At 35.6% G+C, this 72,089-nt stretch overlaps 3 protein-coding genes and 2 pseudogenes across 4 annotated transcripts; 1 reads left to right on the top strand and 4 right to left on the bottom strand.

Annotated features, from left to right (window-relative positions):
• Positions 1–3,755: 3,755 nt before the first annotated feature.
• On the bottom strand, positions 3,756–5,508 carry LOC120191607 (annotated as a pseudogene).
• Positions 5,509–8,551: 3,043 nt separating this feature from the next.
• On the bottom strand, positions 8,552–10,253 carry LOC120191518 (annotated as a pseudogene).
• An 18,018-nt stretch (positions 10,254–28,271) lies between these two features.
• LOC120191498 (protein enabled homolog) lies at positions 28,272–29,986 on the bottom strand. Its single transcript, XM_039194436.1, has 2 exons — positions 29,747–29,986; positions 28,272–29,658 (listed from the first exon to the last, which is right to left on the bottom strand). The coding sequence occupies exons 1-2, from the start codon at positions 29,798–29,800 to the stop codon at positions 28,963–28,965; spliced, it is 750 nt and encodes a 249-aa protein (XP_039050367.1). The 5' UTR covers positions 29,801–29,986; the 3' UTR covers positions 28,272–28,962.
• A 17,333-nt stretch (positions 29,987–47,319) lies between these two features.
• LOC120191500 (probable glucuronoxylan glucuronosyltransferase IRX7) lies at positions 47,320–49,707 on the top strand. 2 transcript variants are annotated; one of them, XM_039194438.1, is made up of 5 exons: positions 47,320–47,404; positions 47,519–48,029; positions 48,119–48,483; positions 48,553–48,803; positions 48,885–49,707. In XM_039194438.1, the coding sequence occupies exons 2-5, from the start codon at positions 47,741–47,743 to the stop codon at positions 49,369–49,371; spliced, it is 1,392 nt and encodes a 463-aa protein (XP_039050369.1). In that variant the 5' UTR covers positions 47,320–47,404; positions 47,519–47,740; the 3' UTR covers positions 49,372–49,707. The 2 variants fall into 2 exon arrangements, with proteins under 2 accessions (XP_039050369.1, XP_039050368.1); XM_039194437.1 differs by having other exon boundaries at positions 47,331–47,421.
• A 1,349-nt stretch (positions 49,708–51,056) lies between these two features.
• LOC120191501 (xyloglucan endotransglucosylase/hydrolase protein 31-like) lies at positions 51,057–52,387 on the bottom strand. The gene is made up of 4 exons (XM_039194439.1): positions 52,118–52,387; positions 51,910–52,010; positions 51,599–51,816; positions 51,057–51,447 (listed from the first exon to the last, which is right to left on the bottom strand). The coding sequence occupies exons 1-4, from the start codon at positions 52,356–52,358 to the stop codon at positions 51,087–51,089; spliced, it is 921 nt and encodes a 306-aa protein (XP_039050370.1). The 5' UTR covers positions 52,359–52,387; the 3' UTR covers positions 51,057–51,086.
• Between the last annotated feature and the right edge of the window lie 19,702 nt (positions 52,388–72,089).

Raw genomic sequence — 72,089 nt, 5'->3', positions numbered from 1 at the left:
ACAATCAATCGCGATTATTGCAATTTTAAGCAAAACATTCAAAAATAATATCACTATTTAAGGCTCAATCCCACATAGTATTGGGAACAAGTGTTGGTAATGCTCAATCCCACATAGTATTGGAAACACTATTAGGAATGGTATTTAAGGCTTGGCTTTCCCACTTCCTTGTTGAGTGATAGAGAACAAGGGGGACTCTCGCGCGCCGCCGCCGCCGTCCCGTCACGTCTCGTGGTCGTGGTAATACGTGTCTTCGACACGTTCGACTATCGCAACGAACTTGGACTATCGCAGCAAATTTGGAATAAATCGCAACACGAACTTCGACTATCACAACGAACTTGGAATAAATCGCAACGCGAACTTGGACTATCGCAATGAATTTGGAATAAATCGCAACGAATTTGGAATAAATCGCATCGAATTTGGAATAAATCGCAACGAATTTGGAATAAATCGCAACGTGAACTTCGACTATCGCAACGCGAACTTGGACTATCGCAATGCGAATATGTAAATCGCAATGCGATAATCGAAGTTCGCGTTGCGAATCTGGAAACTGATTTGCGATACCGGAGATCGCATTGTGAATTATCGATCGCATTACGATTTAGTTGGTCATTTTGGTAAATCCAAAAAAAATTGATTAAAATCATATATTATAAGACATTTTTGGTCATGAGATTATTTTCTCTTATTATTATTACTAATAATAAAGACACGGACTAAAATGAATGTCTACTCCCCACTCTCCATCAACGTCCCTTGTAGCACCACCACATATAGCATAGCCACTATTCAACTTACAGGCCCCATTGTATTGATTTTTAACCGATGGCTAGCTGGTGGAGTCCACTTTGCAGATGTGTGAATCAATCCTTTTACTACGAGATTGGGCTTCTTATCAATAGTCAGAATCTCCTCGATAGGCTTACCTGACATTAGATTTTCTGTAAATTTAGTGAAACTCCAACATTAAATGGATCCTAATCGATTGTGATTTGTGAATTTAAAGAATTAGGACTCACTAAATTGTTTACAAAATTTTAGGATAAAGTACGTGGATGCTCTTCACTATAAGGTAGGTTGAGTCTCTCGACTATTAAAAGTTATAAAATAATTTCTCTACTTAAGAGTGTTATTTTGTTGAGTACTTCGACTATTAAAAGTTATAAAATGATCATCCAACTATTTATTTATTCTAAACTCATCATTTCTCATTAAAAAAAACTAATGATCGTCTGAGTTAGACGTTAACATGCTGACTTGCTATGATAAATTACATTTTAATGATGTTTACTGGCTCCGCCATTACTTTCAAACACTAACTCGATGACATAGTATTCAAAACATTGGTTTGACAAGATAATGTAGAAATAGAGTCGATCCACAAAATGTAACTCAAACAATTATGAGATTATATTTTGTCATACACTAGTCAATAGGTTAACGTCTAGTTCAAATGGTCGTCAATTTTTAATAGAAAATGATGAGCTTGGAACATATGAATAGCCAATTGCTCATTTTGTAACTTTTAGTAATCAGAGACTCAAAAAATTAATGTCCTATAGTTAGGGAGTCATTTTATAATTTTTAGTAATTGATAGATTTAACAAAACAACATTATATAGTCAATCAATCATTTGTTTACTTTACTCAAAATTTTAACTAATCATAAATAAGTGAGACATAGAACTTAAGAGATTTACGGGTATGATGATTATTTTCTCAAGTTTTTTACTATTAAAAAGTGTTGATTTATTTTGTTGATAGATGCATGTATAGCATGTGATAAAAAACATGATTTAAATTTTGTTTAATTTTATTTAAGAAATTATAGTATGATTCATTTGATGAAAATATTTTGACAAATAGTAATCCAATCAATTTGATGAAAATATTTTGACAAATCAGTTTCCAGATTCGCAATGCGATTTTGGACTATCGCGCAACGACTGGTGGTATTGCATTTATTTCTTAAGAATTTTCTCTAAAAAGATAGTATTCGCGCGGACGTGTCAAAGACACGTATTACCTTGCCATTACCACGACCCGAGACGAGACGAGGCGAGTCGAGACGAGACGGCGGCGGCGGCGGCGCGCGAGAGTCCCCCTTGTTCTCTATCACTCAACAAGGAAGTGGGAAAGCCAAGCCTTAAATACCATTCACAATAGTGTTTCCAATACTATGTGAGATTGAGCATTACCAACACTTGTTTCCAATACAATGTGATTATTCATGAAACAATTAACAATCATGCACCTTAAAACAACTGAATCAGCAACCAATTGCATTAGTATTATACGATTAAATATGTCATAATTAAATGTCAATCTACAATCAATCGCGATTATTGCAATTTTAAGCAAAACATTCAAAAATAATATCACTATTTAAGGCTCAATCTCACATAGTATTGAGAACAAGTGTTGGTAATGCTCAATCCCACATAGTATTGCGATAGTCCAAGTTCGCATTGCGATTTACATATTCGCATTGCGATAGTCCAAAATCGCATTACGAATCTGAAAATTGATTTGCGATATCAGAGATCGCATTGCGAATTATCGATCGCATTGCGATTTAGTTGGTCAATTTGGCAAATCCAATAAAAATTGGTTAAAATCGTATATTATAAGGTATTTTTGGTCACTGAGGTTATTTTCTCTATTTAAATTTGTAACTCGTTTATACAATTTTAAAAATAATGATATTTTTTTATTTTTCCGTGATTGTTTATTATCTACAATTTTTATTTAAAAATTTTGATGATTATTTTTTTATTTAATTTTATTTTTATCATTATCTTATTTATTTATTTTATTAAAATCATCTAAATATATTATTTGAAGAATACAAAACATGATATATATAGAGATATATTAGAAAACTTGCATGATCAAGAAATTAAAAAAAAACCACTTTAGGAATAAATAAACATATAAATATATAAGAATTAATAAGTTTGCACTTGAATCATAATTAAATTCATAAGTTTTTTTTTTCAATGTGAATGTGATAGGGTACTTGTCATAAAAATGATCCTAATCATAAAGTTTCATGTCTAAAATAACCTCCATTAGGTCATGATCTGCGTAACGTAGGGGAAGAGAACATTGATGGGAAAAGCGAATCCATGTGACAGAGACAGTGTTGGTTCAATGCCAAACTACAATCCGGAACAAGAGAGGATAGGAAAACAACCTAAGATAATCAATATGAAGAATTAGTTGGTTCATGTTGTTTGTTGACAAAGCGTGGTCTTCGTGTCCAGGAATTGTTCAAAGATTTGATAGCTGCCATGGGCCAACCAATCTGATCTTTCATTTTCCATGGTTTCTATTAATCTCTTGTGCGGGACTGTTTCATGTCATCCAAGCAAGCATATATATCTTAATGGATAAGAATAAGTAAGCTGAGCTTAAAATTAGATGAAGGGAAAGATTATCCATTCCCACACTCGCACACCAACTTGTGCGTTGAACCGGTACAATCTTGTTGTGGGCCTTTTTTCCCAATGGCCGAAGTTATTCTTATCTTTTCCATCTCACTTTAAACAAAGTTAAAAATAGTAGCACCCTTTAATTTCAATCTCTAGGATAGACATGGGTCTTGCTCCTTAAACCAACTTTTATACCCCCCTCCCCTTTAAATTGCTAGAAATGTGTGCCATCACCAATGTAAGTGGTCTATGACGAAGCCTTCAACTTTTGTCTATCTCCTTTTCTTTGTGGAAAATATGGAATAACTCCTTTCAAACAATGATCGTTGTAATCACCAATGTTTGATTTGATCTTAGAAAAATAAATGATCGTGATCGCCTCATAATGAAATTTAAAGAATCAGAGTAATTGAAAATTACCAATAAGCTGTATCTGAATATTCTTAAATTACACAAAAATAGTTGTAATAATAAATTACAAAATATGTAGATTCCCCACTCTCCTTTTTCCACCGTTGATTCCACCTTTTGTGGCCTTTCCCGACAGCACAAATCAGCCCAGCACTCGCACCTACTCGACCATTTAAGCCCTTTCACACCCTCGTAATTACCACATAGCCATACAACAGTATTTCTGTTGCTAATGCTGTCAAACGAATCGAACAATACCAAACCCGTCCAAGAACCCCAATATACCGAACTTGTCCCCTCCGTTTCCTTCTCTGTTCTCATCGATTCTGGAAGTTCCGTACTTGTCCTTTCGTCACAGTTCCCACATGATTCAGGAGCGTAACCCCTTACTGCCACCCATCCATCTGATTCCCAAATTACCCTTCCTTCCGTCGCTAATTTACCAATCCTCTCCCTCGCTGAAGCTTCAGAGTTCCCCGTGTTTTCTTCTTTTTCGAAATTCGAGTTGGCGAAATCGACAACACTGCGAGGAGATAATTCTCGGATGCTATTCGGTGCCGAAGCTGTTGCTACAAATGGATGCTGCAGTAGCTGAGCGCAGCTCCACCTTTGGTTCCGATCCCTTCTCAAACACTTGTCAACGAAATCCTTACCGAGCTCGGATAGCTGAGCCGGTAACTCCGGTAATTCGTCTGAGTTAGCAATTCGATTCAGTGAGTGGAAGCCTTGGTCCTCCCAAGCCGGCTTCCCCGTGACCATCTCGATTACGGTACAGCCTAAGGACCAAACATCACTCTTCGGTCCCTGATACTCACCGCGAATCACCTCGGGAGCCATCCAGAGTGGGCTTCCACGTGGCAAACTCATGGACCTTCTGTCATCGGAGCTTTCGTTTCTAATCTCAACCATCGCTGAACCGAAATCCGCCAGCTTTACGGATGATATATCATGGCCCACCAAAACATTTTTTCCTTTCACGTCACAGTGAACAATGCCTTCACTGTGCACGTAATTCAACGCCGAAACTAAACACCGCGTGTGCCACCGCAAAATCTTCTCCTCCACGTCAGCCAACCGGGTTTTAACAATAGCTTCCTCAGCAACGGTGCCCCCTGCCAAGTACTCCATGTGAAGGTTCCGAGAAGTCGCCGTCAGTGACTCGTTCATGGTCACGTCATCGCCGAGATACTCAACGACATAGGGAGAGGAAAGAGAACGGAGGATCCTAATTTCGTTCTCCAAAGACTCCAACTGGCTAGGAAGACTGGTTGCTAAGTCGACGGACTTAACTGCAAAAATGGCACCGTCGGATTGGTTGCAGATGTTACAGTGCCAAAGGAGCCTTTGCCTAAACACTTGCCACTACTCGAAGAAATTTTCTGAGTAGTGCTCTTTTTCTCCATCTCTGAAACTCAAACACTCTTACTTTTTTTCGGCTTGTGAATTTTAAGAGCCCAAACGGGTATTTAAATACTTAGTCTTACGTGGAAATTATAAATGGATAACTCGGAAAACGGTTTGACAAATGGAGCAACAGTTTTTTTTTCTTTGAACAAGGCATGTTTTTTTGATGTGAAAGAAATGGAGGGAAGAGTGGAGCCCTGGAGGGTGATCCTGGATTCAATCCTTAAACGGAGGGCCACATGTAATTGATGAAAGGCGTTGATATGATTGGAGGTGGGTATTTTACTTGCAAGATTTGTTCTCGCTGTGTCGGGGGGTTTGGTGTTTTTTGAAATGTGGTTGTCATGGTAATAGCTTACACGGTTCATGGAAAGCATAATTGTAGGTGAGCATCACAAATTATAGTAAGAAACTTCACCTTGCCTTTCAAATTTGTCTAAAAAGATGGTGGAGCTAACACACTACATGATGTCCACCTAAGAAATCGAGTAGTCAAGCTAAAAAAATTGGTTGATAGGGGAAAATAATAGTATGAAATTCGAGAGAGGTGCCATGTTGGTTGCCAAAAGGCAAGTCTAACAAGGCAGAAAACGGTACGTACACGTCGCAACTACAAATAATTCGAGGCTGTTGGTTGTGTGCGTGACTCACGAGATTGCCATTTGTCTCCATCTTCAAGTCCCAAACCATGCTACAGTTTGTGCCTGGGTTTTGCTCTTCAAGTGAGAGAGTTTGAGTAGAAGTCTGTTGACGTGCGTGCACACGCTTAAATCAATAAATTGGATTAATAAAACATCAAGTGGGATAGGATAAGATTTTACGACCGTCGTAACAATAATACTAAATAATAACAAATGCATATAACGTTTTTAAATCATCTTGAGTTTAAAATGTTTTAATTAAGTGTTTAAAGTATTAATATTGTATTTACTGTTAGCAAAATAATCCGCGTGATGTTATTAGCAGATAATCACGCTCAGAATTGCGGATGCGTGTTGTACTGGTACTAATTATATGGATTAATTTTACCCTTGAGACTATACTTTGGCTCTAGTGAGAAGCGATCCGATCTGAAGATCATGCGCTGCATGTGATTTGATGATTGTGGATTGAATGTTTGAAAGTGTACGTAGATGGACATGCCATCAAGTGAGGTCCCTCTTTCACCATTTCTTAATTTTTGATTATGTTGACTGAATTGTCAGAGTTAGTGGACCCGGTGCCATGTCTCGCGATGCTTGTGTTAATTGAGCACACTCAATCATCAAATACGAAAAGGGCAGAATAGCAATATTCCACTATAATCCGGCTGTAAACAAGGTATCGAATTTTGGATGAGCTAGAACAAGTTCCTTACTCGAAGGGAAATGCCAGAAATTGTTGTCCACGTTGGCACAGAAGGTATCCGCTAACTAATGCTTCAAAAAGATAAAAGAAAATAACTAGAGTTGAGATAGGTTTGGTTTTAGGGTTCAATATTATACTGGGAGAATAGTCGTTTCAGCCTATTTACCAGCCACCAATGAAAAATCTGATGTTAAGTTCAATTGATGAGAACTTGAACGCCTATGTTAAACAAATAGCCGAGTAAGTCAGAAAAGCAGCGAAGCTTGTTCCAAGGCTGTCAATATTTGTCATAACAAAGCAAGACAAAAAAACAGAACACGAATCGGGTGGTCGACAGTCTTAACGTGCATGAACAGCAAATTCTTTCGTTTTGTGGGATCGATAAAATGCAAATCTCAATTCCCCTCAATTTGATGCCGCTCCTCTTTTTCTTGAGATCCATGCACGCATATCTAATTGCAACTTGTTGTCACAGAAATAAATAAATACATCGTGTAAATTGTCATGCAATTCTGGAAGTTCGTTAATTTATGCTGCTCTCTGTTGTTCGTGGGTGCTTGTTTCTATCAAATTCAAAACTGTAATGGATTTTTTTACCCTTGATCTTCCAATCCTAATTAGGTTTTTGTAACTTCGGTGGTCGACAGTCAGCGTAGATTAAGATTACTTGAAGACAAGAAGAAAAATGTAGCAGAACTTTTCAAGGCCGCAGCATGTGTTTTTGACTTGGACAGACATTAGTAAGTTCGAACGCTCAAAACAAAGAACATGAATACATGTTGCAAGGCACCAAACGCCTCACTTGTTGTTCTTTCCACTAAAGACTGCGGTATTTCTAGGAACATGTGTGATGTAGGAATATTTAGAATATAAAAAAACAAAAGCAATTGGCCGTTCGGTCTTGTTCTCATGTGCTAGTTGTGGGTCAGATATAGTGAAGGGGTCATATTTAGACAACTGGTGACTGAACATGAAAAATATGATTCTGTCGCCAATGCCGACTTGAGTGGGGGAAATAATTTGTAGTAGTCTTGCTGGCATCAGCATATTTTCTTTCCGTTTTGTGATAAAGATTAGGTCAATGATTCAATCAATGTGTGATAAAGATTAGGTCAATGATTCAATCAATGTGCAGTAGTGGTTTTTGTAGCATGCTTGAGTTTCCTGGTGTTTCATGATTGCCGTTCTAAACATGAATTCGACACTTATTGGCATATTAGAAGGAACGCTCATCAAGAAGTTTGACAATGTCAAACTGGTCCATAATCTCAAGTTACCAGGAAGAAGGCAGTCCAGATTCATAAGTTCATCATGTTCACGCAGAGAAGAATCAAACTTTGCAACAGCTAATCAACTAGAATCATACCAGCTAATGAACAAGTTCTACTTTTTATACGTTTCTGTTATTGGTATTTATGAAGGCTTAGAACTGGGATTGCTATCGTTGACTTCTGTATAACATTCTCTTCACTTTTAAATTTAGTCGGGTCTTACGTTTCTGTCTATATGCAGAGATTTTTTTGCAGGGATTTATTTACAGGGATTACTGCCCATTACAAACGCGCATATGATATTAATGATATTAATGACTGCATATGAATATTGTTCAACTATTTATTTATGTATTTATTTATACATGCATTGCATTTTATCTATATTTTTAATTTCCTGACTGCCGGAGGTCTTCCACGGAACCTACTCTCAACCTGACGTTGGGGGCAGCCTACTACCCTACCTCCCCTTATCCCATTGCATATGGGAGTTGGATTTTGTTGTTGTTGTTATTGTTGCAAGTTAATCAACAGGACAGTTGAGAACATTGTATACAAAAATGAACTGCCACCATCAGAATACATTATTAGAAAATTGTGTATAAAGTATGTCCTGAATTTCTAACTCTAAGGTCAATGAATATCAAATATTACAAACAAGTTTACAACTGAGTCGATGCAATGGGTACAGTTCTTGTATTCAGATACTGTGTTCTTCTCCTATACTGAAACTCGGCCAGAGTTAAATGAACTGATGGCCTTCCATTTAGAAACTGGTGAATTAATATTGCCCAAGCTGAATCAGCAGCACACTGATATCATCAGATGAGCCTCGTGAAACAGAAAGGTTGACGAGCTTTTTACAGGCATTCAATGGATTGGGGTTATTGATGCCAACACACGAAGGACGAGCAATGTCAACTGCTTCCTGATTACTAACCTGAAAAAAAGGGAAGAAGCTGTTAAGTTTAATATGAAAAACCATATGGAACACTTTAAAGAAAGATTAATAAAATAAAAATCTACCTTATCCCATAAGCCATCAGAGGCTAATATTAAGAACTCGTAATCGGGTTTGATACTAATGATCTTTGTCTCTGGCTCAGCTATTACCCACTGTTTAAGGTGATTGTCTCCAATTCCTCTGGAGACAGCCAGAGAACCCTGAACCCTCCAAACACCGCGGCATAAGTCCACATAGCCACCCTGCGAAAACAAATAATGCATCAGTCCAAGTTCATTCCAATTGCACACCTTGAATGAGAATTGTAAACAAAGCACAAGTCGAGGGTGATTTATTTGAGAAACAACTTACCCAAGTCTCAATTCTGTTCCTTTCGTCCTCCCTTGTCGGTCGGTGATCAGAGGTGAGAGCTTCAGCAGCACCATCCCTACTAAGAACAGCACGACAATCACCAGCATTCGATACGACAAGGTTTCCATTTTTTATCAGAGCGGTCACACAGCAAGACCCACCGGTGACATTTTCCTTAAGAAACTCAGCATCTGTTTTCAAATAACCTGCTTTGACAGCTTCCTTTACATTGGTTTCATCTCTTCTCCTAACAACTTCATCTAAAATGTTCTTCCCCAACTTCTGCGCAGCAAACTCGGCAGCCTTAACGCCTCCATGTCCATCAAAAACACCAAAAAATGACTGCGGTTATCATATAAACGAAACGAGTATCAGCAACTTCAAATTCATTTTTTGATGCCAAATAAAATCAATTACAGCATCCATCTTTCTCTTTTTCATCATTTCAAATCCTCTTATAGTATAAAATTACCTGTTTGGGATCTCCTAGGAGTTTAACTGAAGCTGCAAATCTATCTTCCATAGCCTCTTTTCTCCCCCTTTTACAATAAACTGAATACCCATATCCCTCTCTCTCCACCTCTCTCACAACTTCACACGGCGTCGTCGGAACCCCGAAACGCAACGCTACCGTTGCCGCTGGTATATCCAGTCTTGTTGGCCTCTTCCTCTTCAATATAGTTGGACCCGATCCAGGACCCAGCCCTACACTCGAACCCGAATCCGTTGAAGACGTTGACGTTGAAGCATAAGTCGATAACAGGACCCAGACGGCGGTTTTTGAAGCCGAAGCCTAAAAGGCGAACAGGGCGAAGAAGGAGACGGTGAAGAAGGAGAAGGTGAAGGTTTGAGGTGAGCCAATGATAAATTCAAAGCTTCGGGCGACGAAGAGATGAACGAAGATCTGTTGCAGAAAAGACCCATCGACGGAGAAGGCACCGGAGAGCTAGATACGGCGAGGGAACACGACATGGCGTTGTAAATGTAGTTCGAATTATGCTCTTTTCTTTCTATAAAAAAAATATGTATGCTACTTCTCTCTTCACTATAACGATGGAATTTGGATTTGATTCTCGTTGTTCCAGAGGATGTCTGAGATGGAGAGAATATAAAGGAAGGTCTAATGGCGAGTTCGTTATAGTTTAGAGATTTTGACCGTTGACTTTGACTGTTTCTAAAACACTCCTTATATGTGTTGAAAGTCAAGGTTTCCCCCTACTCTCTCGGACCGAGTTTTGGTGATTTTTCGTTTCGTTCAGAAGATTTTTAAGATGTTTTTAAATAAAATTTATTATAAAATAAAATTTATTCTGAATATTTTTAATCAATTAATTATTATATAAATAAAATAATCTAATTTTATATTTAAAAAATGTATCAATTGTTTTTGTCAAGACTCATTATGCACATACGAGCACTCCTTGCAAAATGGATACCGATTGATATACTATAAATTAAAAATATCTTCTAAATAATATATAAATGGATCACACCATGCAGGTTAAAATAGACTGAGTCGTGACATATTTACTATTAAGATAGAAAATAACAATATTTTTTTCACTTGTAACTCAATTGTAAATAAAAGAATACGTTCGGAGAGATATAAAAAATAATAAAAATATTAACTTTATTATTGGTATTTTTAAATAGTGAGTGTTAACTTTGAAAATTTGATCATGTTTGATTTCTTTTACTAATAAAGTGATTAAACTGGTCCATTTAACATTAAACGGTGTAATTTGAATTAATTTATAACAGATGGACTAAATTGATATATTTAATAATTGAGTGACTAAATTCAATACAACCTATTTAACAATATAGAATAAATTCACGTATCTCTTGAATTATAAGTGCAGAGTTAAAAGTACAGATAATATCTTATTCTTAAATCAGCTATATAAAGGGGTTATGGTCCCAAGAAATAGACGATCTCGTATTTATTCTTATCACCGTCAGATAGTTTATACTTAAGAGAACCCTATCTTTTTGAAAGATCACAACCAAAGAAAAACTTAAAGATTTTAACTTATCAATTAATTCAAGTACGCTGCCGCAAATATAGTATTTCTTGTTCATGATGATTTGACATGATTAGATCATATTTGTTTTCATATTTATTATGATTTGATTCTAACAAATGGTATCATCGTCTATCTTATTGAATCATTAAGAGTTAATTGATTTTAGGATTTAAATTTTAAGGGATTAAAATTAAACTTAAAAATTGTTAAAGTATATTTATCTCCAAAAAGAAATTGTGTGCAGTGTGCTTCACCACTGTTGAGTTCTTTTGGGGCAAATTTATCGTTTTTTAAATTAGGGTTAGTGACATCATAAATACAAGTTTCAACTAATTATATATGATACTCTCTTCTGTAAAAGTTTAATAGTGATAACTCACATTCTAATATATAGCGATATTGTTTAAATTGATTTATTTTTCCATGTTTTTAACTGCCAAATATTATTATGAGAATGATATTTGCAATCAAAGTATCTTTATCCAAAGTTAAATCTCAAGTGACTATCTGCGGTTAAGTTCTGAATTTATGTTTGGGTTATTATAAAACCATTATGATTATGGATTTAAAGTAACTATTTGTATTACGAGTAATTTATGTTACGTATTTAATTTGATTGAATTTATTCTATAGTAAATTCAGTTTGGTTTTGGTTTCTTGTATCATGTTTTAAATTGGTTTAATTTGGTGGGTTCATTCTTAAAGAATAGTTCAATATTTAAAGTTTCGGTTTCTAATAACATTATTTAGACAAGATTAGTATGAGTTACTTTAGAAATCATGATTTTATTAAAAGAATCATTTTTAGTTTTTGACTGTTATAGATTATAGAATATAAATTTGACATTGATATATTCGGTTCAATTTGATTAAAAATTTAATTCATTAGTATGCACTTTGACCTTGACTTTTGATTAAATGTTGATTGTTTTGAATTCGGTCTGTATTTGATGATTTATGGAGTTATGAATGAAATGCATGTTTAAGAATTCTTTAAAAAAAAATCAAAGACTCGAGTTTCAATTTTTTGATAACAGCATTTATGTAACCTTATTTTAGGTTATTTCAGATATCGTAGTGCAATAAAAAATTCCAGTTTTGACCTATAATTGTTGTAGAAATATTAAATTTGAATACTAATATTTATTTTCAGACGGCTTAATTATAGCAATAAGTTGTTAAATTGATCTCAATTATGAAAAATATTTTATATAGATTTCGTACATGTAACTTAAGATATGTTAGTATTGATAGGCCCAAAGGAAGGTTAATAGATAATAGTTGACATAATTGTATGTACAACTTTAGTAATAAGTATGTGATAATTATTCGATTTGATGTGTGAGTTATAAATTGACTCAAAGAAAGATTTTTTGATTGACATGTTCTTATTATTAGTGTTTGGTTTCCGCATTAGATATCACTTAATGTGAATATTTTGTCTAAAGATGAAATATTAATCGAGTATTTGATATCTTGAGATAAGGTTAAGTGTATTCAAATTTATTATTATTTTTATTTTCTTTTAATTAAAAGATAAATTAAGAGAAATTGATTGGTTGACAATATTTACATAGTTTTGTTTATATTAACTGTAACAACCCGAAAATTTCAAAATAATATTTAATTGGGAATTGAGGTTTTAATTGTGAAAATTTGTAAATTTTAGGGGACTAAATTGAAAGATTTTAAAACTTGTAGCTTGTTTTAGAGTTAAAAAAATTCAGGGACCAAGCCCTGAATTTGCTCAAGAAAAATAGGTAAGTTTGGTGTATATTACGGGAGTTGGTTTCTGGAAATCAGAAACCAATTCCTCGCAAATTCCCTCTCCCAACCTCAACTTCCGACGACGATCCCGACGCCGTCCGAATTACGATCGCCGTTTTGAAAGTACCATCGTGTTCGTTATCGAGTCAAGAACAATCCCCTTAAATTAATTGAAGCGAAACGCTGCCAAACGCCGTGAATTTCAAGTCAAAGCATCGACGTTTTTTTAGCTCAATCGCCTAGAAAATCATAAATTCATCGTCGATCGTTGCTCCGTTTACGACAACTCCCGTACCATCGTGTTCCTTGTGCCGTTCCGAATCCGCCGGTGTCATCCTCTGTCTCCGTCGACGGTGGCGCGTAGGTAGGTGAAACGGTTAAAGTTTCCGATTTGATGAAATTGAGCTTTCCGCCGTTCAAAAAATTTGAACCGATCTTTGTAAGTATCTCGAAATCGCTCAAAATAATTTTTAGAAATTTTTCCGTGATTTTTAGAGCCCCGGAGGAGGTCCCACGCGCCACACGCACCGCCGCAGGACGAGTGCATAACTGGAAAACCGGTTTTGACCGGTCCAACCGGTCTGAACCGGTCCGACTGGTCTGAACCAGTCCGACCTGACCTGACCCGACCGTTGGCATGACCCAGACCGTTGACCGATGATATTCTGGGAATTAATTCGATTTTGGTGCTATTCTGGGAATTAATCCGAAATGGGTGCTATTTTGGTAATTTTTTTCGAAAAAAAGGTGATATTCTGGGAATTAATTCGAAATGATGTTATTTTGGGAATTAATTCAAAAAGGTGCTATTTTGGTAATTAATTTGAAAAGTGTGCTATTATGGTTATTATTTTAAAAAGGGTGCTAATTATGTAAAAATATTTGACAGTTTGTTGACCTCATTTGACAAGAACTTTGACCGGCTTTGACCGGCTATTAAACGATCGTTAATCTTTTCCGAAAATACCTATCCTGATAATTTTTGATGTCCCGAATCCGTTTTTGGGGTCCGTTTCACCAAATTAAAACCCGAAAGTCTCCAAATCGTCAGTCAAACCCGTTGACTTTGATTTGACCAAGAATTCAAAATTTCAGAAGGTCATACTTTATGTTTTTCGACGTCCTGAATTTGATTCCGAAGTCCGTTTTGCCAAATTCTGACCCGAAATTCCCAAATCAATCATGTGAACCCAAAAAGGCTTAGTATCTTAATATTTTGATTATTTTTAAGAGTTTTGGTTAAGGAATTGATTCACTAAAATATTTTATGAAGGTACTCGTGTTTCACCTGAGCAAGGATCAGTTAAGTCCGGTGTTGTTCGTTCGTCAGATCAGTCCGAACCGCGTATTACAAGAATTACCCGTAGGTTTCCGTATATTTTTAAATAAAGATTAAGATTATTTATTGTAGAATTCAAATATAGATTTTTCTAATTCGTAGGATCTAGCGCTGCAACAGAGCGTGATCGACAGACCAGTAATAGGCTTCCCTATCTGATTTCTCAGACTGTTACATGTGTGTTTACTGACGGTGTTATCTTACTGTTTTAAACTATCATATAAATGGTTTCAAATTTATGATGATGTTGAATATTATTACAACATGATACATGTTTTATGAATACTGGTTACCGACACCTGATTTACTGGATATTACTGATCTGATGTATGGTTTATGTAATTTCTGCATATGATTTATGAGCATGAACCATTTTCATGTTTTAATGAATTAATATTTATTTCACCTAAATACATACATGTTTATTTCTGTTACTGGGATATTATTAAGGAAAGTATTTCAGGCTCATTTGCTGTGTGCTCAGGGTAAGTCCTTATTGGTGTGCAGGTGGGTGTATGGTTCTGGGGAACCTACACATTGTAGTGAGTGGAGTGACTGGTTGGGGAAGTTATTACTGCAGACTCCTTTGCTGTGTGCTTAGGGTAAGTCTTTATTGGTGTGCAGGTGGGTGTATGGTTCTGAGGAACCTACACATTGTAGTGATGAAAGCGACTGGATGGAGACGTTATTACTGCAGGCTCCTCAGCTTCGTGCTTAGGGTAAGTCCTTACTGGTGTGCAGGTGGGTGTATATTTCGGGAAAATATATAAAAGATAGAAACCTGAGTGATTATATGGAAATAATGATCATATTTTAAAATATGTTTGATAACCGATTTTATTGGAATATTTTATTCGTATGTTTTTTATGCACTGTTTGGAGCACACTGGGCTTTTTAGCTCATTCTATAGTTTTTAACTTTTTCAGATAACAGCAGACCGTAAGCTAGCAGATTTGGCATCAGAGGAGATCAACTACTTATTTTGTACGAACATATATTTCTATATGTTTTTCAGTTATGTTTGGTGACATGTATTTGATATCGTTTTGGACATATCTGTATTATTAATATTTTGTTCTGTACTATATTTAATGTTCTATAAGTTATATAAAAAAAACCTCTGAATGGGATATGTGACCACTTAGGTTTGAGTCTAACTTACAGACCGGGTCTGGGGGGTTACATTTGGTGGTATCAGACCTTTCGGTTTTAAACGCTCGGACTGTATATGGGTCCTAAACTTTGGATTTTTAAGGAAAAAAAGTGTCACCTTATGTTATGATTTAAAGTTTTCTCGAGATCCCTGATGCTAATCTGACACATGTTTCAAATTCTTTCTGTAGAGCCTTATAGATCCAACGATGAATGCTGCTAGAGGTCGTAGGATAGGAAGTGGACGTGATAGAGGGCGAGTCGCTCGACCTTCTGTTACGATAGACGATCTGATGTCACCACGTGATCCTCCTGTTCAACAAGTAGATCCGACTCTTTCTCATGATGATCAGTTTACTCCTGTGAGAGACCATCCCATCACTGAAAATGAGGATTCTGAGATGAATGAAGACGCCATTAATAGATCTACCTTCCGCATGTTTCAGAGAGCTGCTATAGCCCCTAGTAACATGACTGCAGTGGAGATTTCAAATTCTTTGGTCGCTGCTGGTGTAATTCCATTCGAGGGTATTACTGCTGGACTCCGACAGACGCTGAGTATTGGCTGGAGGACACAGAGAGGATTATGGATGAGATGGACCTCAGACCTGAGCAGAAGTTGAAGGGGGCCCTAACTATGTTGAAGAAAGAGAGCTTTAGATGGTGGCAATCAATTTCTAGTAGTATTCCGAAGAACTAGTTAACATGGGATCTTTTTAAGACTCGCTTCCGGAGTCGCTACATCGGAGAGAGATACTTGCAGGAGCGACGTCAAGAGTTTCAGGATCTGGAGCAGGGTAATATGTTTGTTATGGACTACGAGGTTGAGTTAATCCGATTAAGTCGTTATGCTCCTGGACTTGTTGGCACAGAGATAGATAGATGCTTGAGATTCAAAAATGGACTCCGGTATGAGATCAGGAGTAGAGTCGCTACCCACCGGGAAAGGAATTTTGATGCATTGGTTGAAATAGCCAAGACTGTTAAGGAAATAGAGCGATTGGGTATGGAGCACAAGAGAGATAGTGATCGAGCCCAAAATCGATTCAAGAGGCCTTCTGGTTCTGTTGATTCTTCTTAACACCCTAGCAAGAGAGGCAGGGGTGAGTCATTTCGGAGAGGCGGTGGGAGTGTCAGACCTGTTGCATCTGGTTCTTCAACTTTTCAGCCTTCTAGACATGGTGGATCTTCTAGGTCTCAATCTTTGCAGCTATGTGATTATTGTGGGAGACATCATCCTGGAGAATGCTGGAAGAAATTGGGTACCTGTTTTAGATGTAGTTCTTGTGACCATTTCATGAAGGATTGTCCAAGGCCATTTACTACAGTTCAGACGCCAGCTCGCACTCCCGCACGTACTCAAAGTACTGTTCAGACTCCACTAGTAAGTCGTAATCAGAGTAGAGTACCAGGATCTGCTAGTAGAGGCCGAGCATCTCAGAGTAGGGGTCTAGTCAGATCTGAGGCTGGACAGCCTGTATTGGTTTACACTGCCAGACTTCGACAGGATCGTGATGGGCCTAATGTGACTGCAGGTACTGTTACTATTCATTCAGTTCCATACTTTGCATTATTTGATAGTGGCTCTACAAATTCCTATGTATCGCATTCCGTTTCTGAGGGTCTATATATTCCTGTTGAGTATAATGAGCATTCAGTGATAGTTCAAAGTCCCTTAGGCAAATCCATCGTGTTGGATCGTATTTTTAAAGAGTGCCCTATTGAGATCAATGGAGAGATTCTTCTGGCTGACCTGATGGAGTTACCTTTGGAAGAGTTTGATTTGATTCTCGGCGTAGATTGGTTGGACAAACATCGAGTAAATATTGATTTTGAGACTAAGAGAGCTGTTCTGAAGACCCCAGATAATCGAAAAATTGTAATGATCGGGGAACGTCGTGGATTTCTGACGAATATTTTATCTGCTTTGGTAGCTGAGAAGATGATCAAAAAAGGTTCCGAGGCGTTTCTTGCTTATATATTGGATACCAGGAGATCTCAATCCGATATTGAAGACATCCGAATTGTCAAGGAATTTTCTGATGTTTTTCCCGAGGAGTTGCCTGGATTACCGCCGAATAGAGAGGTTGAGTTTGATATTGAAGTATTTTCTGGTTCTACCCCGATTTTAATGGCTCCTTATCGTATGGCCCCAAAGGAGCTTAAGGAACTGAAAGTCCAACTCTAGGAGTTGTTGGACAGGGGATTTATCCGACCCAGTGTATCACCGTGGGGAGCCCCAGTTCTCTTTGTCAAGAAGAAAGATGGGACATTGAGACTTTGTATCGATTATAGGAAATTGAACAAGCTCACGGTTAAAAACAAATATCCTTTGCCCAGAATCGATGATCTATTTGACCAATTTCGAGGGGCTTTTATTTTCTCAAAAATAGACTTAAGGTCTGGGTATTATCAACTCAAAGTGAAAGATTCGGATATTCTGAAAACTGCTTTTCGAACTCGGTATGGGCATTATGAGTTTTTAGTGATGTCGTTCGGGTTAACAAATGCCCCTGCTGCTTTTATGGATCTGATGCATAGGGTGTTTCGACCTTATTTGGACCAGTTTGTAGTTGTGTTCATCGATGACATACTGGTGTATTCCAGAAGTGAAGAAGAACATGAGGAGCATTTAAAGATTGTTTTACAGACTCTAAGGGAGAATAAGATATACGCTAAGTTGAGCAAGTGTGAATTCTGGCTCAGCGAAGTGACTTTTCTTGGACATATCGTTTCTACTGATGGTATTCGGGTGGATCCAAGCAAAGTGGAGGTTATTCTGAACTGGAAGCAACCGAGGAACGTTTCGGAGATCCGTAGTTTCTTGGGCTTAGCTGGTTACTACCGTTGATTCGTTGAGGGGTTCTCCCTTATTGCAGCTCCTCTGACGAAACTATTGAGGAAAGATGTTCCATTTGTCTGGTCTGAGGACCAACAAGCTAGCTTTGAGAAATTGAAGATTGTTCTAACTCAAGCCCCAATGTTGATTCAGCCTGAATCAGGGAAAGATTTTTCTGTCTACAGTGATGCTTCTCACTCTGGATTAGGTTGTGTTTTGATGCAAGATAGAAAGGTTGTCGCTTATGCTTCGCGTTAATTAAAGCCGCATGAGCGTAACTATCCTATTCACGATCTGGAGTTAGCTGCCGTGGTTTTTGCTTTAAAGATCTGGAGACACTACCTATACGGAGAAAAGTGTTATATTTATATTGATCATAAGAGTCTGAAATATCTGCTTACTCAGAAAGAATTGAATTTGAGACAGCGTCGCTGGTTGGAGCTTCTAAAGGATTACGATTTGGAGATAGAATATCATCCAGGGAAAGCTAATGTAGTGGCAGACGCCTTGAGCCATAAGGCGATATCAGATCTCAGAGCCTTATTCGTCAACTTGAGTTTATTTGATGATAATAGTCTATTAGCAGAGTTGCAGGTTAAGCCTACTTTGGCCGAGGAGATTAAGACCAAACAACTTCTGGATAGCTCATTGCTTTCCATTATTGTGCAAGTTAAACAAGGATCGAGTTCAGAGTATACTATGGATCAAGATGGTATTTTGTGTTTTCATGGTCGTTACTATGTCCCTAAAGATGATGAGTTGAGACGGATTATTCTTCAGGAGGCTCATAGTAGTCCTTATGCTATGCATCCTGGTGGGGACAAAATGTACAATAATCTCAAAGAGCGCTACTTTTGGACTGGTATGAAGAAGAATATTTCAGATTTTTTGGCGAGGTGTTTGACTTGTCAGCAGGTTAAGGCAGAGCACCAGCATCCGTCTGGATTGTTATAGTCAATTAATATTCCTGAGTGGAAATGGGAGCGTATTACGATGGACTTCGTTACTGGTCTTCCTTTGACTCCTTCTAAAAAGGATTCTATTTGGGTGATTATTGATCGACTCACCAAGTCAGCGCACTTTATTCCAATCCGGATTAATTATTCTTTGGACAAACTGGCTAAGTTGTACATTTCTGAGATCGTTAGACTTAATGGTGTTCCGTTGTCTATCATATCTAATCGAAATCCAAGGTTCACTTCTAGGTTCTGGAAGGCTTTGCATGAGGCTTTGGGTACTCGTTTGAATTTCAGTACATCTTTTTATCCACAGACTGATGGACAGTCTGAGCGAGTTATTCAGGTGTTGGAGGATATGTTACGAGGTTGTGTGATTGATTTCCGTGGTAGTTGGGAAGATTTCTTGTCATTAGCTAAGTTTGCTTACAATAATAGTACCGTATGAGGCTCTATATGGACGTAGATGTCGTACTCCTATATGTTGGACAGAGTTGCATGATAGAAAAACTTTGGGTCCAGACTTGGTTCGAGAGACTGAAGATACTGTCAGACTGATCCGTGATCGCTTAAGAGAGGCATTTGATAGGCAGAAGTCATACGCAGATAAGCGACGTAAGGATATCGAGTTTGAGGTTGGAGATCAGGTTTTTCTCAAGGTATCTCTATGGAAGAAAGTATTGAGATTTGGACGTAAGGGTAAATTGAGTCAGCGATTTATTGGGTCGTATCGTATTCTGAAGAAAGTTGGACCTGTTGCTTATCAGCTTGAGTTGCCTTCCCAGCTCAGTCGTATTCAAGATGTTTTTCATGTATCTATGTTGAGGCGATACCGTCCAGATCCAGATCACATCATTCAGGTTGATGAGGTAGAGCTGAGACCTGATTTGTCTTATGAGGAGGAACCTGTTCAGGTTTTAGAAAGGGATGAGCGAGTTCTTCGGAATAGGCGTATTCCAATGGTCAAAGTTCAGTGGAGTAATCGTAGCCCCTCAGAAGCTACTTGGGAGACATTGGAGTCAATGGAGGTTCAATTTCCTCATCTATTTTCAAAAGGTAAATTTCGAGGACGAACTTTCTTGTAGAGGGGGAGAATTGTAACAACCCGAAAATTTCAAAATAATATTTAATTGGGAATTGAGGTTTTAATTGTGAAAATTTGTAAATTTTTGGGGACTAAATTGAAAGATTTTAAAACTTGTAGCTTGTTTTAGAGTTAAAGAAAATTCAGGGACGAAGTCCTGAATTTGCCCAAGAAAAGTAGGTAAGTTTGGTGTATATTACGGGAGTTGGTTTCTGGAAATCAGAAACCAATTCCTCCCAAATTCCCCTCTCCCAACCTCAACTTCCGACGACGATCCTGACGCCGTCCGAATTTCGATCGCCGTTTTGAAATTACCATCGTGTTCGTTATCGAGTCAGGAACAATCTCCTTAAATTAATTGAAGCGAAACGCTGCCAAACGCCGTGAATTTCAAGTCAAAGCATCGACGTTTTTTTAGTTCAATCGCCTAGAAAATCATAAATTCATCGCCGATCGTTGCTCCGTTTACGACACCTCCCGTACCATCGTGTTTCTTGTGCCATTCCGAGTCCGCTGGTGTTATCCTCTGTATCCGTCGACGGCGACGCGTGGGGAGGTGAAGCTGTTAAAGTTTCCGATTTGATGAAATCGAGCTCTCCGCCGTTCAAAAATTTGAACCGATTTTTGTAAGTATCTAGAAATTGCTCAAACTAATTTTTAGAAATTTTTCTGTGATTTTTAAAGCCCCGGAGGAGGTCCCACGCGCCCACACGCGCCGCCGCAGGGCGAGTGCATAACTGGAAAACCGGTTTTGACCGGTTCGAATCGGTTTGATCGGTCTGAACCGGTCCGACCCGACCTGACCCGACCGTTGACCCGACCCGACCGTTGATCGTTGACCGGTGATATTCTGGGAATTAATTCAATTTTAGTGCTATTCTGGGAATTAATTCGAAATGGGTGCTATTTTGGTATTTTTTTCGAAAAGCGTGATATTATGAGAATTAATTCGAAATGATGCTATTTTGGGAATTAATTTGAAAAGGGTGCTATTTATGTAAAATGTTTGACAGCTTGTTGACCTCATTTGGCAATAACTTTGACCGGCTATTAAACGATCGTTAATCTTTTCCAAAAATACATATCCTGATAGTTTTCGACGTTCCGAATCCGTTTTTGGGGTCCGTTTCACTAAATTCGAACCCGAAAGTCTCCAAATCGTCAGTCAAACCCGTTGACTTTGATTTTGACTAAGAATTCGAAATTTCGGAAGGTCAAACTTTATGTTTTTCGACGTCTTGAATTTGATTCCGAAGTCCGTTTTGCCAAATTCTGACCTGAAATTCCCAAATCGAGCATGTGAACCCAAAAAGGCTTAGTATCTTAATATTTTGATTATTTTTAAGAGTTTTGGTTAAGGAATTGATTCAATAAAATATTTTATGAAGGTACTCGTGTTTCACCTGAGCAAGGATCAGTTAGGTCCGGTGTTGTTCGTTCGTCAGATCAGTCCGAACAGCGTATTACAAGAATTACCCGTAGGTTTCCGTATATTTTTAAATAAATATTAAGATTATTTATAGTAGAATTCAAATATAGATTTTTCTAATTCGTAGGATCTAGCGCTGCAACAGAGCGTGATCGACAGACCAGTAATAGGCTTCCCTATCTGATTTCTCAGACTGTTACATGTGTGTTTACTGACGGTGTTATCTTACTGTTTTAAACTATCATATAAATGGTTTCAAATTTATGATGATGTTGAATATTATTACAACATGATACATGTTTTATGAATACTGGTTACCGACACCTGATTTACTGGATATTACTGATCTGATGTATGGTTTATGTAATTTCTGCATATGATTTATGAGCATGAACCATTTTCATGTTTTAATGAATTAATATTTATTTCACCTAAATACATACATGTTTATTTCTGTTACTGGGATATTATTAAGGAAAGTATTTCAGGCTCATTTGTTGTGTGCTCAGGGTAAGTCCTTATTGGTGTGCAGGTGGGTGTATGGTTCTGGGGAACCTACACATTGTAGTGAGTGGAGTGACTGGTTGGGGAAGTTATTACTGCAGACTCATTTGCTGTGTGCTTAGGGTAAGTCTTTACTGGTGTGCAGGTGGGTGTATGGTTCTGAGGAACCTACACATTGTAGTGATGAAAGCGACTGGATGGAGACGTTATTACTGCAGGCTCCTCAGCTTCGTGCTTAGGGTAAGTCCTTACTGGTGTGCAGGTGGGTGTATATTTCGGGAAAATATATAAAAGATAGAAACCTGAGTGATTATATGGAAATAATGATCATATTTTAAAATATGTTTGATAACCGATTTTATTGGAATATTTTATTCGTATGTTTTTATGCACTGTGGAGCACACTGGGCTTTTTAGCTCATTCTATAGTTTTTAACTTTTTCAGATAACAGCAGACCGTAAGCTAGCAGATTTGGCATCAGGGGAGATCAACTACTTATTTTGTACGAACATATATTTCTATATATTTTTTCAGTTATGTTTGGTGACATGTATTTGATATCGTTTTGGACATATCTGTATTATTAATATTTTGTTATGTACTGTATTTAATGTTCTATAAGTTATATAAATAAATAAAAAAACCTCTGAATGAGATATGTGACCACTTAGGTTTGAGTCTAACTTACAGACCGGGTCTGGGGGGTTACATTAACAAATGCAATACATGTATATATTCAATTCGAGTTTTCAGTTTTGATTGTTGGTTAATAGAATATATATATTTGAAATAAATTAATTAATATGATGGCAATGTCTGATATTTTGATAGATTAGTTGAAACATATTATCTCCAAAGTAACATCTTTTGTGTAGACTAGTTTATTTAAAATATCAAGATGATTATGTGTTTTTTGTGATTCATATGTTTATTATACATCTAAAGGAAAGTTAATATTTGGTTGGATTTCATATGTTTATTAGTCCAAATATTGGTCTTTTGTTTGACATAACTTATTGTCAGTGTTTGATTACTACAACAAGAGTACCATTTACTGTTAATATTATTGTTCAAAGACTTGATATTAATGTAGTGTTTGATTTATTGTGATGAAAATTAGCCATCATTTTGAATTTATTGTTTTCTTTATGTGAGCTTGTTATTTATTTTGTTCATCTAGTTCTTTTGCTATCATAATTTCTGCTAATATTAATTTTATTTTCATGATTAATGGGACAAATTTAAAGGAATTGGAAAAATGCATTTACATAAGGTTTTGGTTATATAAGCATAAACTTTGCACTAAGAAAAAAAACAATTTCCACCTCCCATAGGGGATAACATCCTTAATTGGATTTCGAAAGGTGAAATTTGTTCAAATTACATAAGTCTAGTGGTCATGAAGCACAATATTTTAGAAGCCTTTACGGGCACATAATCTGAAAAGATTACTAAGACTTATGATTTCCTTAACGAAATTAAAAAAATATTTTTCAAAAACAATAAGGTTTAATTTTTACTTCTTTGATGTCTATAAAGTATAAGGGTCAAGGAAACATGAGAGAGTACATTATGAATATATTTCATATTGCTTCAAGACTGCACTTAATATCAATTTTTTCTAAAAGAATTACTTTTTCTTTTGATTTCAGTATTGCTTCCTATAGAGTTTAATCAACTCAAAAAGAAAAATGAACTCTAAATGTGCTCATTTTTCATTATGTGCAAGAGGAAGAAAGGTTGAAGCATAATAAGTTTTAAAGTACTCACTTGAAATTGCATAAAATAAGGGCAAAAATAAATCAGAATGTAATTGTTAAGGTTCCAACTCAAAAGAGACAATAATATGTTATAAAGTGTTGTGCTCTTTTGTAATAAGTTAGGATATACGAGGAAAAATTAAATTCTAAAACAATTAGTAATTACTTTGATTATTCTATGTGATTTAGGGGTTATAAATATCTTTACTTGTCAAAGGTCTAATAAGTAAGAGATCATCAAGTTTTATGGACTCCGACTTACTGGAATATACATGAAAATTTTTGTCACATGAACTGCTAATTATGGATTGATAAGAAAGACCACTTTGGTTATTTTGTGACAACTAAGTTATAGTCCTTTATTCTATATACAACAAAAACACTTTAAGTCTAAACACATAAACATTATGTTTCTTGTTGTTAAAGAAAATTCAGAGTAGTTATGTGTTTATATAACATATTGGTACATACTCATAATTGCGCGCTTATTAAAGAACTATCACCCAAGATCTTTCATGAGCACATTACTCATTTGTGTGTAATATCATTTAAGTATATTCAGTTTTAGTAGGAGTTTGTAATTTTAATGCTTGTTTGTTATAGACACAATTTTAGTTACTTCAGTTTAAGGATATTCATGTTAAAATTATTTTATGTAGAAATAAAGTTTGTTTTAGTTTATCTACACTCTAGTTTTGGTAAAATTTGATCTCACTAATGTTTAAAGAGGACCAATTGGAAATAGACATGTGTGGTTCACATTGCTTGTAATTTTCATGCTACGCTCTATGATTGATCTATGTCATTTGACTGTGTTTATATACGTGACCATTAAAGGGTCTAGTCATGATAAATATGGCGAATGCCGCTTTGATCCTATATGGATATAGTTGATGGACGAGATTGTTATAGAATACATATTGCATAATAACAAGTTTTGAACTCATAAGGTTATACATTTATCAAAAACATAGGTTGCCTAAGTGGGAGATTGTTGGAATAAAATCCATAATTATAGGCACATATTTATAATGCATATTGTTATCATAAAATATGACACAAATTAAATGATAAATTATATTATAAAGTCATAAGATATTAGAAGTTTCATGAAAACAAAAGTGTAGATATTTTTAAAGCTGTATTATAATTTGATGAAGGTTAGAGTTATAAGTACAAACAATAATTGATTCTTAAATAAACTATATAAAAGGGGTTATAGTCTTTAAGAAATAGATGATCTCGTATTTACTTTTATCCCAGTCAGAGAGTTTATATTTAATAGAACTCTCTCTTCATGGAAGATTTAAAGATTTCAATCTATCAATTAATCCATGTACGTTTCTTCAAATATAGTATTTCTTCTTCTTGATGATTTTGCATGATTAAATTCTATTTGATTTCATATTTATTATAATTTGGTTCTAACAATTTAAACTGCATCAACTCGACAACTTGTTCTAGGATCGTCACCCGCGTGCGGCCAACACCAGCCAAATTAATCTCCTTGATGGCCTCCAAGCTATCAAGCTCTACAATAACTTGATAACCACCCAACTCCCATGCAAACAGCAGCCCCAAACACCCCCATAACTCCGCTTCTAGTATCGAGCATATACCTATATATTTAGTAAACCTCATCCTCCATTCGCCACCATAATTTCGGATTACTTCTTCACACGTAACGTGATCCGACTCCATCTTCCGAGTCCCGTCCATGTTTACCTTCAGCCAACCACAAGGTGGTAGCTGCCATAAATTTACCCCAACCTGAGTGTAAATGCGATCTATTTTGGAAGTCTCTCATAGACAAAACTCGACAAGTGGCCTCCATAAATTGTTTACCCTGTTCAAGCACATATCAATTATCGGCCAAAGGTGAGTTAAAAGTGATCAGCTTGTGGTAGAACCAAATAAAATATCTCAGTTTTCAGTCACACTAACAAACTCCTTTGCATTACCAAGATTCAGAGTTATCCACTCGTTTATATTCATCGTTATAAATCTATGTAGTCGGTCCCGCTTAACCGCTGCAACCCATATTGAAAGAGTCAAATGACAAAGTTATAGTAAATTATTAGAGTCCTCCATCGGAGCAGAACATAACGGGCACCTGATTGCCGGTAGTTAGATGTCTCTGCAAACGTTCGGTCATTACTCGATCACAACACACTAACAATAAAAACATCTTTACCTTCTGTAAACCTCAAAATTTGTTGATAGTAGGCAAAATATTTTCCCCTGAATCAATACTTTGGTCGGCGAGAAACTCGTAGATCGGTTTCACAGTAAACCGACTTTCATCTCAAAGATTTCAACCTACCAAATAGCAAATAGGGGTTTTGGCACCTTTTTAGCTGCAATTTTCAACAACACGTTTAAAGGGAGATATTGATTCAAAAGAGACTAGCATCAATTCCCCCACTCATCGAGCATGTCAACCACCATTACCTATCGCATACTTATCGCTCCAGTTGCTATGACATGATCAATTTATGTTCTGTCTAACATCTAACCAAACACATGCCAAGTCCTTCCATAGCTTTGAACAATTTGAGACTCGAAACGTTTCGATATTCCTTTCAAGCATTTATATTTTGATCGAATAAAACTCACCCATAGCTAGTCTTTATTGACCAAAAATATTAAATACAACTTTCATTAGAAGCGCATCGTTTTATTTTCAAGGTTTCGAAACCCAAAACCAAAATGCCGTACAAAGAAGAGTGCCGATTTGCACCATGATCATCGAAATATGTAAACATATATATTTTTTACATAACAAAAATTGTGTTTTATTTAAAATTCATGTATAATAGATATAAAATGATTTTAAAATAATTCAGACAATATCTGCATCCAAATCAAACTAATAAGGTGTAAAAATAATTCCAAAGGATTCCCTTACTAAAGCAGCTATAACCCCTCAACATTCTACAATCATCTTCTAAATCAGAGATCAAAACTAACATGATGGTGCATCTAAATCTAACTTAATATTTCACAAACTGTCCTACTACCGTATTATATATATATTGACCCTTACATCTCCGACATAACATAATATCACTTAATCGATTATTCCAAAACTCCTCAATAATTTCGATATCAATCAACATTGAAACTACGTTCAAAACACTTCCGCGAAACAAGTGTCGCTCCATAATGAAACCCCCATAAACATATATACATTACATACAGTGTTTAAAGAGGGTAATTGAGATGAGTTGGGCTTCTGTAACACTAGACAGACTCGTTAGTTTTGCTGCTTCTGTGATGTTTAGTTGGTGTTGAAGAAGATAAGATTGAAGGGAAGAAGATGCAAGATTCATCATTTGTCGTCTGAACAGCTAAGTTGTCCGATAAATAATTTACATGATATGCATGGCAGTGGCACCCAATATTCTATAAGTTACCAGTGCCAGTGTGCGTAGTAATCTCTAGACTCTAAACCTCGTCTATAATCTGTCTGCCTATGATTGTGGAGTACAAGGAAATAAGGTGTGCCTATGATTGTGGAATTCAGATTATGTGTCTGAATGTGGTAAATCTTTCAAATGAATATATAATTAGAATCAGTCAAAGCAAAGTGCGACTATTAGAGATTGGATGGACTGTGGAGTCTTCTCATTGCCGCCTTACTTTTCAACAAAACTCTTCCATAAACTGCACTTGCACTGGACGCTGCAATTCTTCCTTTCCCTCGGAAATCATCGCTTCTCCTCTTCATTTTGCTGCTTCAGTCTTGATAGGAACAGTTTGGGTTGTCTCGGAAACAAAAATTTAAACATTATCTGGAATTCTGGATCTCTTTTACTTGCACACAGGGATAGCTTTACCCCTTTTCTGTTTATTTCTCATTGAGCTCGAGGCTTGATTTTAAACTTTTAGACCCACCAGAACAATCTTGCTAAACCTAAGACAGACAAAAGACTTTCAGCCCAATAATTTCTTTTAGCATCTTATGTGTTCTTGGATATTATTTCTCAATTTTTTTTATTTGGAGTTGGACCTCGAGACGACGGCTTTAATGTAGAAGCATGTCTGATCAGTAAGTTTTTCCGTTTAATTGAACTCCAAGGCTCATTCAGAAAAAGGTGTTACTTCTTTAGCAAATCGGAAATGTTTCCCAGACCCTTGTATGGAAGGGAAAATCCGTCATTATTTTTGCTTTTAAGAAGAAATAACAATAAACAAGTTTTGCAGTGGGATCAGATAGGTAACAAAAGAAACTTTAAGGGACATTAGTATATTAAATACAGAGGAGGGAAAATTGATTTCCAGAAACAAATAACAATAATGATGCTTCCCTCAACCAAAATATAAATTATAAAGATGATCATACATCATTACAAAAGCAGCAGATCTTGATTCTGATTTTGTGGGATCCACTCCTCCGACAAGCAAGGCTCTTAAACCTTGCTGGTCGTTGGCCATACCCATCTTCCCATTTCAACAACTCCACACTCAATCCTTGTGCAGGGTTGTGCTTCTAATTTTAATCTAATCCATCAATTCTCAGACAGTACACATTTTAGTCAAGACTATAGAAGCTAAAGTTATACTAGTACTAAATTTTTCACATGCCACTGGCAGTTTTTTTAGAGAAATCAAATTCAAAGTTCCCTTTCACATCATGGAGCAAGAACCAATATCAAGGGAGGGAAAACAAGGGGGGGGGGGGAAATCTCCACCGAAAAAACATTGGCAAAAGACCAAGAAACAAAGCTCTGTTTCACTCTCTCCTAAGAGTTTGCTTCTCCGAAACAACCCTCTGTAAAAAAATGCGGAGATCAGTCACCATTCCCTGATAGGTTGATGTTCACCCTGACTAACCTATAATAAGTTTTAATATGGTAAATTTATGGAATTAGTAAATACTATTTTAGACTAGTCTTGTTTGCAGTGGCAGTCAATTAAGAACTAGTCGTCGGCATTTGGTTTCAGTAGGAGAATCAGAGGCATCATAAAGACCCCTTTTCCTGATTACTTGACCACAGGTGTTTAGAGTGTTGCAGGGGTTAATGGTGGTGAGGGAGTCTTGGTGGAGGAGTTGTGGGGGTGGTGGAGGTGAAGGAATGGTAACAGGTGGGATCTCAAAGGACTCGAGTGGGGGTGGTGGGTGTCTCCATTGAGGCAATGGTCCCGCTAAAAGAAGGGTTTGCAAGAGCGGCCCAGCTTTCTTCACTGCCTGTAAAAGCTTTCCCTTTTCAGGCAATGGCTTATCAGGCACTAGCTCTAAGGATTGAGATGGTGGCAGTTGTGGTTGTTGAATCGGGTCAAGAACAGGAGATGAAACAATGCTCCCCTCACAATCAGATGAGGCGAAACCATTGTTGGAGTTAATTCCTCTTTTAAGTTCATCCTCGACGCCAGAAACTCCGGAGAGAGGAGCGAGTTGTTGCTGTTGCTGAAGCAGGAGCTTCTCAAGGAAAAGTTTCCGGTGTTTCTCCTGAGCTTCATCTCTCTCTTTCGTTGCTTTGCTTAGTAATTCTTTGAGTTGGATTAACTGGTCATCTCTCTTTCCCAGCTCCTCCTGAGCAGCCATCCTAGTCTGTTCCAGCTCCAAACTAGTATAGAAAAGAGAATACCTAAGCTCATCCATTGTCTGCATAATTAAAGAATAAGCCCCATTTTACATGATCAAACATAAGAATTAGAAAGGGAGGACCAGCAAGAAGTGTGTGTTTTGTTACCTTTCCTTGACAGAAGTAAGCCAAGCTAAAAAGAGGACCTCTCTGACCGTCCATCTTCTCAGAGATGGAAACTGAAGTGAAGTGAAGTTAAAAGTGATTCTTGTTTGCTGTTCAAGTGTGGGAATTGAGAATAGGAGAGAGAAATAGAGGATAAAGAAAACAAATATGGGGTTTATGAGTGTTTTCTTCCAAATCTTATAAGGGGCAACAACAGCCACTGTTGTTTTCTTTCTTTTGCTCTCTCTTATAAGGGGCAATAACAGGGGTTCGACAAAAGCCTATGGATTCCCCCATTCTAAAATGGTTGGCCAGTCTTTCAAACTCGAAACCATGGCATTGGCAGGCACCCAACGCCAAGTAGCCTAAACAATCATACATCGCATCCAGTGCTGCCATTTTCAACTTTAACCACACACCTCTGCTCTTCTCTTTTGGTTCTACCACTATTAGCTTCTCGCTTTCCTTGTTTTGGCCACCTTATCTAGATTAATTTACCGAGGAAAAAAAACCAAAAGAAACCACTTAAATTTGTAACCTTAAAAGATGTATGAGAGCAACAACCAACATTCACCTTATCCATGCTTTTCTTCTGCGGACGAAAAGGGTATTGATAATTTATTTATTCAATAAGATGTGGAATACATGATCCAACATCTATTTATTCAGTACTTAAACAGACGCAAGCATATTCAAATTCATTTTTATGGCTGCCGTTTGAACCAAATCTGGTACCATAAGCATCGTGGCTCACACACTTATCCAACCATCACTTGCTACCTGGCACAGCCCGACGATGGTGATGAATGATGGCTTTGTGTTATTGGTGAAAAAGAAAGCTTGTTTAAAACCATAAGCATCGTTATCTACAATTAGATTCATCAAACTTGTGCTCTTATAAGTCCGATCTTTACTAGCCGTCAAGACCAGCCAGAATAGAGGACTTCTTGGTTCTGTCGCTGTTGATTTCCCATTTGGTGGCACCGAGAATAACCGATTCGCAATCGTAGATCATGGTTCCATCGCTGCTGATTTTGCAGTTAAAATAAGATGACATCGTCCTTTGTTTAACAAAATTTTCCATTCATATTGTATACCATATCAAAGGGCTTGATTCGTTTAAATGGCCAATGCCCAAGAATCTTGAACGAGACAATGTTTGGTTTCAATCCTTGTCTCTAGTTTTTTTTAGTTCAAAGTGAAGGTAAAATAAATTGGAAAAAAAGATTTATGTTTTATTGTCCTACAAAATATCTTCTTCATCTTTACTGAATAAATAATCTGCCCCTATTATCTTGTTTTTGTTATTCTCTTTTGGTTGTGGAATAATTTATTGGCATGTGATGTGAGTTGGTAGCGAAGACTAATGTTTAGGTAGCAAAAATGATTAGATTATGTATCATATCATTATGTTATTACTATATTTTGTGAAGTTCATATATGAAGATTGGGAAACAAAAATCAGCATGCCTGTATTGTCAAACAAAGATAAATTATGGAATAAAAGGATTAAATGGTTCAATCCATGGAACTCGCTTGTTGACTTGGAGAATGTTTCCATGTGCAATTTTCTTTTGGAATATATTACAATTTAGAAGCCTATAAATGTAGACAGAGACGGAGGGCCCAAGGGGGCCGTCCCCGCTCCAATTTTATGTTTTATTGTCGAGTCTTAAAATTTTTCATAGAAAAACATTGAGTTAATCAGCCTCTCATCGATTAAAGTTTCTTCAATATTGCTTTAATATGATTTTTATTGTTCGACACTCAATTTTTAAAGATACATAATTAAATAATATTATATTTATTTTTTTTAATTATAATTATTTGATCTTATATTTAATTTTAGTATTATTTTAGTTAATCTAATAATCGTTAAGGTGAATAGTGATTATTAAATTTGATTTTTTTATGTTCGTGAATTAATTTTATATAAATGTAGTTTGCCATGGGAAAAAATTCAACAATTATTGAACTTTTTAAGAGAAAAAGTGAGAAACTTCAAAAAATACAATTACAGCAACTGAAACTTCAACTTGTACACTTATTGACGTTTCACCTTCGAAAGATAGACCTTTAAATATAGCTAGAAATCAGAAACCAAGTACTGAATCTAATTACTTGGAGCGAGATCATGGTAAGTACAAGCAAATATGGGAATATCCTTCTGAACAAGAAAGAAATACAATTCGAATAGCTTATATTGCTGAGGGTCCATATCAACCAGTACTCTCTGAATTCAAAAAATATGGACATGTTTCTCACCTTCGTCGATTTCAAGCTTTTTGGTACAAAAACTTTTGTTCATGGTTAGAATATTCTCCTGAAAATAATACTTCCTTCTGTTTTATTTGCTTTCTTTTTAACAAACCAGATAGTCATCCATCACACAAGACTTTCACTATGAATGAGTTTCAAAATTGGAAGAAAGCAAATGGAAAAAGTTGTTATTTTAAGATGCATGTGGGTTTAGAACTTAATTCACTTCATAAAATTGTTGAGCTAGAATTGGAGGATTTTCTTAACCAGTCCAGTCTAGACACATGCCACAAGTGTTGCATAAGCAAACATCATTACAAATTGCTAATAATAGGCTAACTTGAAACCTCTATAGATGCATCGCATTGACTAGCTTTACAAGGGCTACCAATAAGAGGTCGTGGCGAGAGTGAATCTTCATCTAACCGAGGAAATTTTCTTGAACTCATTAAACAATTAGCCTTTTATAATAAAGATGTTGAAAAAGTCGTATTAGTAAATCTCCAAAAAATGATTCTTACATTTCGTCTGATATACAAAAGGAGATTTTACATATTCTGACAGAGAAAATTAAGAGAGCAATTCGTGAAGAAAAATTTTGTGTTATTATTGATGAAGCAGGGGATGTATCAAGAAAACAACAAATAGCTATTATTTTACGGTATGTTAATAATTTCGGTCTAGTAAAGGAACGCTTTTTTAACATTATTCATGTTCTTAACACTTCAGCAGTGACTTTAACAAATGATATATTTTCTATTCTTTCTCGTTATTACTTTGACATAAAGAATATTCGAGGCCAAGGTTATGACGGCGCAAGTAACAAACGAAGAAAGTGGAATGGGTTACAAGCATTAGTTAGTAATGAGTGTCCTTTTGCTTACTATGTGCATTGTTTTGTCCATCGTTTACAGTTGGCACTAGTAGCTACAGCGAAAGAGATCATACCTGTTTATCATTTTTTTCCAAGTTATCTTTTTTTATAAATGTTGTTCTTGCCTTACATAAGCGCATTGATGAACTAAAAATTGCTTATTCTAACGAGATAAATCATTTGATTGAATAAGAACAACTTGAAACTGGAACTGGTTTGAATCAAACAACTAATTTGCATAGGGCAGGTGATACTCGATTGGGTTTTTACTTGAGATCATTTCAAGCTTGATAAAAATGTTTAGTGCCACTTGTGTTGTTCTATATAAACTCATTGATGAAGGAAATACATCTTCTGAACGTAGAGAAGCGGCGGCAACTTTAGAGAATTTGACTTCCTTTGATTTTGTCTTCATTTTACATCTTATGAAGAAAATTTTAGAAATCATTGATTCACTTTCTCAATCATTACAACGAAAATATCAGGATATTTTGAATTCACTACATCTTGTTGAGAGTTCAAAGATACTTTTGTAGAAATTTAGAGATGATGTATGGAATAATCTTTTTATGGAGGTTACCTCATTTTGTGAAAGTCACAACATAGATATCCCATATATGAGTTCTATTTATAGAGAAAGAGGAGGCAACCCTCCAACAATATCATTTTACAGTTGAACATCATTATCGAGTAGAATTTTTTTATGCTACAGTTGATGTTCAACTACAAGAGTTAAACAGTAGATTTAATGAGAAGTCTATAGAGTTATTCACTCTTTGTTGTGCTTTGGACCCAAGAGATGGTGACAAAAATTTCAAGGTTGAAGATGTTTGCAATCTTGTGAATAAATTTTATCCGGAGGATTTTATGGAAGTTGAAAAGAATTATTTACGAACAGAATTGTGTCATTATGAGGTGGAGTTATCTTGGAATTCAGGTCTAAGAAAATTGTTGACAATCTCTGATCCAAGTCAATTCCTTATGACCCGGAGGAATGATAAAGTCTGAGGAACCCTTATCTTGTATTGCTTCCAAGGCCTTGATTGGATTTGGATTACATTTCAATAAAGAAAGCTATATTCATATATATTTTGAACGGTAAAACTTCTATTGACTCTCCCTGTTTCTACAGTAAGTGCTGAAAGAGCTTTTTCTACAATAAATATCATCAAGACAAAACTTCGCAACAAAATGGATGATGAATTTTTTGAGAGTTGCATGCTTATCAACATTGAAAGATATATTGCAAGGAGCTTTAGTACAACATCGCTCGTGAATGCATTTCGAAATTTGAAGGAACGACGCGTTTTATTATCATTATGTGATAGTTATGTCTTTTGTACTTTTTAAAATTGTATTTTTTTATTATTTACTTTACTTTAATTTTTAATTTATTATTTCATATAAATATAAAACTATGCATATTTGATGTTATCATTTATATTTTTTAAAATAAACAAATAATAAATATAAAATTATATATATAACTTAAAGCTGTTAAAAAAGTTTAGCTTCCGTTGAAATATAATTCTGGCTTCGTCGCTGAGTGTAGATAAGTCCTATCCCAAAATGTTTACTTGTGTGTGCGCGCCTTTGTCCCTCGCGCATCATGTTCATATGTTTGTAGTCAATGGTTTATTGTTTCAATGGTCTATTAAGGGAGCTAGTAACCAAACTTTCTCACCAATATTTTCCCCAATGAAGCTAATGGACCCAATTCCAAACCATAAAAGTCGTCATTGTTGTAAAGCTGAAAGCCTTCCATTTGACTAATTCATGACCAAACAAATTTATTCAATTAATTATTTAAATCCTTTTATATAAAAGCAAAGAGAAAAGATATATGTTAAACCTGGGGATAAGTTGTAGGTGTTGGCTATAAAAGTCTTAAAATCTAAACGAAAAAATAACCATCTAAATTAATTTAAAGGGTATGATATTTTTGAATTACGAGGTGAGAAAAGATGCGAAGCGAGTAAAATCCAAAATGAGCGGCCTTTATGTCCCATCTAGTGATACAAAGAGAGTGGTATTATGTATGGGCATTATTGGATTATGAAAATCAACCTGCAGATGTGGGCTTGCCTTGGGAAACGGCAAATTCAACCATCAGACACCCCCAACACTGACACTGTGTGTTTGTGCGATCATCATTTGCTCATGGCATGTGCTTTGTCATGAGATAATCATCATCATGATAGTCAGAATAATGCTAATTATTGTTTTAATAAACCTATATTTGAAGATCCTTACATAAAGCCCACCCCTTCAGTTGCTCCTTCTGGATATGTAAAACAAGTCACACATAGGAGACAACATTTATCATTACCGGATCACCTTTACCAACACAATATGAATGGTTTAAGCTAATATTTTCATCCAAAAATACTTACCCTAGAATCTAATCCAAGGAATTTATTGGAGGGACCCATCTCCATACATGGCTCTGCCCCCCACGGTTTCGTCTTTGTTGTAGTGCCTCTATAAAGAGGGGGGGGGGGGGACAGAGAAACGTGAACCGAGGTGACTATAAAGCTATAATGAACCCATCAAGATCGAGGGTAAAAATGAATAAAGGGGGTAAACGAGTTTCTTTTAGGACAGTTAAAGGAATCAATTCTACAAAAAGTTGAGTTGTTAACATATACGCTATTCCTTTGACTATCACTTTGTTAATCATCTTATATTATAAGTAACAAAAGGTTGCTCATGTGTTCTTTTGACTGCCACTTTTGAGTGTAGGGTTTTATTTTATTTACATCAAAATAAAACCCTAAATTCGGATAAATGGAAAATGGTCATAGCTTTGTAAGAGTGCTACAATTTTCATTTTAAACTGTTGACATTGTATCGTATGCTAAGTTTTCCCATTCGTTTATAAGAAATTTGACATGCAGCTCATAAATTGAACTTCATAGTTTAATATAAAAAACATTTTAATTAATTTCAAAGAATTATATATTAAAAATGATTACTTTCAAAGAATTACAAATTAATATATATAAAACAAATTATTGACAACGTATGCAGTGGTTGGGCCTCAACCAGCAAATCCAGATCCTACATATAATTGTTCCTACAACAGGTGTGTATAGTTAGATGTGTTACTAGATTTGGTTCCCACAAGAAGATATATGGAATTTGTATAACGTGATTGATTTTGAAGATCTGAATGTGATAGCAAAAGTAAGAAATGTTTGGCCATTGCATTGGAGATTTGGCCATTGCCCCTTTAGTCATTAGGTGGGTCGTCAATTCCGTCTCAAACCACATCATCGCCAATCCAAGCATGTGTTGCTCTAATTATTATGCCTAATCTACTCTGTTTACTTTTACTGTTCTTCTTTATATTATTACATCAATTAACAATAATTTAATTCGGTAAGTATATTATTTGAATAAACTCCCATTGTTGTCTCTGTAATAGAGAAATGTTAGGTTTGTTGTTTAGAAATTCTTTTTCATTTAGTCCAAACTTAGTTCTCATTCTTTCACTCTGGCAAACCTTTTTCGGTTAAGAAAGAAAGTAATATTACATAAATTAGTATTACTTAAAATAAAAATAATTTTTTTTATTTTAAACTATTTTTATATTAACCTTTAATTCTTTATTTAAAAAGGTCGGGTGTGATAACGCGGTTTGGGTCCCAAAAGTCTGATAAAACGACGGCCCATTTTGTCCCTTTACCTGAAATCGTATTTTCAAAGTAGGCTTAAAATAATCAGAAGGTATGGGATATCGCCGAGTGGTATCTTTCCATTAATCAAAGATTAATTTGATTTAGTATTTCACGGTTACATTATGTGAATGATAATGATGGGGTATGCTAAAGTATAATGAGGCTCCTATTTTTAATTAAAAAGGAAAATAAACACCAAAAATATTTTATCAGCCGGTTAAGAAGGGCGTTGGTCCCACACGGTTTTGTAATGTAACGAGGAATTCACATGCCACACGACCCCAAATTTGGCAACTGCCCACTAATTGTATGCTTATGATGTTTTTATTAAAAAATTAGGACGTCATACCAGAATGTTAACTCATCAAATTTTGATGCTTTAGTACAATATATATAGTACTGTTAAATGAAATTTAACATGATTTTGTAAAAAAAAAAACATAGTTAAACATGGTACGTCTATGTTTAATAACATATACTTAAATTTAGAAAAAATATTTAAAAATGAGTTGATCTGTAAAGTCTTGTTCTCGAACAATTTTAGAGAAAACTTTCAATTATTTTTTTAGAATAAGGAAATGCAGCATGCACTATACCTATATTGAGATGGGGTTGGTCGGATTGTTGATTGAATGTGTAATGGTTAGATTGGAACAGGAGTTGATTAAATAAGATGGATTTAAAAGAAATAAAACATTAAAGACTAATGTAAAGCCGATTGTCATTACAACCTGATGCATTCACTGGACCAACCACAATTTGAAATGTCATGAAACCGAAGCCCATGGACAATGAGAATCGAAAGCCCGAGATTTCTAAGAAGCAGCCAAATCCGAAAATGGAAAAGTTGTCTGGGTCTGGGTGGCTCTCGCACGTGGGATTCTTTTGTGAATAGGGCACCCGGGTTTTTTATTTATCACGTTTGGGTATTTGATTTGTTATTTTGACACTAATAAAAATTATTTAATATAGGTAGATACTAAGTGTATTTCAAATTACCAGATTTATCCGATATAATATCCCTCTTATCAATTGGAAAATATATGCTCGAGATGCAAAAATAACCTCTTCCTAAGTAGATTTGTTCGTCACTTGAAATTCAAATTCCAACCACGTCATCCGTATTTGATAGTCGTCTATGACCTCGGATGGTGGCAACCTTCCTAAAATTTCGTAGACCTTAGCGATGGGATTGTAATCGTTCCGTCTGACGACGATGGCACCATTCACAAGAACACCAAGTTGACAAGCGACGTCTTCCAAAGTAATTATTGCTTCACCACTCAAGAAATGAAAAGTGTGTGTCTCGGGCTTCCAACATTCAATCAGAGTGAAAAGCAACGTCAGGTACACCTTAAAGCCACATACAAATATGACTGGATATAGACTAGATTGACAAAGATATATCATCATCCTCTTATGTGGATCTCTCATTGCCATCCGGCATTGACGAATAATCCGCTCTTCTTTCGGACGGAGTTCAATCGACGAAATATGAACATTATCGAGACATCAACTTAAGGTGACGAGTCGCATTAATTACAATAAATTAATGATCCACATGAGACCCACTCATCTAGGTCCATTAAAATAATATATGTCATCGAACTCGTCACCTCAAACATTGATATAATATTTAGCATATTCTCAAAAAAAAAAAAACAGATGCGTTAATGTGCTAAATAAAAAACTCGAGTGTCCTATTTGGAAGGGGAAAAACCCACGCACGTGCACGTCCAACAAAATGAAATCATAGATTGCATCCTGATCAGACGTTTGGCCACCGTATCTCAACTGTTCATCGTGAACAAATCATCTCTAAAAACAAATATCGATATACAAGGAAAAAATAATTTATTTGATCGAATCAAAATGGAATCGTTTTTAAAATGGAAAAAGACAGAGAACAACAAAAGGACACTACACATCATGTTATGCATAAGATTGGGCCAAGGGCCATTTTTTTTTTAAATTTTGAAGCCTTCACTGTTAGACCACATGGGTGTATGGGAGTAGATTTTCCCCTTTACCAATAATTTAGCACATTCTTTTGTCAGTTCCCAACGCAAATATTCGGCCTAGCATGTGCTTCCACAGCCCACACTTCAAAGCTGTAGTAGGGTCAGGGCTCACAAAAAATGTTTCCTCTCCTTAGATTCATGGCCTTTCCAATGCGACCATTAATAGCACTTTTCTTCGACGCTTTACACAATGAGACTATTTTTCAGAATGAAAATACTAAAATATAATTTTATTTTATTTTATTTTATTGGAAGAAAGAAAATTTTATAATATTTAATTAGAAATTATAAAATGATTTAAAAATATATCTTTTTATCAAATTATTTGTTATATTTTTTATGATAATAATATTTTTTCATGAATCTAACTTATTAGATAGCAGATATTTCAAGCATTTTGATGGATGCAGTTGGTTAAGAGATTTTTGTTTTGCAAAGGAATATGATCCAAAAAAGTAGTGAGGTTCCTCCATGTTTCCACCTTTTAAAAGGTTAATTGCAATGGTCCACACAGTGAGAGCAATGATACGAAAGGATCCAACCTTAGAGACGGCTCTAACCTCCTTGATTTTATAGTTTGGTTCATACAAATTTCCCAAGAGGGATTTTAGTTCTTCACAAGGTGATTGGTTTGTTCATACATATTTTGACGTCATACATATAATGAAAAAAATCAATGATCATTTTTAAAATTATCATAAAAGATATATCAGTAATTGTTAGGTATGGCTCATAAATATACCAGTAAAGAGGACAGGAGATGGAGCGGAGTGAGCGAAGCGAATATCAACTGTCCTTACAAAGAAAGTCTCGTTATGGGGTTACAAATTATGTGGGTTGGGGGTGCGGGGGCGTAGCCCCCGCGGTACGGTACAGGGTTGATTTTGTAATTATGTACCAGGGTTTTCTATTATAAATAGAGATGTAACCTAGACCTAAAATATGATTGAATAAAATTCTAGCGCCGCCTAGGCACCGAGGACGTAAGCACATTGCCGAACCTCGTAAAATTCTCGTGTTCTTTCGTTTTCTTTACCCGTTTACGTCAACAATTGGTATCAGATGTCAGGAGCAAAATTCGAAGTCGCGAAATTCGATGGTCAGGGTAACTTCGGATTATGGCAAACGAGGGTGAAGGATCTATTGGCGCAGCAAGGGATCTTGAAGGCTTTGCGACCTACAAAGCCGGCGTCGATGGATGAGGAAGATTGGGAAGAATTGCAGCAGCGAGCGGCAGGAACCATACGATTATGCTTGGCGGACGAGGTCATGTATCACGTCATGCATCTATCGTCTCCAGACGAAATTTGGAGGAAGTTGGAAAGTCAGTTTATGTCCAAATCCTTAACGACAAAACTGTATCTGAAGCAGCGGCTGTATGGGCTGAAGATGCAGGACGATCACGATTTGGCGCAACACGTGAATGTCTTCAATCAAATCGTTTCTGATCTGGCTCGGCTTGATGTGAAAATTGAGGATGAAGACAGAGCGATGATTCTGTTGTGTTCGTTGCCTTCCTCTTACGAATACATGGTGACTACTCTTACATATGGAAAGAGACTATCAACGTTGAGGAGATTACTGCAGCCTTGTTGGCTCACAACCAGCGGAAGCAGAATGCAGGGAAAGCTCTCAAGCCGATAGCTTATATGTCAAGGGTAATCGAGATCGTGGACGGAAGCCAGAGAAGCAGGGTCCGGGAAGCGGAATTCCAGATCCAAATACAGGGATAAGAAGACGATTCACTGTTACAAGTGCAAGGAGGCGGGACATATGAAGCGAGACTGTCCGAAGTTGAAAAAGCAGACTGATAGAAGCGTGATGGCTCATCCAAGTCTGTGAACGTGGTCGAGGATGATACTTCTGATTGCAGTGAGGGTGATATGCTTTCTATTTCAACGACACAATTGACGGATGCTTGGATTCTTGATTCTGGATGTTCTTATCACATCACGCCAAATAGGGAATGGTTTTCGACATACAGGCCGGTTAATTCTGGTTCGGTTTATTTGGGTGATGATCGATGTTGCAATATTGTTGGTATTTGTGATGTCAGAATTAAGATGCACGATGGCTCCGTTCGGACGTTGAGTGGTGTTCGACATATCCCAGACTTGAAGAAGAATTTGATTTCCTTGGGCACTTTGCACAAGAATGGTTTTATCCCTAAGGCTGACGAGGATAGGGAAACCATTCGGATTGTTAAAGGAGCATTGACTGTGATGAAAGACAAGATGACTGCAGGGAATATCTACAGATTGTTAGGGAGTACCGTGCAGGTGGAGTTCACTCTGTTGAGTCCTGTGATGATACGACAAAATTGTGGCATATGCGCCTTGCTCATCTTAGTGAATGTGGTATGGCAGAATTACACAAGAGAAACTTGTTGCATGGTGTCAAAAGCTGTAAGCTCGATTTTTGCAAGTATTGTGTTCTTGGTAAACAGACTAAAGTCCGTTTCAAGACTGCGAAGCACACAACTCAAGGGATTCTTGATTATGTGCATTCTGATGTATGGGGGCCTTCCACGACATCGTCTTTGGGTGGATCTAGGTACTATGTTACTTTTATTGATGATTTTTCACGGAAAGTTTGGGTGTATTTTTTGAAACAGAAATCTGAAGTTTTTGAGAAGTTCAAGCTGTGGAAAGCTGAGGTAGAAAACCAAACAGGACGAAAAATCAAGTGTTTGCGGTCTGACAATGGTACGGAGTACACAGATTCACAATTCCTACAATTCTGTAAGGAGCATGGGATTCAGAGGCATTTTACAGTGCGCAAGACACCACAACAGAATGGTGTTGCGGAACGAATGAACAGGTCGTTGAATGAAAGAGCCAGATGTTTGCGGTTGAATGCGGGGTTTCCCAAACACTTCTGGGCTGAGGCTGTTAACATGGCGTGTTACCTTATCAACAGATCGCCAAGGGCATCGCTGGCTGGGAAAGTTGCAAAAGAGGTATGGACTGGTCATGATGTTAGTTTTGATAACTTACGGATTTTTGGTTGTCCTGCTTATGTACATGTACCTGCTGATGAGAGATCCAAACTTGATGCAAAATCGAAGGAGTGCATTTTTCTGGGTTACAAGAAAGGTGTCAAAGGATTCAAGTTCTGGGATCCAGTTGCGAAGAAAGTTGTGATTAGTAGAGATGTCGTTTTTGATGAACAGTCTATGTTGCAGCAGAAGCAAGATACGACAGTGGTAGATTTCGAGCAGTTTCCAGTTGAGAAACCAGAAACTTCTCAACCGACTTCTGGTGGTTCCACTACGGATGATTTGCAGGATTATAGTCTCGCCAGAGACAGGGTGAGACGGACGAATATAAAGCCTCCGAACAGATTGGGTTTTGAAGACTTGGTATCTTTTGCACTTACTGTTAGCAGTGATGATCCAGTTACTTTTCATGATGCCGTTACTAGTCAGGAAAACGACAAGTGGATGGCAGCCATGGTTGAGGAGATGGAGTCTTTGAATCACAATCGCACATGGGAGTTAGTTCCCCTTCTTGAGGGTAAGAAGCCGATTGGTTGCAAATGGGTGTATAAGAAGAAACCAGCAGTAACAGAAAAAGAGGGGGAGAAGTTCAAGGCTCGTTTGGTAGCGAAGGGTTTTTCACAGCAGAAAGGAGTTGATTATGATGAAATCTTTTCTCCTGTGGTCAGGCACACTTCAATCCGAGCAGTACTTGCATTGGTGGCTAGTTGGGATTTGCATTTAGAGCAGATGGATGTTAAAACTGCTTTTTTGCATGGTGATTTAGAGGAGCAGATCTACATGCGACAACCTGAAGGTTTCACTCAACCTGGAAATGAGCATTTAGTTTGCAGATTGAAGAAATCTTTGTACGGGTTAAAACAGTCTCCGAGACAGTGGTATAAACGGTTTGACTCCTATATGATCAAGATTGGCTACAACCGATGTGAGTATGATTGTTGTGTCTATGTTAAGAGCCTTGATGATGGTTCTTTTATTTTTCTATTACTATGTTGATGATATGTTGATTGCTGCGAAGAACATGGATGATGTTATCGGTTTGAAAACTTTATCGAGTCAGGAATTTGATATGAAAGATTTAGGTGCTGCAAAGAAAATTCTTGGAATGGAAATTTGCAGGGACAGAGACTCAAGGAAACTGCGGCTATCTCAACGGGGTTATGTTGAGAAAATGCTAGAAAGGTTGCGATGAGCAGCGCGAAACCAGTTAGCACTCCATTGGCGAATCACTTTAAGCTCTCATCAGAACAGTGCCCTAAGCAGATAAGGAAGCTGAAAATATGGCAAAGGTTCCGTATTCTAATGCTGTTGGCTGCTTGATGTATGCGATGGTATGTACTCGTCCTGATTTAGCTCATGCTGTTAGTCAAGTTTGTAAGTACATGTCTAAACCTGGTAAGCAACATTGGGATGCAGTCAAGTGGATCTTTCGGTACTTAAAGGGTACTGTGGGACATGGAATTGTTTTTGGGAGTCAGTGGGATAATCCTTTGGTTGTAGGATATGTGGATTCAGATTATGCAGGTGACTTGGATAATAGAAGATCTACGACAGGGTATGTGTTTACTCTTGGTGGAGGGCCTATTTGCTGGAAGTCTACTGTTCAATCTGTCGTGGCACTATCTACAACTGAAGCTGCAAAAGAAGCTTTATGGCTTACTGGTTTAGTGAAGGAGTTGGGTGTTCAACAAGGTGGAGTTCAGTTGCTTTGTGATAATCAAAGTGCTATTCACTTGGCTAAGAATCAGGTGTATCGTGCTAGAACTAAACATATTGATGTAAGGTTCCACAAGATCAGAGAGTTGGTTGCATCTGGAGAGGTTTTGTTTCAGAAGGTACATACTGATGAGAATGCCGCTGATATGTTCACCAAGCCAGTTACGACAGACAAGTTCAAGTATTGCTTGGACTTGTTGAATGTTTCGAGTTGTTAAAGAAGCAAGGTAACCCAACCCACATTGAAGTTTCCAAGGGGCAGGATATTCGCCAAGGTGGAGATTTGTTAGGTATGGCTCATAAATATACCAGTAAAGAGGGCAAGAGATGGAGCGGAGTGAGCGAAGTGAACATCAACTGTCCTTACAAAGAAAGTCTCGTTATGGGGTTACAAATTATGTGGGTTGGGGGTGCGGGGGCGTAGCCCCCGCGGTACGGTACAGGGTTGATTTTGTAATTATGTACCAGGGTTTTCTATTATAAATAGAGATGTAACCTAGACCTAAAATATGATTGAATAAAATTCTAGCGCCGCCTAGGCACCGAGGACGTAAGCACATTGCCGAACCTCGTAAAATTCTCGTGTTCTTTCGTTTTCTTTACCCGTTTATGTCAACAGTAATCTATAAATATGAAAAAAATATCATATTATAATATGTTTGTGACGTTATATGTAATATCATATAAAAAATTTATCATAAATTTACAAATTTATTGTAGTACTAGTTTCGTTTAGGAATAATTCTTGGTACGAAGTATCTTTGAGCTTTAGAAGTGTCGTGACTCATGAGACCACTAGTTACTTAAGAAAAGGTGTCATCATCATCACTGACTTAACAAGTTTAAATTGACCATTCCCTGCTTTGCACTCGTTTCTTCTATCTCTTCTTTCCACCCTCAAATCACTAATCTCGATTCTCCACCATAAGCTTGGGATTAAAATATTACTTCTTTCTTTCTTTATATTTCACTGTTTGATGATGTGCTGATCATATTCACTTGTATATCTTGACTCGTCTATTGTTTGAATATAGATGATCATCATGGATAAAATTACTATAATTTTATCAAAACCAAAGAAAAAAAATGGTGCTAAGTAGTAATTCATCTTATACTTTCAAAAGGCTGATCAGATACCTAACAAAGTGCAATTATTTTAAGCACCTTTATCCTGCTTAAAATATATCCATAAAGTTCTTTACCAGAATTTAAATCAAGTCCACCAACTCAAAAGCTCCATAATTACACCTTGATGAGATGAAACTTATATACCGCCTAACCATAACTTCATCAATAAGGAATAATTAATTGAGGGTGGTGGGTGTAAGGGTTATTATTTTACACAAATTTTACGAGGGAATGATGAACATAGGATTTTAAATTATACGATACATTTAAATTTATAAAATTTTAAAAAAATATATTTAAATTTATAAACTTTAAGAGGTAAAATATATTTTCAATAAAAATATATATACAAGTTTGAGTGTATATAAATTTTACGTGTATTGTGATCAGAGAAAAAGGAACAAGTGAGAATAGAAGAAAGCGTGAGTTCCTCCATTAAAAAAATGCAAATTAAAGAAAGGCGGCCGCCGCACGCAATTTGGGAGCACGGTGGCCATTGCTTTGCGTTGTCAACAAGAGACGACATGATCCACACGGTCCCCCTGAGTTAGAGTTATCCACACGTGTGCCAGAATACTCGATTGAGGGAAGATCATGCTTTGGACACTCCCTCAATTAATTAATTACCAAACTAATACTTACCTGCTCCGGTCAAATTCAAGTCACAACCGTCTCCTTTAACCAAAACTTATATAAACCAAATTGTGGGTAGAAATTTTAAAGTTAGATGTCCAACGGAGATCAAGACAATTGAAACGCATTACCTACTATATATTTGATATGGTATAATAAAAATAATAGGTATAAACTTTGGTTCAGTTGAGAACGTATGAAATTTTTTTGGGGTTTTTGTATATTTTAAGAATGTATTAGAAGGAGATCAGTTTTTTTCTGTATTTCGTCCAATAATTAGAGCTTAATGGTTAACCATGCGTTACTATAATAGCCAAGCGAGCCTAACAACTGGGTCCTCATTTAGTTTGCCTCTCCTTCCTACTTGCCGTGTACGAAACTCCTAAAATCAACAGAAAATCAGTCTTGTTGTGGAGGAAGCATTTGGTTATCATGATCACTTCTTACAAATGATACGATTTCTTTGGGGAAACAAAAGGGTAAGTTGGTTAGTAATACCTTAAAAACAAAGCTTCCTCTAACAAAAGCACATGCAGAATGATACGCAGTAAACAAACAAGCACCAGGCGGGCAAGGGACAGATTCTGCAGAATATAACCATTATTAATTCACACTTTCTCAAACTTTCTAGACTGTTTAAAGACAAACATATTATTCAATTTTTTTTTATCTCTAATCGAATCGAAAAGTACCAGTTCCAACCAACGTCACTTCTTAATAGTTGTAATATAAATGTCAAAGCATAGGTAAGTTATGCAATTATGAAAATTAATAATATTTGAACTAAGTTAATGGTATTTGGAATGCTGCTATATTTTATGCGCAAAAAAGTTTGGTATGATATAGCATTATACTAACAACCGGTAAAGACGACCTCATGCGGTGTAGTAGGTAAGATGTCACGAATTATAGACTCTCATTTGCAACAGATGAAGCTTAAATATCGAGTATTTTGAAAGCTTTGGATTGGAGGTTTGTAATTCAAGCTTCATCGAGTAGTCCTAGGGGTTATCTGTGTCTGAATCATTGCTTTTAAGTGCACCGACTTGTATTTGTTAGACAAAGATTACCATAAATTAGACATACATGTAAGATTTTTAACATGTCTATGCCCTTCTTCTTTCTATTTGTCTATTTTACTTGATAAATAAATAAGTTTAAAGCTTATGGAAATCTTTTCCCTTCCTCTTTGAATATATATAAATATAAGAAGAAAATGATCATAGTAAGATACTTGAAAATTGATGACCCAGTTAGTTAAGTTAATTACATTTTTGTCCATTTCCTTTTTGATGTTTTTCGTTTGGCTTGCCACCTCTCATTTTTCTTTGGTTGCTCCATTTTTTTTCTAACATAGGTAAATAGGAGTTGTTAAATATAAAACTTTAACTTAATTAAATATATTCTTTAAAATTCTTAATATGAAGTCGCGAAGTATGCAAACTAAAGTCAAAATTTGTGAGGTGGCTTCTAAAAAAGAAGACATGCGTACGATAATCTTAATATACGACTAAGGAAATATGTTATCAGTTTTGTTATTTTTTTAATAAAACCGGTAAAATAATTATCTAAAACACTCTTATTTCTACCGGTTTTGTTATTATTGAGCACTTTACCGAGCTTGATAATATAGCCGGTAAAACATTACCTAAAATATTATTTTTCTATTGGATATATTACCAAACCTGGTAAAGTTCCCAATAATAAAAAATCGGTAAAAATAATAATATTTTCGATAATTTTTTATCGATTTTATTAAAAAATAATAACAAAATCAAAACATATTTTCTTAACCGTATATTAAGTTGTCATGAGACTTCCCGATACATGTACAACTGCCATTATTCCCATATTTAAGAAGCTAATAAATATCACAACGGATTCCCTCTGCAACCATGGCAACAAAAAGATCACAACCGTTGATAAAAAAAACAAAGCTGGTCATTCCTAAATCAGCAAAGTAACATTTCATTAAAATTTTAAAACCAAAACAACCACAGGTTTAGTTTTCTTATCATTACCATTTTTTTGGTAAATTTTTTTCGGTATATGGTCAGAATTTAAAATCTAATTAAAATTTATATAAAAATTTACTGATTGTTTACTAAAAATAGCGGTGTTAAAATTCGAACTTTATTTTATAAACTTAAATTCATAAATTCTAATCATTTATACTAGTACTCGTTGTCTCTTATCATTATCATTAATATTAATGCTTATCGGTTAAACGGGACTATATCTTTATTTTAACAAAAAACTTGCCTAACATGCTACACATCAAAATCCTCACGGGACCAAAAATAGAGCATAGAAACAGAGACAAGAACGAGTTCAATTCTTCTTCACCACCATGTGAGTATGTTAGCACTGTGAGATCTCTCTCTCTCTCTCTGTTTTTGTTAAAGTTTATAGTTTTCCTAGTCTAATTTTTTCCCAAATGATTTTGTTATTTATTTATTATGACAGGCAACGAAATTTGTTCAAAACTTCTGGGTGAAGTGTGAACCAACCAATATCCATCTATCTTTTAATCACTAAATCTTAGTTTCCAATTCATCGTCAATACCAGAAACTCAGAACGCCATCTCAACTGCTTTAGTTTTTGACCTTTAATCTTTCTCCGTTAAAAACTCTTCTGTTCGTCTGTTTACTGTTTTCTGATGCGTTGCTTTTATTATTTAAAACGAGATGATGGCTTCAGAATGGCAAAAACCCACCAAGAAAAACAGAGGATTCTATGTTAAGATGAGGATATTACACAAAGGCAGACAACCCCAAAAAATCTTGTTTTTCAAATATTACCAATGGGTTCTCTGGTTTTCTTTTACCCTCTATCTTCTCACCTCTTTCTTCATTACTAACAAGCCAATACCTTTGTCAAAAACCCATGTCTTTGATTCCAAATTCTCCTTCGCTTCTCTTGTCCTGTATGAGCCTCTCAACAAAACTAGTCAACAATCCAAACTCAAAAACCCAGGTTTCTATCCCTTTCTCTTTGACCATGCTTTTCCATATTTTTTCTTTTGAAAATCCATGTTATTCATGGTTTATTTTTCTCTCTGGCAGCGACGTTCAAAGACTTGAAGATATATATATACGGGCTATCACCAGAATACAATGAAAAATGGCTTTCCAACGAGAGATGCAGCAAACACTTGTTTGCCTCGGAGGTAGCCATTCATAGAGCCTTGTTGAACGCCTACGACTTTAGAACATTCGACCCTGTTGAAGCTGATTTCTTTTTCGTCCCTGTTTATGTCTCCTGCAACTTCAGTGCCGTTAACGGTTTCCCCAACATTGGCCACGCTCGCTCTCTTTTGTTCTCTGCTATCCAACTTATCTCCACAAACTATCCTTTCTGGAATCGCTCCCGTGGTTCCGACCACGTCTTTGTTGCTTCCCATGATTATGGAGCCTGCTTCCACGCAATGGTAAGCAAAATTAGTTTCTCAAAACAAGTCCCTAATGGTATCCTTAAAATTTGATTTATTTTTTTGTAGGAGGATAGAGCTATCCATAGTGGGATTCCAGAGTTCCTGACGAACTCGATAATATTGCAAACTTTCGGGGTTAATTATAAGCACCCTTGTCAGGACGTTGAACATGTTGTTATACCGCCTTATATCTCGCCGAAAAGCGTAGGGAAGACACTCGAAAAGGCTCCGTTGACCGGCAATCGAGACATCATGGTCTTTTTCAGGGGTAAAATGGATGTCCATCCTAAAAACGTTAGTGGAAAATTTTACAGCAAGTAAGTTTCAAAATCAAAGTTCATTGTATGTTGGAATTGCGTGTTTATTCATGTTTTCATGTTGTTATCTTTTGCTTTTAGGAGGGTGAGGACGGAAATATGGCGAAGGTATAAAGGAGAAAAGAGGTTTTACTTGCAAAGACACAGATTTGCCGGTTACCAGTCAGAAATTGTCCGGTCTGTCTTTTGTTTGTGTCCACTTGGTTGGGCCCCATGGAGTCCAAGGCTTGTTGAGTCTGTGGCTTTGGGCTGCGTCCCGGTGATCATAGCGGACGGTATAAGATTGCCGTTTCCCAAAGCCGTGAAGTGGGGGGAGATTTCCCTCACGGTGGCGGAAAGGGACGTTGGGAAGCTGGGGAAGATCCTAGAGCACGTCGCGGCGACTAATTTGTCTGCCATCCAGAGGAACTTATGGGATCCGGCAGTCAAGCATGCTCTACTGTTCAATGATAACATGCAAGAAGGGGATGCCACGTGGCAGATTTTAATTTCACTTTATAATAACCTAGACACAGATCGACAGAAAGTCAAGGGTTTCGAGCCAGTAGGAGGAAAACACGTCGGATGAGTGGCCGGCTATGAAGGTAAATTTGGCAACGTGGATGTGATGTTTATTATGGAGGACAGCTGGCTGTGGCGATGGCTTGGTTCGCCGGTGTCATTTAATCAAAGGTGGACTGGATGGAATTTATTTTAGGGGGTGGGACCCACATAAAAAGCTCGAGATTTTTGAGTTTTTTTTTGCCGTAACTGATATAACTATTATAAGATGCATGGCCAATATAAATGTAAATGAAGAGAAACAAAACATTCTGGTAAATGACGCACTGAAATAGAAGGTTTAGGACAAGACAAACCTGTATGAGCTTTCACTTAATATTTTGTACATATGTTTTTCTTTCAAGTGTTTGTGATGCTGAAATCCCGTGAAGGTTACAAATGAAAAAAAGAGAGTATATAACTTGAAAAACAGGAGTGGTTTTGATTGATTGTAAAATTAGCTTTTGGTGTGGGAAAAGAGAATTGGACTGCAAAGTTAAATGGCTTGAAAGTTGGAAATGAAGTGGAAGAAAGCATAATTTGTGAGAGAGAGAAATAAAATGGGGGTGCAGTGAGCAGCAAAAATTGTCAGAGTGGCTTAAAAAAGGGGTGGTGGGCAGTGCAGATGGGGTCAGTCAGTGGTCACGAGATAGTGTATGAATAAAACAAACAGAACCGGTGCAGGATGCCAACCCCCGGTTCCTCTTATTACAGGTTGCTTTCACCGTACCATTGCTTCTCTGTGTTTCGATCGGATTGGGTTGAATGATGAACTTCCAAAGCTTCACTTCCCTCTGGATATTTTCACTACGTAAGGTGCTTCTGGTGGTGGACAACATACTTATAACATCCGAACCCCTAATCCTAGTTGGCAATTGAAGAATGCCAATATTCGTCTCTCTCTCTCTCTACGTGTATTGTTCTGTCTAAATGTTTGATCAACTAAAGTGAAATCTGGACTCCGGTTTTTGGCCATAAATATAGAAACTACCTTTTAATCAGGTACACAGTATGTAAGTGTATAGAATATGAAACTTCGACGTGGACACGTGCAGATGTTGGATTTGAAAGAATCTTTTGCAAAAACTCCGACACCAGCGACCTAAGGATCGTCTGAATGATTTTAACCACTACAGTCCTCCGCTCTACCGAGCTAAGGTCGGTTGTGGTGCTGGATGTTCATCATCATCGTTTTGAAAAAAGAAAAAAAAATACGGAAATTCCAATAACGATGATCTACTACTCCATCACAAGGACCTACTGGAGAAATAATCTATGGCAGCTGCTAGCAGTCATGAATGACTGGCATGCTGGATTCAGCTTCAATTGATATGCTTAGTTTCCAACATGAATACAACAATCCCACATACACTATATTCGCTTATGTGATGTAGTTTTGTCGATATCAATTTATATCAATGCCCAAAGCATATATCCGCAAAATCCTGATTCTTTCATCTGTTTTCTGTTTCACAGAACCATCGATATGTATCAAACTGATTGTCTTATTTAATTTAATCATCTTCAACTCTATAACAGGTCTTTCAACTTTTTCCAGATTCTCCCTCTTGTATATTTTTAGTTACGAATGATCAATGCATAGGAATTCAAAACCTCCTCCTTTTTCTACAAATATCGAGTTTTAATTTATATAAAAACAAGTATCTGATATCTAATTTAATGCAAGCGGGTCCAATTCAAGGCCATCACTCGCAAATCTTTAACAATCAATCGTAGTCTTATTTAGCACTCAGGCGTCTGAGTATGATCCCTCTTAGGGTCGTGGCAATAGTCATACACCATGTAGTTCCTTTGCACCCAATTCATGGCCATCACCTGTTGTTGACTAAGGCTACCGGAGCCAGAGGGAGAGGCAGAGGGCGGGCGGCAAGAGGCTGGGCCATTGGTGGTGCAACCACCGAGTTTGAAGTTTGTATATTTACCAACAAAGGGCTGGTACCTATAGTTAGCCTTGTATCTTCCATTCTCGGTGGCCCAAGACGATGCATCCCATATTGATCCATATACCCACATAGGTCTAGTGGGAAACGTGGCGTCAGTCTTCTTCGTGTACATCCTAATTGGCACATCATCTACGAAAAATCTGTTGATTTGGAGAATCGAATTGCAGAAATCAATTTCAAAATTTTAAAGGAAGTGGTCAGTGCCTCGGTGGGTTACTGTAATAGAAACTTACAAAATGAACGCATCGCTTTCCATAATAATACAATGCGTAACATAGGTAGTATACTTACATAATCTCACTAAGGGTCCACAGAATTGCATAGTTATGGTAGTCTCGTGTTGGATCAAACCATAGATGAAACCTCATTTCCCTCCCAATTAAATTTCTATCCCCACTTCCTCTTATATACACATTAGTCTGCAGAGTGTAGGGCTTATCTGGTGTTGTTCCAAGGAACTCAATATCGATTTCATCATGGTTTCCTGGATGATCTTCATTGTTTGAAAGCTGCCGATTTGTCAAAAAAATTTCAGAACATCAAAATAAATTAGCTCGGGAGTTTTTAGGTAAGCAATTTGTGTCTGTTAATATTAATCTTACATAGAAAGATGTAATGACTCCTGCTGTATAACCTGGTTGGAGCTTCATGGCAGCACCAAAGTAACCAGACCGATACGGCTGCAATGACTTGAAACCACTTCCTGTTTTCACCATGAATGCAAAGGAATAAGCACATATTATCTGAGAACATTGTGTTGCAAAAGAAATAGAGGAAAAAAAAACAAAGGGATGTGACTACTGCAAAAACCTGAGCTTTTATCAAGCCAGATTGTGAGTGAACCCTGGTCCAGTCTCTGATGCTGAGGACCCCATCGATTTCTAAACCCTTGGTTAAAGGTCACAGAACTAACCCTGGAGCTGGGCGAGTATCCAGGGGAAGGTGGTCCCTGAGCATTGCTTGAGGTAATCAGGTAAAAAGCATGGAACAGATAGAAAATTGGAGCCATAAAGGGGAGACAGAGAAGGGAAGGCACAGAGTACCAGGCCATACCAGCAATGAAACAAAAAATGAGTATAGTACTAAAATGCAGATTGGGACCTGAACTCAAAGGTTTTGAAATAAGGATTGTGCATGGGAGAATGTGGATATAAGGTTGGTATAAATATAGAGACTGAAGGACCCAACTGTCCCAACACAAAGGTAAGGTGGCGACTCGGTTGATGGCTTGATGCACAAGTTAACACGGTGAAAAACTCATGATAAATACCAGAAATTAAGATATATTGCTGATCTTGTGAGGCTTTAAGGAGAGACAAAATAAACAGTTAACGGAGTATTATTTATACCATTATATAGTCATATTGGTGTGAGCCGAGGAGTTTAGTTTTATGGTCCACAGCCACAGGAAAGAGCAAATCTGTTAAAAGTTGGACCCTTGGAAAGATACAGCGAGTGAAGATTTCTATATTTGGTTAAGATTAAAACAAAATCCAAAATTTGAAATCTATAAAGCAAAGTAAAACAAGCACAAGGATCTACTGAGCCCAAGCAGCGAAACCATGAATATACGTTTGCGATCAGCTAATTTTTTCAACCGTGGCTAATAAAATTTTTATATATTAAGCTAGCAAGTGGTTTGTTTTATGTCAAATATATAGGAATAGGTAAATGGTTCACATTTTAAAGAAAAAAGTTAAGGGCTGGATAATGTTTTCATTCGACTCCCATTGGCTAATACTTTAAATAATCTTCGCATCAACTTTTCATTGGCACGACGATTGACTTGCGGCCTCGTGTTTTTCGGTTCTATCTCATATTTGCACTACAATACACACTAGCCATTATCAATGAGGAAAATGATTTAATCCATACTATTTATTAAATTTTAATTGAGTTTGTATCATAAATTAATTCAAAACAAACTTAATTCAAAAATCATTAAAATTATCTTAATTATAAATGATAAGAATTATTATTTCAAAATATTATTTTTGTAGAGAATGTAACAATAGTTGGTTCCAAGTAGTTATCTTAACAGATTGTAGTTAGTTAGTTAAGCAGCTGATTTATTCTTTCTATTATAAATCTAGTGTTGTACATATCATTTAATAATGAGAAACTGAGGTATTTTTTATGTGCTCTATTCTTAACATGGTATCATACACCTTAGGTGGTTTTCTTGGGCCGTTTCTTTTTTTAGCCTTTGACTTTTGATCATTAGATTCTCTCCCGACTGTGTTCCCAATTTCTCTGTTTTTTTGCCCAATTTCGTTTCTTCTCTGTTTTCCTTCTTCCTGGACAATGGAAACTGTCACTGATTTCAATCATGTGTATACCTGCATCCTTCTGATACTCCGGGCGTTGTTTTGGTTTCTCATCAATTAACATGAAATGAAAATTACAATGCTTGGAGCTGTTCATTGAAGCTTGTGTTCCTCGCTAAGAACATTTAACTCTATTAGTAAGACAACAAACTCATTACCTTATCATATCAGAAATTTTCACTATATTGTTGGCATGTATACCTTTTTAAAACATATTTGACTTCGGTTTATGCCTAGAATCGGCTAAAGCATAGCTCTGATACTATTAAATGTAACACTCCCACCCCGTATTGACTCCGATGTGCCACATTGACTTTTCAAAACATTGACTTTTAAAAGATAGTTGAATTTAAACATACATTTGAAATAAATTGGTGGAACCTTTGATCATAAGTAAATAAACAGAATTTAACTTATATTGAAACTAAAACTCAATAATTTACATAAATATAGTAGTGTATGTTTACAAAAAAGATCAGAGTAAATGTGGTTTAAAACTTTAATTACATGCCAACAACATTTAATACAACAAATGATCCTACTGTTTAGATTGCTTCTAATATAAGCTTTGATAGAAATATGTTGTCTTGACTTCTTATCCTTGCTCTTCTCTCTTCTTCGATCCTACGTGTGAAACACTCACGCGCTAAGTCATTGACTTAGTAAGGCATATGTAACATCCTCAATACCGGGTTAGTGATTTAAGTGTAAGATTTTTAAATTCAATGATCAAATTAAATAAATTGAAAAAGTGAAGGAAGTAATTGGAAGATGTTGGTGTAGGATTAATTAGCAAATGAAGGAAGAGTAAAAGGAGATAATGGCCATTTGCAAGGAAAAATAATTAAAAAAATTTGGATGGGTTTATATTAACCCACGTGGAAGAGGATAGGAAGGCAAAAATTTGTTCCAGAGTTCTCTTTCTTTCCTCAGATGTGATAATTAAGTATGTATATTTGAATTAAGAATATGAAAGGGGATGAAATATGAAGAATTTAAGTTGATATAGTGAATTTTCGTGCATGAACAATAAATTCTGGGCTTGAACGAAAAATTCCAGATTACGCAGAGGGAACAGATACCCCCTGGGAGGGTATTGATTCCCCGCTAATGGAAAAAATGAAATTTTGGTTCATTAAACTAGCTTAAGTTATTAACATCAAGTTTAAGGTTTAGGCTTCTGATAATTGTTTTGAAAATTATATTTATGTAGATATTAAGCATAAACAAGTTATGGAACAATCAAAGAATTAGGATCGAATCAAAGAAAGGCTAAGGTGAGTGCAATTTAATTGTACTTATGCTATTGAAAAATATTGGCTTGCGATGAGCCAGTGACGGAGTTACTATGGTAAGAAGTGACTCTTAAAATGTTATATGATTTTGATGAGTGTATATGTTAAATGATAGGTGTGAGTACATGTTAGTGTGATTGTGAATAGGTAGAAAGAAAACAAGGATGATATAAGAATCTATTATAAGATATATGATATGAAAATATGATAGTGAGCTAGGTGATGTATATATGGGAAATATATGTGAACAAAATATGATATAAGCTATGTATATGTGATCTATGTGAATGCATGTATGATGTATGAATTCATGAGTAAAGGTATGCATAAATGATATATGTATGAAATTAGATATTTGAGAATAGGTATATGTAACATGTGAATATACTTGAGAAATACATGTTATCTGATGAGATATATGTTACATGATATGACATGTGAGTTTACATGAACAAATGAGAAATGATATAAGCCATATGAAACTATCTACGTGAATAAATACACTTGTGATACATGTGATATGATATGAGATATATAGTTACACATACATGTGGTATATGACAGAAGAGAAAGAATAAGTAATATGAAATGTATAAATGATAATGCCCATGTTATATAATACAAGAGCTATAGGTATAGTTGGCATGCCAAGAGTCGAGGGTCTACGCGGTCCTTCGGGACATATACAGTGGTCCTTCGGGACAAATACATAGGTCTTTCGGGACAAATTTCATATGCCACTCAGTGGCACTTATACGAGTTGTGGTGACAACACTAGTGCACAACCTCAATGTACTCATATACCTTCAGTTCTCAACAGTGTACATGGGTCTATAAAAGATATCAAAAGTATTTGCATTATTATATGATAATTTGATATTATTGTTTACACTGAATTCTTTGTGTACATGAGCTAATAAAGAGATAATAATCACTTCAATATATGTTATGTATATGCTTTTGGTGATATGAAATGTTCCACAGGAATTATATGATGTTATATGGTACATAGAAAAGATAAGTACAAGATCATGATAATGATGGTATATATGCATGTATGCATTCTGTTATATGAAATGTTTATGGTGTTATTATATGTTTTATATACCTCACTAAGTCAACGACTTAGCGTGTGATTGTTTCACGCGTAGGTTCCAAGAAGAGGAAGAATGATAAAAGTTAAGCAAGACAGGTCAATTTCTTCTTTCCAAAGATCATATCAAAAAAGAAGTTAATAGTATGTATTTTGTAATACTTATAGTGGTTGGCATGCAAACAAAGATTTGAATCTGATATGTTTTAATCGGTTTTGTAAATTCATATATTTGAGTTTTGTAATGTTTTAAATGTGTATATGTAAATGGTAATTTTATACGGATGAAAACTTAGGTTTTTATGAAGTTATACGTATTTTCGGAAGTACTGTAGCAGGGTATCAGTTCCTTGTAGCAGGGGAATCGATTTCCCTATTATAATCTGGAAAGTTTTAACATTCGGGGTACTGTAGCAGGGTATTGTTCACAGTACTGTTCATTATCGTTCATGGTACTATTCATACCATATTTTACTATTCATAAATATGTTTTTACCTCAAAGTTTTATAACAAACACAATTCAATAATATATGATCGTATTTTCTTAATATAAGTTCAAATGTTCTATTATTTTGCAAGAATAAAGGTTTTGAAATGTCAATGTGACATTTCAGAATCGTATCCGGGTCGGATACGGGTTGGGATGTTACAACATATATGCATAAAGGAAACATTAAACATGAAACCATATACTAAATTTCTATAAACATCATAGTGTACATAAACTATTATGCATTTCATCAAACAAGACATATATAATAGCATGCACTATTCATTCATGTTATTTCTTTTTATAACCCATGGTATATCATTGAGAACTTAAGGTATGTGAGTGCATTGAGGATGTGCACAAATATTGTCACCACAACTCGTATAAATTGCATCGAAGTGCCGCGTATAATATGCACAAAAGTGCCATATAGAAATGTCCCGAAGGACCACACAGTATTGTCCTGATGGACAAAGTAGAAATGTCCCGAAGGACCATGTAGAATTGTCCCGAAGGACCGCGTAGAACCCTCGACTCTTAACATGTCAATTATACCTTTAGCTCTCATAATACATACTTATGGGCTTTACCATTTTTAACCGTTCACATAACTTATATCATATAGGCATGTAATCACATAACTCATTGTCACATAGCTCATGTCACATTTTCATATAGTTACGTAGATCATTTCCATATAACTTATTTCACATAGGTCTATATCACATAACATGTAATACAAACAATGCATATTCACATAGTACAAAGTCATAATTATGCTTCTATTCATGCAATCATATATATTCAAAACATTGAAAATAAACTTATCACAAATCTACTTTCCATATAGCAATATATATCATAATAGTATGCACTCACCTTAGGCTCACTAGTCAAAATATAACTCTTATTTCTCTCTTGATTGATCCTAACTCGCCGATTTTTCTGAACTTACTTATTTTAGATATCTATTCAAATATATAATCGATATGAATATCGAAATTCTAATCACTATGAATCAATTATCATTAATTTAACTAAAAGAAACACTTAATTTGAAATTTCTATCTAAACAGTATCAGTACCTCAGGTTCAGTACCGATACTTCCTCTACTATGGTATCGATACTATACTTCAGTATCGATACCCATTCTACAATCTAGAATTTCATTTCTAAAAAATGGTACCGGTACTTAAGCATTGGTATCGATACCCCTGGTACCGATACTACTACTTCAGTATCAATACTCTTTGAAGAATTCATCAACTTTTGCCTTATGGTATCGATATTGTTCATCCAATATCGATACCCAAAACCTAGATATCACTAATCTTGCTTTGAAGTATCGGTAATGTTCATCCAGTACCGATACCCCTTGATCAAAATATACTCATTTTAACCCTAAAATTTACCAAAACTTATATAAACTCCATACTTTGAACTCCTTTCAGTACTTCAAACTCAACTATACTCACCCAAACCAACTTATATCACTTTAACTCATCTTAACATCAAATATCTAACTAGAACACTTGAAACCCAAAAATCATACCAAATGATCATCATGTCTCAAATCCATATCTAACACTTTAAATTTCTTATTTCAACTTATGACAAGTCAAATTTCATTTAAAAATCCATTTATTGACTATTTCCTATTAAATCACTAAAAAACCCTTTATATTCAATCCCTATAACTTGTAATTCTTTTAATTTCTACTTCTCTTTAAGTTTCCTTAAGCTTTCCTAATGCTCCAAGAATCAAAACCACTCATAATTTGCTAGAACTAACCAACTAGAAGAATTCTTACCTTAACTATGGAGCTCACGGTGGGAGAAGGAAGAAAGATGAAGAAAATTCTGGATTTCCATTCTCTCTTTTTCCCTTTTATACGTGGATATATAATATCCAATAGCGAATTTTTAATTCATTCATTGTATAAAGACCATTATGCCCTTCCAACTTTCAATCTTTGTTACATAATTTGCTAGAACTAACCAACTAGAAGAATCTTACCTTAACTATGGAGCTCACGGTGGGAGAAGGAAGAAAGATGAAGAAAATTCTGGATTTCCATTCTCTCTTTTTCCCTTTTATACGTGGATATATAATATCCAATAGCGAATTTTTAATTCATTCATTGTATAAAGACCATTATGCCCTTCCAACTTTCAATCTTTGTTAACCAATTCAACACAAATAATTTCCAATTAGATCCATGATCTTTTCAATTTACCTAATTTGATCACGAAGTTTTAAAACCTTACAATTTGGTCACTAACCCAATTTTTGGGATGTTACAGCTATGATTTCTCTACTGATTCTTTTCCTACTATTTTTTTCTCCACAGTTTGAGTTTTAATCTTCTTATTCTAATCTTCAAGTTGAGTCTCTTTCTTTGCCAATTCTATAAGAAACATTATTTACCTTATGTAACTAGAAGGTCTTCTAGAATTACTAGGCCACCAAAGTGGTTGAATGACTTTGTTTCTTTTTACCAATCATCAACTCCTTCTGTGCAATATCCTATCTCTGATTATGTTTCTTATTTTCACTCACCTCGTCAACTCAAGCTTTTTTCTGCCACTTCACACATTATTGAACCAAACACCTATGATCAAGCCAAAACAAACCCTTTGCGGGTTAAAACAATGAATGAGGAGATTCAAGCTTTGGAAAGTAATCATACATGGTCCTTGATTCCTTTGCCTTTTGGTCATTTTCCCACTTGTAAATGAGTCTATAAAGTGAAGTATAAGATTTCTAGTGAAGTTGAGAGGTTCAAGGCACGTTTGGTAATAAAGGGCTTCACTCAAAGGGAAGGTATTGACTATACAAACACTTTCTCCCCTATCACCAAAATGGTTATTGTTCGAACCATTCACTCTCTTGCAGATGCACTTGGCTAGTCATTACATCAAATGGATGTATACAATACTTTCTTACAAATTGATTTAGCTGAAGAGGTTTACATGCATTTTCCTGTAGGATTTAGAAGCCAGAGGGTGAGTCAAGTGTGTAGGCTACATAAATCAATTTTTGAGTTGAAACAAGTTTATAGACAATGGAACTTGAAGCTGTCTAAAACACTGTTAGCTACTAGTTATTAGCAGAACAAGTTTGCTACTTCATGTTTACATAAAGTGAAGGTGGCAAGTTGGTAGTTCTGCTGATTTATGTGGACGATTTATTAATTGATGGAAATGATGAGTGCATGATCAGTGATTTAAAATCAACTTTGAATCATAACTTCAAAGATCTTAGAGAATTAAAATGCTTCATTGGTTTGAAGGTTTAAGATCAAAAGAAGGTATTTTGTTATGTCAAAAGAAGTATGCTATGGAGCTTATAGAAGAAAGTGATTTAGGGGGAGTTAAATCTATTGCAACTTCACTTGAAAAAAATTAAGGTTTACCACTGTTGAATATGATAAAGGGTTAGAACAAGTAACTAATGATTTGGAGCTGAAGGACTAGATTGTCTATCAAAGATTGATAACCACGTTGATTTATTTAACATATACAAGGCTTGATATTACCTTTTTAATCCAACATTTAAGCCAATTTCTACATCAACGAAAGGATTCACACTTAGAAGCATCATTGAGGATGGTAAGGTATTTGAAGAAGGCTCTAGAACAAGGATTGTTGTTCAGAGCAACTGGAAATATGGAACTCACAACTTTTTGTGATTCAAACTGGGCTACATGTCTAATAACACTGAAATTAGTCTCAGTTTTTTGCATCAAATTAGGTGATTCACTGATATCTTGGAAGTCTAAAAACAAAGTAATGTAGTTTGTTCATCAGTTGAGGTTGAATACAAGAGCATGGCGACCACAATTGCAGATATAGTTTTGTTGACAGGTTTGCTAGAAAGCCTGGGAATAAAGGAAATTCAACCTGTAAAGTTGTTCATTGACAGTAAAACTGCTCTTCAAATAGCAGCAAACCCTATTTTCCTCAAGAAGACCAAGCACATTGAGATTGATTGTCATTTTGTTAGAGAAAAAATTCAGTTGGGATTAATCAAGACTTACCATGTAGCCTCTAGGGAACAGTTGACAGACATTCTAACAAAAGCTTTAGGGATTCAACAACATAACTAATTAATGTGTAAGTTAGGGGTTAGAGACATTTTTCAACCCCAAACTTGAGGGGGAGTGTAGAGAATGTAAAAATCGTTGTTTTCAAGTAGTTATCTTAAAATATTACAGTTAGTTAGTTAAGCAGCTGATTTATTCTTTCCATTATAAAACTAGTGTTGTACATATCATTTAATAATGACAAACTGAAGTATTTTTCATGTGCTCTATTCTTAACAAAGTTTTTGTATTTTTGAAAATATTTAAATAAAATATTTTTACACCTAGACTAAGTTGTTGTTGTTTTTTACAAATATACCTATTTTATCTTGAATAAATTTTTAATGTTTTTTACTCGTTGATTATTTTGAATAGTTTAATATGATCATAAGGTAGTATCCGTTTAGAATTTTCTTAACCTATTGACAACGCATATACACTCTACAAATGCCTTTGTTCAAACCCAACATCTCTAAAAAGATTAATATTCTATTTTACCACTGAGGTCACTTGTGTGTTTGAATCGTTAAAATTATTAAAATAGCCTATTTCCAAATAAAAAAATATTATTTTAAGGATACTATTATCTTTTTTTAGTAATATAAGATAAGTACAAGACAATATATGTGCAAAGATAATTTTCAACCATTTGACATTGAAAGCTCACACTCTAAAATTCATGACGATTGAACTCGGGACCTCAAAGAATAATAATAATTCCTTTAATATTATCTTTACATATGTAAATAAATATATAATTAAATAGTTTAAAATCATTACTTGAGATTCAAACACATAACTAAAAATTTTAACTTTTATTAATAAATAACATATAAATGGTGAAGTTAGCAACTTTTAAGCTCAATTATTTGACATGAAAGTTTAATAGCACTACTTAATTAAATTAACTTCATAAATTTTAGTACTATAAGATAGGACAATGAAGTAATAATAAATTAAAAACGAAGAGCAGTATAGACGGAGTTAAGAGTCGATGAATAAAAATGCAAACAGATGAACAGAGTTGATTAGGTATAATATTCTTGCTGGCTTTAATTTCACACCTGCTTATATCGTTCTCTGGTACTTTATGTAGAGAGAGAAGTTGAAGTAGCCTGCCCCACGAAGAGTGCAGTTCTAAGTTTGAGAAACAGAAGTGAGGGTTCAGTAAGAAAGTGGAAACGACTAATTAGATTTTCCGTTAATAAGCGACGTTAGTTACACTACATCAGGGGATCGATGTAACCCTAAAAGATGGATTGATAGCCGGCGAAAGCGAAACTAAACGATGGTTGCTTTGAAGCATGAACCACTTAAAAGTAAGGCCGAATAAAACACTAATAATTATTACGTGCGAAACAATAGAATGATTAAATCACTTGATTAAAAGCAACAGCATCCGGCTATTGTCTCACTTTTGTTCAAACGTAATCCGGTGTTATATATGTTGCTCTGCTATATATCGATTCTTTAAGTTTTCCTTTAGGTTATGTATTGCTAATTAAGGTTTACAGTGATGAAATGGAAAAGGTTAATTATATATAGATATATAATTTTCCAGGAATCAATAATTTCCCACGTCTAAATGAACAATAATAATGAAAAAAATTGTCCACGTCGTTTGCATCATTCAAAATCAAATTAAAAGTTACATGCACTAAAAAAACTTTGAATATGAGCGTTCACATGCACTATGTCTATATGAGAGTGCCTCTTTCGTAAACCATGATAATACCGCGAACAAGTTGACAAAACTGTCTAGCTGGAGTGCTTGGACGTACGACTCTGGTGTGACCTACCCTACCTGATCGAATGCATGGGACCTCTTGAATCACCTACAAGACAAGAGGCTAATTTAATTAATATCCAAACCATTGAAATTTAAGACAAACCCGGGCCCTTCTATGGGGTTTGGCTTTAAGAAGAAGAAAAAGCATGCATGTTTCAAACCCAGGAAGTGTATGGATTCACAACATAATCTACATGTTTTAGCTATGTATCAAATACAAACTGAAAACCACAGGAGGGAGATAAGCTCCAACACAAGCAACGGGTCCCTCAAGCCCTGAACCGAATAAAAAACCGCAGACAAACCAGCTGTGACAACAATAGCAGAGGAATTGAGCTGATAACATTGGCGACGGCCATTAAGATGGAAGTTTGTGTTTGATACATAGCTAAAACTTGGATTTGTATAAAGAGGAAGGTATGTGCAGGACGAACACAATAATTTATATTAGTAGAGTGAGCTTAGAAAATTATTTTAAAAATTTTAAGTGTATAAAATTAGATAATTAATATAAAATACAAAAAAATCTAAAATATAAGAGTTCAAAATTTTTAAGGCATATGACTGCTTCCCATCACCCCTCAATCTAACCTTAGTTCTATGCCAGTCATGGTTTTCAGAACCGGACCGGTTAGCGAACCGGTCATACTACCGGTTCACTGGTTCAACCGGTCGAACTGGTCCGACCGGTCGGAAGAATCGAACGACGTCATAATTATTTAAAAAATTAAATAAAAATACAAAAAATATTTAATAATTTTTTTGTATATCACAAGTCATATTCAAAGCAAGTCATAACATATATAAGTTAAAAACCATAAAATCAAGTGAAACAAAATGATTCAAATTAACTACAACATAATATTTAAGGTAAAACATATTAAATAATAAATATAATTATATAACTATAATTAAAAAATAAATTTGGGGCTAAAAAAATCATAACAAAATGATATTTGTTTAGTTTAATTTTTTTTAAAACAATCCCACATGGCTAAGAAACATAGAAGAGCATCCCAAAAGTCTAAAGAGTAAAAATATGAGAACAAAACAATCCCACATGGCTAAGAAACATAGAAAAGCACCACAACTAACTTCTATAAATAATAGAGGTAATTTGGCATTCAAAATCATGGAGCCTTTTAGTGAGCATTGAGTGAACTATTCTTTCACTTCAATCAAGCTCGAATTTTAGGCTTCAATCGAGCTTCTAAATTTTTTTTTTGAGTTCAAGCCTTTTTTAGTTCAAGTTTCAATATTATATTTCGAGTTTGAGTTGAACTTGATAATTTTTAGCTCGTGAGTTTGAGTCGAGTTGAGCTTACTTTTAAAGTTTTCATGTTCGAGTTGAGCTTTAGCAATACTCGAGTTCGACTTGGCTTGTTTAACAAACGACGTCGTTTGGTTTAATTTTTTAAAAAAAACAAAATTTTTGGTTTTTTCTGATTTTCAGCTGGTCCGGTTTGAACGGTTCAACGGTTCTGGCCGGTTCACTAGTAGCGGTTCAACTGGTGTAGATTGAACCGAACTAAGCAACGATTCTCGATTAAACCGGTTGGGTTTTCAAAACAATGATGCCAGTAGTATCAAGGGACGCAAAATAAAGAGAAATAAGGTACTTGAGTTTCTTTTTAAAAATATCATAGATGTTCATGTTTTAAGACGTGGATTGTATTATGCATCAAAAATTATAAATCCTGTGACCGGAGTAACAACGGCGAGCAACCAGAGAGGGAAAAATAAGAAAGAAACAGAAAGATTATAACATAATACATAGAAATCATAAACAAGAGTAAACGAAACTCAAATCAATTGTATTGATTAGCCATAGTTCAATTACATAACATAGACCATATTTATAGCCGAATCACAGTAATAGCCCAACTGACTAACAAACCCAATGGGCTAACTAACCCTATAACCATTAGTCTATAACAACTCTATTATACTCCATTATTTTCCTGGTTCCCTCTTTTCTCCAAAAGTTCAGATAGAGAGACTACTCCAAGCCTACGCCTCATTTTTGACAGAAAAATGCTGGAGGTATAGGTTTTGTGATGATATCAGCAATCTGCTCAGCTAAGGGAACAAAATAAACCAATAGTTGCCCAACGAGAACTTTCTCTCGAACAAAATGGATATCGATTTCCACATGTTTGACATGAGCATGATGCGTATAGTTCGTAGCCATTGAAACAGTAGAGGAATTATCACACCATACAACTGGTTTCCTTCGATATGCAGCCCGAATTCATTCATCAGCTGCTTGATCCAAACTAACTCAGATACAGAGTTCGCCAAATTTCTACATTCTGCCTCAGAAGTTGACCAAGAGACCACACACTGTTTTTTTGAACACCATGAAATCGGATTATCATCGAGATAAATACAATATTCGGTAGTGGAGTGCCGATCCTCAACGGATGCTGCCCAATCTGCATCCACATAGCATAGCAGCTTTCTAGTGAACGCCACAAGGGCTATTCATAAATTGGCTGACTTTGTTAACGACAAAGGCATTATCAGGTCTTGTTAAGGTCACATATTGCAAGCCCCCACTATGCTCCGATACAAGTGAATGTCTGCAAAGACATTGCCATCATTTGCCTGCAACTTTGGAGTAACTACCATTGATGCAGGAGTCGGATGAGACCAATTCATATCAGCCTTGGCAAGTAAATCAGCAACATATCTCTTCTGATTAACCAACAAGCCACTAGAATGATGGTGAATGTGAATCCCCATACCAAGAAAAACTTCTGCCTACCCTATGTCTTTCAATTGAAACTCTGCATTGATTTGTTGAACCACAACATTTACTTCTTCAACATTACTGCCAATGATGATGATATCATCCACATAAACCATTAATAACAACTTATAGTAAGCGGAGTTTCGAATAAACAGAGAAAAATCAACCTTTGATGTGGTGAACCCTAGCTTGGTTGTGAGAGCTGTTGTTAGAGTGTTGTACCATGCTCAAGGGGCTTGCCCAAGGCCATAAAAAGCCTTCTTCAGGCGATAGACCAACCTTTCACGGCTTGGACTCATATAGATTTCTTCATACAGTTCACCATTGAGGAATGCATTGTTAATGTCTGTATGTCTTATCGTCCAACCCAACAAGACAGAATACGTTAAAATTGTCCGTATAGTAGCAGCTCGAACAACAGGGTTGAATGTCTCTCGAAAATTTGTGCTAGCAATCTGAGAGTACCCCTTGGCAACTAGTCAAGCTTTGAAGTAGTCCATAGACCCATCCGACTTCCTTTTAACTTTGAATAACCACTTGCATTCCATTGGTTTACGCGTAGGAGGCAAAGGTTGAAGCTCCTAGGTTCCATTATTGAGTAAAGTCGAATACTCAGCATGAACTGCCTCTTTCCACGCAGGCTGCCTCAATTCTTCAAACACTTTGGTTGGTTCAACCGCACCTTCCACAAGAAATGTTTTGGGCTTTAAAATTCCTACTTTACCTAAGTGACCATCTGATGAGCATTTCTAGGAACCATGGCAGACGATGGAATGGATGATGGATGAATCAAAAGTCATGGAGATAGAAGAGATGAGTGTTGAGGGAATGAAATAAATGTTGGAGAATGTTGCGGAGATGGAATGGATGGTGGAGGAATCGAAAGTCGTGGAGATGAAAGAGATGGAAGTGATGAGTGTTGAGAGGATGGCATAAATGATGCAGAACGCTGTGGAGATTGAATGGATGGTGTTTGTGATAAATGTGGAGGAGATGAAAGGTGTTAAGATAGGGTGGGAAAGATGAGCACAATGAAGATGATGAATGATTGAAGAGGATATGGAGAAATATTGAGGTGGAGATGATAAAATCAGAGAGATATACTGACCAGTCTGAAGACTCTTGTTGACTTGACTGAACATCTAACCCTCAAGACTAGACCGTACAATTTGACTTAGCATAGCAGCAGAAGACTTTGACTGACACGAACCAGGAAAATTTTTGTTCGTGTGAACTAATGGATAACGACTAGAAACCGGGAGAAGAACCACCGAAGAAACTGATTGCTTTTTGGTTGTTTAAACCAACGGGTAATGACTGGGAATCACTGAAGAACCAAATTGTTTGATGTCTTGGGAAGGAAAATCAGACTTTTGCACAAAAACTCCGCTCGACTATAACTATTTTGAAAAGGAAAAATAGACTCATCAAAGGTAACATACTAACATGTTTAGAGATGTACATCCTACCACTACTGTCAAGACATTTATACCCTTTCTGAAAGGGAGAATAACCTAAAAAGACAGAAGCAGAAGACTTAAATTGTAATTTGCTCCTATTACAGGGTCTCAATACAGACCCGAATCTTACGATTCCGACCCGACTCAATTCGATTGGGTTGATTTTTTTTTTAAAATTGTTCGGGTTAGATTTTTTAAAGGTGATTTTTGAGTTTATGATAAAAACTACATGACTTTATCTAACCCTAAAAAATATAAGTTTACCTTATATATTTATGAATAATTACAAAAATATCCCTCTATATATTATTTTTTTCAATTAAATTAATGCTTTTATTAAATAAAAATAATATTTTTTATTATTTTCGGTCGGGTCGGATCGGATTCGAATTTTGCTTAAAAATAGGGTCAGATTTGGGTCGAGTAGAGAGTATATATTTTTCAAATCAGACCGGGTCAGGTGAAAGATATAAATTTTTTTAGTTGGGTCGGGTTGTCCTAAACTCGACCCATGTCTATCCCTATATAGTATGAGATTTTGTGAAAAATCTTTTCATATGTGGACAACCCTGATAAAGCATTAGTAGGAAGTCTATTTATAAAAAAAATAGCACTTGAAAAAGCTTCACATCAAAGCTTAAAAGGAAGGAATGCTTGAGCCATAAGAGAGAGACTTACCTCAACTATCTGTTTGTGCTTGCGTTCGACAAGGCCATTCTGCTAGAATGTGAGTGGGCATGACATAAAGCCAGAATAAAAATAAACAGACTTTGTAAAAAACTAAAATAGGGTCAGGGTAAGTTCCTTTTTATTTGGATGAACGACACAGCATTATGATTATGATGCAAGTATAAAGGTCAGGTTTCTATTGTGATTAAGATTATTGTCAAATTTCCAACAGTTTAATTAATGGTTGGGTGTCCGTTTTTCACTTCTAAGAGGGCTGCAATGTAACAATGTTGGGTCTTGGCTGCATTAGCCTTGGAATGACCCACTGAGCTTCAAAAGTGATAAGACTAAATGAGTGTAGAAAATGTGAAACTTCGAGAAGCAATTAAGAAATGAGGCTGTACAGCAATGAGGGCGAACGTGCAATATTTGGATAAATTATATTAGTATTACATAAGAGTAAAATTTAAAGTCATCGTTAGTGATGAAGCAGGTGAAACATTTTCTACCATAGTTTGCCAACCGTTGAGAAAGGTAAGCAAGAACAACTTCATACTTCTTTCTCTTCCCTTTCCAAGAGTCAATGCAGCTGATGAATTGATGACACTCCACTTCTATTTTTTTTTCAATGCTTATTTTAACTAACCCAATCATATATTGCTTTGACTGAGCTGACAATCCAGCTCAGTTGGTAGAGCACAAAGTTCTTAACCTTGAGGTCGTGGGATCGAGTCCTACGGAGGGTATTTCATAATTCGGAGATCTTCTACGGAAGTTGCTCTCAACCTGGTGTTGGGGACAGTCTACTATCTTACCTCCCCTTACCCCATTACATATGGGAATAAGTGACAGTCATTTTAATCATATATTGCTTTGACTAATTAACCATCTGTTTGACAGGTAAATATCAATAAAGCACTTTTAAATTGATCGTTAACAATACTATTTTATCAATAGAAAAAAATTCAGTCCCTTTTGGTATATAATATTAGATTTTCGCATCATCATTTAAAAATTTAAAAATATATATATATTTATCACATAGTATAAATTTAGAGATTCACATTATTATAATTACTAGAAAACTAAATTCAAAGATCCAAAAAATATATATAATCTTCATACGAGCTTGTTACTATTAATAAATACTATGCATTTTTTCCTTCCTTTGCTTTGACTGAATTTCAACTTAATTAAGTTAGGAAGAGTTTTCACAAAATGAATTTTCTTTTCAAAGAAGAAAAAGCTTGCAGGGAGGTCGATATTTAATTTTCTAGCTTGCTTGTTAATTGAAAGTAATACCCTTTTACAAGTAAGATTTGGGGTTTAGCCAGGGACGGAGCTAGAATTAGATCTCAACAGAGGTCTAATCTTTTCAAAAAATATAAATGATAACATCAAATATGCATAGTTCTATATTTATATGAAATAACAAATTTAAAATTAAATTAAAGTAAATAATAAAAAATATAATTTTAAAAAGTGCAAAAGACATAACTATCTCATAATCACAATAAAATGTGTTGTTCATTCAAATCTCGAAATGCATCCACGAGCGATGTTGTACTAAAACTCCTTGCAATTTCTCTTTCAAAGTTGATAAGCATGCAACTCTAAAAAAATTCATCCTCCATTTTGTTGCGAAGTGTTATCTTGATTATATTCATTGTAGAAAAAGCTCTTTAAGCACTTGTTGTAGAAATTGAGAGAGTCGATAGAAGTTTTACTGTTCGGAATATATATGGATAAGTGTTCACTTTCCTAGTATCCACCAACCACTGACTTAGGTCAGAGATTGTCAACAATTTTCTTAGACCTAAATTCCAAAATAACTCCACCTCATAATGACATAATTCTGTTCATAAATCATTCTTTTCAACTTCCATGAAATCCTCCGGATAAAATTTATTCACAAGATTGCAAACGTTTTCAACCTTAAAAAATTGTCACCATCTCTTGGCTCCAAAGCACAACCAAGAGTTAATAACTCAATCAACTTCTCATTAAATCTATTGTTTAACTCTTGTAGTTGAACATCAATTGTAGCATAAAAATTTCTACTCCATAATGAAGTTCAACTGTAAAATGATCTTGTTGGTGACGAGCGTGGCCTCCTCATTCTCTATAAATAGAACTTATATATGGGATATTTATGTTGCGACTTTCACAAACTGAGGTAACCTCCATAAAAAAATTATTCCATCCATCATCTCTAAATTTCTGCAAGAGTATCTTTGAACTCTCAACAAGATGTAGTGAATTCAAAATATCCTAAAATTTTCGTTGTAATGATCGAGAAAGTGAATACATGATTTCTAATATTTTCTTCATAAGATGTAAAATTAAGACAAAATCAAAGGATGTCAAAGTCTCTAAAGTTGTTGTCGCTTCTCCACGTTCAGAAGATGTACTTCCTTCATTTTTATCAAGCTTGAAATTGATCTCAAGTAAGAACCCTATCGAGTATCACCTGCCCTCTGCAAATTACTTGTTTTATTCAAACCAGTTCCAGTTTCAAGTTGTTCTTCATTAATAAAATGATTTATCTCGTCAGAATAAGCATTTTTAGTTCAACGATGCGCTTATATTAGGCAAGAACAACATTGATAATAAAGGATAACTTGGAAAAAAATTGATAAACAAGTATGACCTCTTTCGCTGTAGCTACTAGTGCTAACTGTAAACGATGGGCAAAACAGTGCACATAGTAAGCAAAAGGACACTCATTTCTAACTAATTCTTGTAACCCATTCCACTTTCCTCGTACGTTATTTGCACCGTCATAACCTTGGCCTCGAATATTCTTTATGTCAAAGCAATAATGAGAAAAAACAAAAAAAAATCCATTCTTTTAAAGTCACTACTGAAGTGTTAGGATCATGAATAATGCTAAAAAACTTCCTTTACTAGACATAAATTATCAACATTCCGTAAAATAATATCCATTTGTTATTTTCTTGATACATCCCCTACTTCATCAATAATAACACAAAATTTTTCTTCACCAATTTCTTCACGAATTGCTCTCTTAATTTTCTCTACCATAATATGTAAAATCTCATTTTGTCTCTCATGCGAAGTGTAAGAAGCATTTTTTGGAGCATTTTCTAATACAACTTTTTCAACATCTTTATTATAAAAGGCTAATTGTCTCACGAGTTCAAGAAAATTTCCTCGGTTAGATGAAGATTCACTATCATCACGATCTCTCATTGGTAGCCCTTATAAAGCTAACCAACGCAATGCATCTATAGAGGTTTCAAGTCTAAACCTATTATTAGCAATTTATAATGATGTTTGCTTATGCAACACTTGTGGCAGGTGTCTAGACTGGTTAAGAAAATCCTCTAATTCTTGCTCAGCAATTTTATGAGGTTAATTAGGTTCTGAACCTACATGTATCTTAAAATAAAAACTTTTTCCATTTACTTTCTTCCAATTTCGAAACTTATTCATAGTGAAAGTCTTGTGTGATGGATGACTATTTAGTTTGTTAAAAAGAAAGCAAATAAAACATAATACAACATCATTTTCAGGAGAATATTCTAACCAGAATGAAAGTTTTTGTACCAGGAAGCTTGAAATTGGTGAGAGTGAGAAACATTTCCAGATTTTTTGAATTCAGAGAGTACTAGTTGACATGGACCCTCATCAATATAAGCTCTTCAAATTGCATTTCTTGTTCAAAAGGATATTCCCATATTTGCTTGCGCTTACTAGGATCTCGCTCCAAGTAATTAGAGTTGGTACTTGGTTTCTAATTTCTAGTTATCTTTAAAGGTCTATCTTCCAAAGGTGAAACGCCAATATGTGTACCAATTGAAGTTTCAGTTGTTATACTTGTATTTTTCGAAGTTTTCCCGTTTTTCCTCTTAAAAAGCTCAATAATTGTTGATTTTTTCCTATGGCAAGCTACAATTATATAAAATTAATTTACAAACATAAAAAAATCAAATTTAGTAATCATCATTCACCTTAACAATTATTAGATTAACTAAAGGAATACTAAAATTAAATATAAGATCAAATAATTATAATTAAAAAATAATAAATATAATATTATTTAATTACGTAACTATAAGAATTGAGTATCGAACAATTGAGAATCATATTAAAATAATATTGGAGGAGCTTTAGTCGATGAGAATATAATTAACTCAAGGTTTTTCCATAAAATATTTTAATTTTAATTTTATTTATAAGCCTTTTGTCTACTCATACAATTATATTAGTACTAGTGTAAAAAACATAAAATTGGAGGGCCCTTGGCCCCAGGGGCCCACCGTCTCTGGGTTTAGGTGTTTTTCCAATCATATGCTTTTAATTATTTGCATGGAATGGTATATACGCTTTTACATTCAAACAAACATAAAAATACGTTGCGATATGTGACCGCATTAAGTAAAGTAGTATATTGATAAAGGTTAAAGCAGAAAGCCAATATAATAAAACAAGATTATCAGGTTAAAGAATATATTCGACAACAATGATTAAATCAGACCAATTCTCTAACTCATTACATTAAGATAATAATATAGTAATAAAACAAATTCTCTATTCAGACAGAGTTTTAAAACAAATCGACCAAGGAAAACAAAATTAAGTTGAAGATTTATTTTAACCTACACAAAATGTTTTAAGTTATAGGGTCATCATTAACTCCCTAGGGGTACCTTAGACTTAGGGCTCTATTTCCCTTCTGTGACTTTTGCAACCAAAGATGGGGTACCTAGTTAGGAAATGTTACATTTAACGTCGCATAAATAACCTGCAAGTGCTGGCCTACTTTTATTCATTTTCTTTGTGTTGACATTTATTTT

Source organism: Hibiscus syriacus, unplaced genomic scaffold (assembly GCF_006381635.1).
Source record: "Hibiscus syriacus cultivar Baekdansim isolate YM2019G1 unplaced genomic scaffold, ASM638163v2 tig00116970_pilon, whole genome shotgun sequence".
Taxonomy (NCBI): domain Eukaryota; kingdom Viridiplantae; phylum Streptophyta; class Magnoliopsida; order Malvales; family Malvaceae; genus Hibiscus; species Hibiscus syriacus.
Note: the sequence above shows the minus strand (reverse complement) of the source record. Positions and strands in the feature narration are given on the sequence as shown.

Excerpts from the sequence above, each read along its gene's own strand:
- LOC120191498 (XM_039194436.1), bottom strand. The coding sequence starts at position 29,800 with ATGGACGGTCAGAGAGGTCCTCTTTTTAGCTTGGCTTACTTCTGTCAA. Across the intron at positions 29,659-29,746 it reads CTTACTTCTGTCAAGGAAAG|ACAATGGATGAGCTTAGGTA; the intron begins GTAACAAAACAC and ends TTAATTATGCAG.
- LOC120191500 (XM_039194438.1), top strand. The coding sequence starts at position 47,741 with ATGATGGCTTCAGAATGGCAAAAACCCACCAAGAAAAACAGAGGATTC. Across the intron at positions 48,030-48,118 it reads ATCCAAACTCAAAAACCCAG|CGACGTTCAAAGACTTGAAG; the intron begins GTTTCTATCCCT and ends TCTCTCTGGCAG. Across the intron at positions 48,804-48,884 it reads AGTGGAAAATTTTACAGCAA|GAGGGTGAGGACGGAAATAT; the intron begins GTAAGTTTCAAA and ends TTTTGCTTTTAG.
- LOC120191501 (XM_039194439.1), bottom strand. The coding sequence starts at position 52,358 with ATGGCCTGGTACTCTGTGCCTTCCCTTCTCTGTCTCCCCTTTATGGCT. Across the intron at positions 51,817-51,909 it reads GAGTCATTACATCTTTCTAT|CTTTCAAACAATGAAGATCA; the intron begins GTAAGATTAATA and ends ACAAATCGGCAG. Across the intron at positions 51,448-51,598 it reads TGGACCCTTAGTGAGATTAT|ATTTTTCGTAGATGATGTGC; the intron begins GTAAGTATACTA and ends CCAAATCAACAG.